Source organism: Thermobia domestica, chromosome 4 (genome assembly GCF_964235325.1).
Source record: "Thermobia domestica chromosome 4, izTheDome1.hap1.1, whole genome shotgun sequence".
NCBI classification, from domain to species: domain Eukaryota; kingdom Metazoa; phylum Arthropoda; class Insecta; order Zygentoma; family Lepismatidae; genus Thermobia; species Thermobia domestica.
In genome coordinates, this window is record NC_137457.1 from 56114320 (window position 1) to 56186408 (window position 72089).

The window sequence follows — 72089 nt, forward strand, 5'->3', positions numbered from 1 at the left end:
GGAACACTTGAGAAACACGAGAGCCCTTATTTTACATATAATGTCTACACACAATTTGATTAGCTTGGGTCCACTCCTTTCTGAGCTATTACGGTAATATTTCCTTTTTTTTGGGATGGGACCTAGGCCCCAACACTGTTTTTCCGCAAAAATTAAAACACGTTTCATATACTGTTTTGCAGAGAGTCCATTTATGAAGTTTCGTTCCAATTCTCCATATTCTTTAGGAACTTTTGCGTATGCTTATTTGCACTTTTGATATTCCGTAATCAACGGTTTAGAAGGTCCGTGTCTCACTCAACCGCTTTTCCCAGGAAAATACGAAACCCAATTATCTCGTTTTTCGTCTACAATATCTGCGCACAATTTCATTTAATTCGGTGCACTTCTTGTTGCATTTTGGGCCTCAAATTTCAAAATTTGGGATGGGGGCTTTTGCCCCCTAAAACCGTTTTTTTCCGCCGGAAATAAAAGAAAAACCGTATTCGTTTATTTTTTGCGTATTGTCCCTACACAATGTGTCGTTCCAATTCGTCATGTCCTTCAAACACTTCTGTTATTAGCAGTCTTGATATTTCATGATCAAAGTTCTGGAGGTGTGTGTGTCCCACCTAAACGGTTTTTCTTTTTTTTTCTCAGGAAAATGAGAAAAACGTATTCCCTCATTTTATGTCGACAATATCTGTGCACAATTTCATTCAGTTCGGTTCATTTCCTCTGGCCTTCCGGGCCTTAACTTTCAAAATTTTGGGTGATAGCTTTTGCCCCCTGAAATCGTTTCTCAGCACAAAATAAAAAAAGCCGTGTGCCTTTATTTTTTGGTATGTTGTTCATACACAAAGTTTCGTTGCAATTCTTTGTGTCCTTTACACACATTTGTCATATTGCTACTATCACTTTCGATATTTCGTGATGAAATTTTTGGAGGGATCTGGTCCCCACCTAACCGTTTTTTCCAGGAAAATACGAAACACGTGTTCCCTCATTTTATATTTGCAATATGTGTGTAAAATTTCGTTTACTTCAGTTTCCTTGGTTTTTGCCTTTGGGGCGTCAACTTTCAAAATTGTGGGTGGGGTCTCTTGCCCCTTAAAACCGTTTTCTCCGCATAAAATAAGAAACACATATTCGTTTATTTCATGTATAGTATGTACCTTCAAAATTTTATCAAGATCGGAGTGTTACACTTCAGAAGTGTTGCTTGTTAATAATAATATTTCTCTAAAATTTATCAGCAAATAGAGGGAATTAAAGCGAAAAATTGGGATCAATTGGAACTTCAATCAATTGGAGTCAATTGGAGTCTTCAAACTTCAGAAAGATTGCTGGATGCTTATCCCAACACTATTCATGAACTGACAAATCGCAACTCTTAAAAAAATTAATAAATTTAGAAAACATGAGCCATGGAAACAATTGCAAAGTGCCAGTTGGAATCTTAAAACATGCGATGAAAATTAGGAGTTTTGTCAATTTGAAAGGTCGAATAATGGACTTTTTGTGCACAATAGAATAGTCATAAATTCATTTTGGTTAACTATAGAACAAAAATAAGCATACCATTGGCTTTTGGGGAAAATTTACTATTAAAATGTGGTGATACATGCTATGGTTTTCAGTTTTCAAAACTTCACTTTAATTCAAAATGGCGTATTTCAAAATGGCTGCCGTCAATAATACCCTTATCGTACCACTCCCCTCTAAGCATAATATGTATTACCGAAACCTTTATCCACTTATTATCATTAATGCGCGGGTTAGAAGCGGAGGTAAGGGACTTACGCACATAGCAAGTATAAACAATTAATGCTTGTAACTTTTCACCAAATTGGCTCATTTTAAAACAAACTTCACCATTGTCTTCCTGATTAAATTCTAGCCCGAAATTATGTATCATATTACCCTATTCCTATTTTAAAAACTTGACCTTAATTCAAAATGGCGGATTTCGAGATGGCTGCCGTCAAGGCCATACGTACCATACGATTTTCCCTTAGGCCCTATACGTATTTACATGGTTGTTCTTTCATTAACACTCCGTTTACAAAGGGTAGTAAGGGACTTCTGCAGTAATCTCTATTAACCACATCACAAATTACTAAAAAATAGAAAACATGCACCATGGCAAAAATTTCTGTCATCACAAGTAATGAATACATGTCCTCTATCAGCAATAAAACTTTCATTGAAATCGTAGCCGGACAATTGGGTAATGTCCCTTGTAAGTATTAATTGCTGTAAGGACTAACGAAAAATATTATGTGGTAATTCTACTACTACTACTACTACTATTACTACTACTACTACTACTACTACTACTAATAATAATAATAATAATAATAATAATAATAAATAATCTGAATGATAAAGATATTTTCTTTAACTTCTCTGTGGGCTTTCGCGAATCTGGATATATTGTTTTTATGAGGAATAAAGAGGATTCAAACAACGACGATTTGTATAAAAGTCTCATCAGGTGTCTGACAGCTGACCTTGTGTCTGTTTTTTTTTTAACACAATGTTACAAGGCACAGAAGCGTGCGGGCATTTTGCTTTTTTTGCCTGAGTGTAGTTTCAGTACTAAAATCAAGACTTTCGTTCTGTCGTTGGCACGTGTCGAAGCAGCTTGTTTGCTGTGCGATGTTTTGCCTTCAGGCGATCGACTAGATCGAAGAGTCAAGAAAGAAAGAAATAAACAAAACGATATGCTTGTTTCATGGAGATATACTTGCTTCTTGGCATTAGTGTTTGAAAACCAAAACTGTTCTGAGTATCCATTTTGTTATATCCATAATAAGTTTAAAGGGAAATGTTAATTCTCATATATAGTAGGGGTAAAACTGAGGGAGAACGCGACGGTAACGTTATATATATTAGGGATGGCCGGATCCGGATCTGGTCGGATTCGAAGATCCGGATCTGGATCCGGATCTCGAATCTCGAATCTCGGATCTGGATCCGGATCTCGGATTTCGGATCTGGATCCGGATCTCGAATCTCGGATCTGGATTCGAAATTCGGATCTGGGTTCGAAATTCGGATCTCAGATCTTGATTCTTATCCAAACCCACATCCCACCCAAATTGTGATAAACTTGAATATCAAAAATTCGCCGAAAGAAATTTCACGAAGTCCTGACAGTGAAGAAGAAAACAGAAAATTAAGAAGAATACTGGCAAGTCTATTTGTCTCCTTCAATCTACACTAAAGATTAAATGCTTGCCTAACTAAAAAATAATCTGATTTGATCCGGATGAGAGTTCGAATGTCGAATCTAGGTCCACCCGGTTGCAGGATCGAGATGAAATACATACATATTTATATTTGAAACCGGAGTACAAACCACGAATATTTAAAATTCCTCAATACACCTATTTCATTGACAGTTAAGAAATCATAAACAGTTAAGATAAGTATTCACTAGTTTTTACGTATATTTATCTTGCTCAGTCTGCTCAAAATATCAAATGTATAACTTACAATTAGATTTAGTAATTATTTAATAAATCACAATATGAGCACCGAGAATAAACTATGAATTTTGGCGCCCCTTATCTAGATTTGAAATTTCGGATTCATACATAGAATCAGGCTGAAAGATAAATATTTGAGATCTGGAAACCGAAACAAGTGCTAGTACCAAGATCGTAGCCGTTTGTACCTAGGTATTGCGAGCGGAAGGCACTTGCACTAATTCCGGGTGTACTTTGGGGAACACGAGAAACTAAAAACAGATATATATTCTTTTTCAGGGGCAAGTTGCGCTTTAACATGACTTTTCATGAGTGTTGTGTTTAAATACGAAAACTGTAATGGCGACTTGTTTGAAATATATACCATTTTTTTAGCAATAAAGTTGGGTACTTTCACATTGAATAAAAATTAGCAAAGCATATTTCACTGATTAGAATGCTGGTTCTTATGGAAACTTTCACACTAAACCGAAGATTTCTTCATGTGGGTATCGGATTGCCACAATTCACCGTTTTGAAAGACGTGGTTTATCAGGAGATCGGCCAAGATTCTTTTGGACTTTGCGTGTAGACTGCTTCTGGTCTCAATTATTCAAATATAGTAAGACTATCCGTATATAAAGTTGGTTCGAAATGATTTAAAATGAAGGATGCGGTGGCTCCGTGGTAGAGCGTTCACCTCCGGTGATTGGGGTCCCTGGTTCGATCACAGCACGCGCCGTGTGGACTTTGTGGTGGAAAAACAACGTGCTCGTGGGTATTCTCGGGGTTCTCCCGTTTCCTCCCACTTCCTTCATTCCACCATTTCACTCATTTCTCATTATCACCGTCTCCTTTAGCCTAACCGGCATAACCGCGGGACGTTCAACTTTAAGATTTCATTTCATTTCATGATTTAAAATATCACTAATTGACCTTAAGGGTATAATTGCGATTTAAATATTCGTGAATTAGAAGAGATGTAAAAATTAAGCGTTAAAATAAATCCGATAATTCCTAATGCAACCTAATAATAGCAATAAAACTCCTTATGTAACATTTTCAAAGCTAAGATTAACAGTTATATTCTTGAAAAGGGTTTATGGCAACTTAGATTATAAATCCAATTAACATAAGTAGTACCTCTGACAGCCCCGCATTTCACATCACCATCGCCATTCATCCTGACAATTCCAGACATCCGGGGCAATTCACTTACCCACAATGACTTTTCAGGCGTTCCAGTGACATCAATATCTCAGTTTGGGTTTGGGTTCATGCTTCGGTGAACCTTGACTATCACCATCAGCAGCTATTAGAGAATCAGAACTTATTTCTATATTAGATAATGTGGGTAACTATAGCTTTTCGTCTATAGAAGACTGAAAGCCTGCGTTCGGTGCCCGTGGTCATGGGTTCAATTTCCGGAGAGGCACTCAACAATTTCGATGTTGACCCAGCATCGTGGGGGAATTATCTTAAGTAAGAGGTAGCGGACTCCAGTCTAGAAAGCCGGCATTAGAACTTCGGGTGTCGATGCGTTGACTACACATCCCCATTTTGAACGTAACGCCGCTGGTAGGAACCAAAGGACTGTCGTGCCAAGAATTTAGTTTGTTTTAATTATCATAAATTCCTTCTTTATTATTAAACTTTATCCAATATTTTCTTTTCAACAACTTGTTTTCTTTTTAATTCATGTTCATAGTTAGAAGAACTAATCACTAAGGAAAAACAATCTTTTCAATAAAATTCGTCTCGCGTCTTTCGTAGCTCTAAATTTAGTTATTTTTAGTTTTTCTTAAGTTGAAGGGCGGTTTATCATTTCCCCTCGCTTTCCCTATTTTTTTCTAGTTTTACCTATATTTCTTTGCACGGACATTGCGCCTATTCCCACGTGCTTAGTGTGTTCGTTTACAAAAGCGGGCCATTTTCCTGCCGCTATAGAAAGTAAGAGTGCACTGTATCAGAGAAATATTAATTGACGTATGTAAGTGAATATATCTGTGACGAAGTCATAATTACTCAGTTTTTGCATCGTACATAGTTTCCTCATCCTCATTAATCTCTTTACCCCCGCTTCCTGAATTCCAGTTCTAGTATTCTTTCTTGATAGCGGACTGATGTCTCATGTAGACTTATTAACTATAACATCAGCAATAAATAAAGTACGGTTTAATTTGCACTAATTTTAAAACATTACATTAATTAAATAATAATAATAATAATACGGAGCGAGCTCAGGCTACTTGTTATAATTCTTGCTTCGCAATTGGATAATACCGGATTCGAATTCGGAGACCAGCCATCGTGACTGAGGATTTTCCAGGGTTGTTTCTCAGTTATACTGGGCAAATGCTAGGTTAGTACCTTGATCTAAGGCTCTGGAGACCTTCCTTCCATTCCTTTTCCAATGTTTTCATCTGTTGATTACTACAGTGTAAAGTAGCCTCTGAGGATGTATCTGGTAGCTTATAGTGAAAAAACAATAACGACGTAATATATCTTCACGAAACGTGTGGGTTAATTTAACTACAGCCTTACAGTCCCAATAGATAGCTAAAGTTTTAATATCAATTTCCTGACTTTTAAATACTATTTTCATATTGTTTCAGCTTTCAATTTTCTCATGTATGTTCCCACCGAGAATTGAACCTGAGATCACATGAACAAATGCGAATATATTAAATATTTTTGAACACTTTAATATACAAAACACAAAACGCTTCAATGATACTACGCATGGATATGTTTTGGTTACCTCCTGCAATGTATGTTTAAAGAAACATGGAGGGTGAAGAAAAAATAATAGAAATCTCTTTTATATTTACTCCTTCAACAAACGACCGACCTCAGAAGGGCAAGCCATAAGTTAGGTAATAAAGTCATACAACGAACACAACCATATCGCTCTCCTGAAATTCTCACGCCAACCAGTCTATATTTTTTGTTGTATATACCTTCGAAGTGAAAGATATTCATTATTGCATTTGTTGATGGTTGGACTCTAGTGAGTCAGAAACTACTATTAATAAAGAGTTTGTTTTGTCTAGTATTCCTGCGATTAAAAGGGCCTTATCTAAAAGATATTTCATTTGTATATGAGAAAAGGAGAAAGTTTATTTTCTAAGAATAAAATAAATATTATAAATGTGAAGCTAACAATAAGTTTCGAAGAGGAGCTAAACAGAAGAATTTGTTACCATTTACATCAGTTTTCAGACAGTTCGCTATACTCTGAAATGGGAAGAAATCAAACTTGGAAACATTTTACTAAAGCGACTTCGACAGAAAGTGCAACATGTAAATATTGCAAGGTTAAAATAAAATAAAGAACAAAGGTAGCACAAACGTGTTACGGAAACATTTAAAAGCACAGCAACCTACTATATCAGTGAATCCGAAAAAAGTTTTAACGAATTTTAGATATTCAATTTTATAAGATCACAATTTCAGATGTAGGTTTGGATACGAATCAAGATCTGATATTCGAATTTCGGATCCAGATCCGAGATCCGGATCTGAGATTCGGATCCGAGATCCGGATCTAGGTCCGGGTCCGGCAAAATTTGGATCCGAAAATTTTTGGCCATCCCTAATATATATAATAACATAGCATATTTCTTTACAAAATTTTATAAAAACTATTTATTTTATAGAGTTCAAAATTCGGCCAAATGTTTATTAGTGTTAATATTGCACGTTCACTTTTACTTTTTCTTGCTAAGGTACTATTATAGCGCGCTAATTAATTTTTAATTTTCTTCCATTTAAAAGCTGTTTAAGATATTAGCTGCATTTTGCAACAGTGCAGAACAGCAGATAGGAATCTAACTAGGCAGATTTCTTTCTCTCCCTTCCCTCGCTAGGTCACGTGCGTGAACTTAGGATTGTCCGCGGAGAAAAAGAAACCGATGGAATGCAGATTGACAGCAAATAAGAACAAAGTCTGTTTTCTTTCTCTTCATAGATCGTAAAGATTTCCTTGATTCTATGTAAACATCTCCGCGAATAATTACCTGTACAGGAATATTGCAACTAACAACGTACGAAAGTTTCAGAAAATCTGTCTTTGTTGTTTTCAAGTGTGGGGAGTCTGTTCATCTTATAAAATCAGTTTCGAAATGTAGAGCGTAGAACAAACTCACTTATTTTTTTGCATCAACTGACAAAAGTTTACATACAGATCAAAGAGAAGTCTTAGTGCGTTTGCACACGGCAACGATAATATCGGTGGAAGCATCGATAATGTCGGCGGTGAAATCGACTTCAATGTACTCAAATCGTAGCTTACACACGCCACCAATATTATCGGCCGATCCTCCGACACGCAGATGCTGTCGGCCAAGCCCCAGATAATGTCGGCGGTATCATCGACACCGATTTTGTCGGTGGCAATGTTTTCTTATGATTGGATGCACATGTGGCCGATAATGTCGGCCGGCCAGTGGGTTAGATGAAGAGAGTGAGAGACAAGGCGCTGTATATTTTTGTTTCGTTTCTTGTCTTTGGAATTTTGTTGTTTCAATTTTTTTCTATTATAATTGTATAATAATATTATTATTATCTTGTCCTATAAACAACTTCGGAAAAGCGTATTATTTTTTTACAGTCTGTGTTTTGGAGTAGCTAATTCCCTTTATTAAATACGTATAAAATGTGGAAAGTTTGAAGAGTACTGGTTTCCCTCTAAATAGCTATTACCAAATAGAATATAGAAAATTTAGATACCCAAGTTCTTGATAATTTTCCACTAATTTTTAATTTTTGTCCTTTCTCTCTCTGTTCTCTCTCTCTCTCTCACACACACACACTCTTTGATGGTATATTTCTTAATCTATTAATGCATTTAAATTTCAATACATTCTGGAAATTAATTTAAGCGTAATTTTCAAATTTTGATAGACTGTGAACATAAGCATGTGGAAAAAATACTGATTATTATTACTTCCTTTTATTTTCATTAGAATTGTGTGCAGATCACTTTTCCCGGTTCCACTCAATAAGCAGTGATTGAATACAATATTTTTTGACAAGTCAAAGTAGAATTATTATTTTGAAACGAAACCAACACAATCAAACACTCTTTCCCAAGCTCCAAGGACAAGTTACTCACTTGGCATTTTCTTGATTGTGATCTCAAAATAGGGATGTGACTTCATGCTTCACTTGTTACAGATTTTTTCTCTCACTTCCAAAACTATCCCAAATCTCCCATTTTAAAAAATAATGTGTAGAATGGCAATTGAAAACAAAGACCAAAGCTATGTATCCAAGTTTTCCCTCTCCCCTTTGTACCGGGATCGACCCCCTGATAGAGTTCTGCATTTTAGCTACAGTGACTGGACCAAAAGGTTGTGTATTATTGCATTCTTACCTTTCTAGTTTTCCTTAGATTTTTAGAGATGGCAGGAACTTTTCCATTCGATATTTTAACCGTTATTGAACTTGTGGAATGTAGACTTTGCATATGGGATAAGATAACAGACTCTTTCAAGGACAGGATTGAAAAGCAAAAAGCACGGCGAGAAATTTATGCAAGCCTTGTATAGGATTTTAAGTTCATGGACAAAAAGAAACGAGAAACGACAGGTATGTATGCAACAGCGCAAATCTGTCTTCAACATTAGCGGGGGGACGGGTAAGATCGTTCCCATATTATATATATATATATATATATATATATATATATACATATATAGCGATGTTCAAAATATTTCTGTAGCCGAGAAACAATGTTGTAGAGGATCAGGGGAGCAGAATTGTCTTCAACATTGGGAGCCGGGCAGATCTGAGGCTTATTCTGAGTGGACGTTAATTTCATCTCACTTTCCTTTCTAGCGATCGGACACAAATAATCAAATTTCTCTCCCAAAAAACACATTTCAAATCGGATTATTGGGGAGGACAATCTCCCCAGTTCCAAGATTGGAGGGGACATGTCCCCTTCATTCCCCCGGGATTTGCTCCAGTGTATGTATGGAGCAATGGAAAACAGAATTACTAATTCGAATTTTATCATTTAATCTACTATGACATTAATGTTAACTACATGGAAAACAAAATAATATATATACATGCGTTTTCATTTGGAAGGCCGATGGGGGCTGAATTTGAACGTAAACACTATCGAGGTTGTCACTATACATCTGAGCAATCCCGATAAATATGGGTTCGACACAAATATTGGTCATTTTCTACTACTTTTTCATGCCCCGCTAAACGCCCCCTGAGACCCCCTTGGTTCGAATTGTGAAAAAATCGCCTGTGGCCTCCAGCCGATACCGCGAAAACTATGAATGTGACACTAAAATCTGCCATTTTCTACTACTTTTACATATTCCGATAAAAGCCCCTATGATCCTCTGGTTCCAATTAAAAAAAAAAAACATGCCTCTTGCCAGCAGCCGATGGGGGCAGTATTTGGAAGTCAACGCCTGGGTGAGTATCACCATTCATCTCAGCGACAGTGAAAACTATTGATTTGAGAATAATATCGGTCATTTTCCATTATTTTTACATGTCTCGCAATTCTCCACCCCGGTGACTCCCGGCCCACATACAATGGTGGCTGAATTAGAAAATCATCGCTAATGAAAGTATCACCATTGATCTCAGCGACCGCGAAAACTATGAAATCGACACTAATATCAATCATTTTCTACTACTTTTACATGTCTGGGTTAACGCCCTCCTGAGACCCCCCTGGTTCGAATTTAGTCAAAAACGCTTCACCTTGGTCTGGGACCTGAACCAAGGTATCCGTGTCCAAAATTTGGTAACTCTCGGCCAACTTGTCTGGTTCCCAGGCCGGTCCCGGTTGAAAAAAAAAACTCTTTGTCTTGATCTGTGGCCTAGACCAAGCTACCCGCGACAAAATTTTGAAAACTTTCGTCCACTCGTCTGGTCCACGGACTGCACACAGATAGATAGACAGACACTCAAGCAAACTCTATTTTATTTATATTAGAAAGGTCAGATCCACCGTTATTGTAATAGAGCGGTGCTTGAGTGATTGATCGTAGAAATTCAAAATCCAATGAGTGATAATTTCATAGCCTTGTTTTATTACAAGTTTAAACTCTTTAGTCAGTAGAGAAGAGGGCATGATTCATGGGTCAGAGTTGATGACAATGGGTTTCGGTGGGTCTTGGGTCACAGTGTGTGACAGTGGTTCATGGTGGGTGGTGGGACAGAGTGGGTCACGGTGGGTCATGGGTCACGATGGGTGGTGGGTCAGTTGGTCGTGGCTAAAGTTTTCATTGCCCCACACTCTCTCTGAACTACAGTGTTGAAAATTAATCAGTGAAAATCAATTGCAATTGATCAATCAATTGAAAGTAATTGCTGTGGAAATCAAAAATTGCAATTGAATTAATTGCTAATTAATTTCAATTGCAATTGAATGACTGAATTCAATTGCTTACGTTCCACTGCAATTACTTTCAATCGATTGATTAATTGTAATTGATTCTCCTTTATTAATGGGCAACTGCAATTAACAATTAACCATTACAAACTTCCGTTGTCAATTGCAATTAACAATTAAATTTACAGATTAATTGTTAATTGTCAATTCAATTGAAATTTGCCCAACACTGCCACTCTTCTCTTCACTGTCCCGATCCGGCCCTTCAAACTTTTTTTTCCTTCTATCGAAGCCAGTACTGCCTATTTGGGAAAAGTCTCAATGTAGAGTGGTAGTGGTAAAAACGATGCATATTCGCCGTTCTGTTGGAAGGGGGCTGGTGGAATGTGCCGTAAAATTTTACGTTGCCCCCATAGGAAAAAATCTGGATTCGACACTACTAACATATATATATATATATATATATATATATATATATATATATATATATATATATATATATATATGTATATATATAATTGAGAAACACTATGTTTGTGACTATAAATCTCCCGAACCGCCCCACTGATCTTAATCAAATTTGAAACATGGATGAGTTTTACGGCTGGGCTGGTTTTAGGTTATTCACTTTGATGGTACAGCTTAGGGGGGGGTGTAAAAATAAATAAAATTTAATAATTCCTGAACCACTCGGCCAATCAAATTTTCAACATAGATGAGGCTCAGGCCTGGGATCGTGTTGTTTGGATCTGGAAACATTTTTGTAATTTTACTTTAACGGTACATCCTAGGGGGGAGGGGGGAACGTATAAATAGAAACTAATAAATCCTAATAACTTTTGAACCACCCAACCAATCTCGATCTAATTTTCAACAAATATGAGGGTCGGGCCTTGGGTGTTTTTTTATCATTTCACTTTGACGAGTCAACGTAGGGGAGGGAGAGGGGGCATATATGTGTAAAAAAATAAAAATAAAAATGTCTGTCTCTGTGACTTCATCACTCTTGAACCACCCACCGATCTAAATCAAATTTTCAATATACATGAGTATATGGGCAAGGATTACTTTAGGCTATTTACTTTGACGAAACAACGTAGGGGAGGGCGAGAGGGAGAGAAATTTAAAAATGATCAAAAATGACCGATATTAATGTTGAATCCATAGTTTTCGGGCCCGATGAGAGAAACAGTAACACTTCTGATGCTGTTTCAATCCAAGTTCAGCCCTAATAGTTGGGAAGGTGTAGGGTACAATGGAGGAGAAGGGGATAAACGTTTAAAAATGATCAAAACTGAGTAATATTAGTGTCGAATCAATAGTTTTAGGAGTAGCTGAGATTAACAGTGACAATTCTGATTTCATGTGCCGCAGCACGGGGGCGGGGGAGCTTTATATAATAATAATAATCGAAAATAACGAATATTAGTGCCTAATCCATAGTTTTCGGGATCATTCTGATGAACTGTGACATCTTCGATCGGGTTTAAATGCAAAATCAGCTCCGCCACTTGCGGGAAGGGGAGAAAGTGATATATAAAATGATCGATAATGGCCACTATCAGTGTCAAATTTATAGTTTTCTGGGTCGCTTAGATGAGCAGTGGTACTTTCGATCATGTTTAAATTCAAATTCAACCCCACAACTTGGAGGAAAGGGACGTAGAGATATTTAAAGATAATGGAAAATGACCGTTAATTAGTGCTGAATCCACATTTGTGGGGGGTCGCTGAGATGAACAGTGACACTTTCGTTGCCATGGCCCGCAACATAGGGGAGGAGGAAATATATATATAAATGACCGAAAATGACCATTATTGGTGTCAAATCCATGATTTTTGGGGTCGCCGAGATGATCAATGATCTTTCCGATGCTGTTTAAATCAATGCCATTAAAAACGAAAACAGCATATTTCACGGGCACTAAACACATAAAATACAGAGTTGTGCTTTAAAATTTTCATTTTAACTTAGCAAAGCGGGTAATATATGCTAGTAATACTAATAAAGCTCAGGTACTGTTTTTTCTCTATTTCAAAACCACCTATTTTTTAAATCTCTTTGCTATAATATCTATTACTGGAGCTATCAGTATATTTTTGTTTTTCGTCTTTATAGAACACCAAGGTTATAAAGGAAGGTCTTTTATATGTGGGTTCGGAACTTGAATCTGATAGGTCGTTCCCAACCATACTATCTCGCCTCCAGAAAAATTGGATTACAGGGCAGAGTCTAAAGCAAGAAATTTCTCTCTCTTTTGCTAAAAAAAAAACTTTAGTTCGCATACTAGTCATAGCACGTGTTTAGAGGTTTTTCAACGAATCTGTATGAGACGAGACCTGCAAATGACACAATACTGAAAGTTGAGCTTACACCAGGAGTCGAATCTGGTATCATCCTAAAACAAGAAAAATCCTAATGGCTGACTACTTTAATGCTCATAAATCATTCTAATGTAAAAAATTTTGGTGAGCACGGCCCCCTAGACTCCCCGTGGATACGAGCCTGTGTGACCCCCACCCTCGAACACAATTTTCTGGAAGAGAGCCTCTATTCTTCCTTTTGTCTGTCTAGTTTACTGAAAACATGTAAAGCAAACTAGATCACAGACCATAGAGTTGAAAATGATGGACATGTTGCATTGCAGACATATTTCGTACCGTTGATGATTTTGGGAGGTTTTCCAGGGACAAAATTCACCTCGCAGTTATATCTCCTATGGTTTTCAATATGACTTGAGTTGATTTTGTCGTCCCTTTCAGCAGCGAGGCTATATAAGACGGGACCTACTGATTAATTGACAAACCCGAACTACATGAGCTCTCACCGGAATCGAACCCGGGTCTCTCACGCCAAAGGCACGTACGCTAACCACTTAGCCACGAAGAAGCTCGGAGATCATATTAGAAAAGAAGAAAGCACATTATGGGAATTTCAGTGCAGACAACTAAGTACGACGACTGTTAAAAGAATATTTTTCATCTTGAATATATTGTAATAATGGCCAATCTTATTCGATAATGTCATTTCTTAAAAATAGCATTCTCTTTTCTGTAACTTACTACAGTATACAAGTTAAATTTCACACAGTGTGCAAAAGAGGGGAAGGGCTTCGTTCGCTTCCTATCCGATGCACAAAACCTTTCTTGTAAAATTCAGCGTTTCAAAGAACCTGTGTGGTTGCTGATAGCTACACATAAATTGAAAGAATTTTAGTACTGTCTGCCTGAAGCAAAGTCTTAACTTTAGTACTGAAGCTGCCTGAGGCAAAAAAGCAAGCACACCGCAGGCGTGGTGGCTTCTGTGCCTCGTAACATTGTGTTTAAAAAAACAGACACAAGGCCACTTGTCAGTTCTTGCAACTGATAAGGCTTTTTTTCTTTTATTCAAATCATATTGTTGTTTGAAGCCACTTTATTCCTTACAAAAACAATATAACCAGATTCGTGGGAACCCACAGCAAATGTAATAAAAGTTGAAAAAATATCTGTATCATTCAGATACTTTATTATTATTATTATTATTATTATTATTATTATTATTATTATTATTATTATTATTATTATTATTATCACATAATATTTTTCGTTAGTCCTCACAGCAATTAATACTTAGCAGCAGGGGTTAAAGTGCGTGGGAACGCGGGGGACCCTATCCCCACTTCCAAAAAACTGTGTACGGCGTCCTCCCACTTCTAAGCAATAACAATGGGCAAGGATAGGCATGGGGGACGGCGTGACGTCATGCCGCTACCTACCGTACCCCTACATTTTCAGATGATTCCATCCCATCTAGCCTAATCCCACCTCGCCTAACGATTTATCAGCCACTTATATCTCCAAAATAAGAATGTCTACCATTTTAGGCGAGATGGGAATTTCCATCTTACTTAATCCCATCTCGCCTAAAATGGCGGTAGGATGCAAGGAGGAAATTTCTGTACTGAAGAGGGAATTCCTCTAATAGAATTTTAACCAGATATTTCAATCGATATTGGCAAGCTCTGTCAATTACAATATAAATATATAATAAGTACTATACAAGAAGAAAGCGTACGTGAAGAAAGCATAGTTCTTTTTGGTTTATTTTGGGAATACTGGAAATTGATTGGCAAAGAGAAGCTAATCAGAAACAGGATAGAAATATAGAGCGTGTTTCAAAACAACACTTACAACGTTTGAGAGCTCATTCCTGACACCATGATAAGACAACCTGGGTGCACAATGCTTCCTTTTGGCGCTATGACCAGCCAAAAACCAGTCGTAAAAATGCCCAAAACAGCCGTAACTCGAGAACAAAATGTCGGATCGAAGTCGGGGGAAAGGAAATGTATATTATTTTTAGTCATGGCTTCCATTAATGCACAACCCGATATGATACAGAGACAGCACAAAGGTCACCTCAAATAAATTGAAGAATTATGCGGATATTTTATGAAAGGGGGTTATAGCCCCACACAAGTTACTGGCACATGCAAGGAGCATTAGAATATTAATTCTGTGACATTTGTGAAAAATCTGACGCTCACTGGCATTTCAGGAACAAAATTTTGAATTTTTATAAAGGTACATCATCTAATGCTTCGTCCGCTGTGCCCCCCTAAGGCGGTGCGTTACCAAAATAGCATTCCATATTTCAAAAATGCATACTATTTTGCTACAATGACGTCAAATTTCACACTAATTAACAAAAACAACTTCTTCTCGTATGTCCCTACTAAGGATATTTCTGGTGATTTTCTTACTTTTGAAAGGGGGCTGTAGCCCCATTATCAGTCACTCTTACATGTAAGCAGCATTGGAGCATTAATTATGTGACATTCGTGATTAATCTGTCGTTTACTGGCACTCCGAAAATAAATTTTGGGATTTGGTAACACATCACCCAACAGCTTTTTACGGCCCTTGCCCCCCGAAGGGGGGCCATCCCAAAATAATGTTTGAGACGGATTTACTAGCTTTGTGAATGAGTGTTTTTGCATTTCGTAACAAATACAACTCATTTGCCCCAAAATCTTTACGAATAATTATTGGAGAAAACTGCTTCCAAAATTTAACATTGAACCTCCCATAAGGAAAATGAACTTCTGTGTTTACACTTCCAAAAGGGGGGCTAAACATTAATTTTCTTCTATTTCCTTTAGAAGTTCGAAAAATTCAGATATTTGTCAATAAGAGTGCCAAATTTTATATTAATGGTGTGAAAACTTCATCTTCTCCCAGTGCTGTAGAAAATTACACGAATTGTATAACAGTCTGTATATATATATATATATATATATATATATATATATATATATATATATATATATATATAAAATTCAAAATCACGTTTTCAGTCAAAAGAAAAAAACATTTCATTTGTTTGCCTTTGGAATACCAATATCTAATCTAAATGATCTAGACCCTCAAAAGTATTGTAATATTTATTTATTTATTTTGTATATTACTGTTACGCACACGCCTAAAATGCCATGATTGTTCTTTCATTTTAGTAGATATTTCTTTTAAAGTTATGTTTTTTAAGTAACATTCCGTATTTTGGAATGCAAAATATTGATGATATAGCTTCTAGAATAACTTTGTTTTCCTTCTGTCGTATCTTCCTTTCTCACCTCGCAAAAGTCGATTTATGGTCAAAAATGGTTGGAAAATGAAAATAGGGATATTTCACCCTGTTTGACAAGTCTTGTTATAAAATACTGTACTTAGAAGGTAAATTCTGTCCCACCAGACATGTCAACTCTGACGCGAAATCGTAGCAGTTATAGTAGTATTAATTGTGGTCGTAGTAGTAATAATAGAAGTAGTAGTAATATTAGTAGTATTACAGTACTTAGCAGTCTTGAATAAAGAGTCAGTTTCCCAAACACACTACGATTAACATAGACTGACAGTAAGACCGTACGAACACGGCAAAGGCAGGGGTAGTGGAGGACATTTAAGGGAAAAAAGGACAACATTAGTTTCCAATCCGTCCTTGAGTGCCCCGTTCCAACCCGGTTCGGCCCTATACCATTTGTGTCCGGGCCGAACAGGACACGCCCAGTCCGTGCAGGGCTCTGATTCATATCCACTGCAAACGCTGTTTTTGTTCCATTTTGATTTTATTTTAGTACTCAGACGAGAATTGTGTTCTATGTCTTAATTTTCTGCATTCTTTTACATATTGGAAGATTCGTTTACGTATCTAAATGTTTCATTACGTATGGAGAGCTAAATGACAAACAGGGATGTGCTGATATTAATACAAAGTTTCGAAATAATGAATTATTAAGTATTTCAATCAATATTGCTTTTTTATACAATTAATAACAAGTCTTATTATATTCAAAAGAAGAAAAACACATCTGCAAAATTTATCTCGATTTCAAAGGTTGACTTCGAGGTTCGAACCTCGTTTACTTTTTCCCGAAGATACCCGAAGCTGGACTTAGAAAATGTTTTCCTTAAAATAGCAATAAAGAATGCCCTCGACCTTTGAGACAACATGTACCTTTCGGGAGTCAACTTTCAAAAGTTTGGTGTGGGTTCTTTTGCCCCATAGAACTGTTTTTCTGCAGAAAATAAAAAAGCATTCCTTTATTTTTTTTGCGTATTTGTCCATACAAGAGTTTCGTTGGATTTTTTCGTGGCCTTTATACACATATGACATACTGTTACCAGCATTTATAATATTTCGTGATCAAAGGTTTGGAGGGATCCGAGCCCCCTAACCGTTTTTCTCAGGAAAATACGAAACCCGTTTGCCCTCAATTTAAACCTACAATATCTGTGCAATATTTGATTCAATTTGGTTCAATTCTTCGCGTCTTTCGGGCGTCAACTTTTAAAATTTTGGGTGGGTCTCTTGCCGCCTAAAACCGTTTTCCCGCAGATCATAAAAAACCCGTATTCCTTTATTTTTTGCGTATTGTCCATACAAAAGGTTGTGTTGCAATTCTTCATGTCCTTTACACACATCTGACATACTAGCACTTTTCATATTTCGTGATCAAAGGTTTGGAGGGGTCGGCGCCCCACGCTTCCGTTTTCCCCAGGAAAATACGAAACTCGTATTCCCTCATTTTATGTCTACAATATTTGTGCTCAATTTAATTCACTTCGGCTCACTTCTTCTTGCCTTTCGGGCATCAACTTTCAAAACTTTGGGTGGGTTCTTTTGCCCCTACAACTGTTTCTCCACAGAAAATAAAAAAACGTATTCCTTTATTTTTTGCGCATTATCCATACATAAAGTTTCTTTGGAATTCTTGGTGGGCTTCACACACACCTGACAATCTGTTACTAGCACTCTTGACATTTCGTGATCAAAGGTTCAGAAGAGTCCGGGCCCCAACTAACCGTTTTTTTAAGGTAAATACGAAACTCGTATTCCCTCGTTTTATGTCTACAATATTTGTGCAAAATTTCATTCACTTCCGTTTACTTTTTCTTACTTTTTGGCGTCAAATTTCATAATTCTGGGATGGGGTCTTTTGCCCCATAAAACCGTTTTTGCGCAAAAATAAAAAAAACGTATTCCTTTGTTTTCAGTGCATTGTCCATACAAAAGTTTCCGTGCAATTCTTCATGTCCTATACACACATTTGACATACTGTTAGTAGCACTTTTAATTTTTCGTTATCAAACGTTTGGAGGGGTCGGCGCTCCAAACGACTCTTTTCTCTAGAAAAATACGAAACCCGTAACCTCATTTTCTGTCTGCAATATCTGTGAAAATTTCATTTACTTCGGCTCATTTCTTCTTTTTTTTTTTCGGGTGTCAACTTCAAAATTTTGGGTGAGAGATTTTGACCCCTAAAACAGTTTTCCGCAGAAAATAAGAAACCAGTATTCATTTATTTTTTTGGTTATTTTGCATACACAATGTTTCGTTGCAATTCTTCATGTTCTTTACACACATCTGACATACTGTTACTAGCGCTTTTGATATTTCGTGATCAAAGGTTTGGAGCGGTCGGTGCCTCACCCAACTTTTTTCTTCAGCAAAATACGAAACTCATATCCTCATTTTACGTCCGTAATATCTGTGCAGAATTTCATTTACCTCGGCTAATGTCTTTTTACCTTTCGGGCGTCAACCTTTAAAATTTTGGATGGGGTCTTTTGTCCCCTAAAACCGTTTTTCGCAGAACATTAGAAAGTCATATTCCTTTATTTTTTTGCGTATTGTCCATACAAAAGTTATGTTGCAATTCTTCGTGTCCTTTACACATATCTCAAATACTGTTACTAGTACTTTTGATATTTCGTGATCAAAATGTTTGAAGGAGTCCGTGCCTCACCCAACCTTTTTTCCCAGGAAAATACGAAACCCGTATTCCCTCGTTTTAAGCCTTCAATATCTGTGCAATATTTCACTCACTTCGGTTCACTTGTTCTGACCTTATCAGCTTCAAATTTAAAATTTTGTTGTAAGTTGTTTTGCCCCATAAAACAGTCTTTCCGCAGAAAATAATAAACCCGTATTCCTTTATTTTTTGCTTATTGTCCATACAAAAAGATATGTTGCAATTCTTCATGTCATTTACACACATCTCAGATACTGTTACTAGTACTTTTGATATTTGGTGATCAAAGGTTTGGAGGGGTTGGCGCACTACGGAACCGTTTTCCCCAGGACAATACGAAACCCTTATCCTCATTTTACGTCTGCAGTATCTGTGCACAATTTAATTCACTTCGGCTCACTTCTTCTTGCCTTTCGGGCTTCAACTTTCAAAAGTTTGGGTGGGGCTATAGCCTTTAAAACCGTTTTTCCGCAGAACATAAAAAACCCGTATTTCTTTATTTTTTGCGTATTGTCGATACGAAATGTTTCTTTGGAATTCTTCACGTCCTTTACACACATCTGACATACTATTAATAGTACTTTCGATATTTCGTGATCAAAGGTTTGGAGGGGTCGGCACCCCACGCTTCCGTTTTCTCAAGGAAAATACGAAACCAATACTCCCCTATTTTATGTCTACAATATCTGTGCACAATTTCGTTCACTTCGGCTCAATTCTTCTTACCTTTCGGGCATCAACTTTCAAAATTTTGGGGTGGGTTCTTTTGCCCACAAAATAATTTTTCCGCATAAAATAAGAAACAAGTATTCATTTCCTTTTTGCGTATTCTCCATACACAATGTTTCGTTGCAATTCTTCATGTCCTTTACAGACATCTGACATACTGTTAGTAGCGCTTATGAAATTTCGTGATCAAAGATTCGGAGCAATCCGTGCCACACTTAACCGTTTTTTTTAGGTAAATGCGAAACCCGTATACCCTCATTTTATGTCTACAATATCTGCGCAAAATTTTATTCACTTCGGTTCACTTTTTCTTCCCTTTCGGTGCCAAATTTCAAAATTTTGGGGTGGGGCCTTTTGCTCCATAAAACCATTTTTCCGCAAAAATGAAAAACCCGTATTTTTTGTTTTCAGCGCATTTCCCATACAAAAAGTTTCGTTGAAAGTCTTCATTTCCTTTACACACATCTCACATACTATTAATATTATTTTTGATTTTTCGTTATCAAACGTTTGGGAGGGTCGGCGCCCCACCTAACTGTTTTCTCTAAGAAAATATAAAACCCTTATCCTCATTTTACGTCTGCAGTACTTGTGCAAATTTCATTCATTTCGGCTCATTTCTTCTTGTCTTTCGGGTGTCAAATTTCAAAATTTTGGGTGGAAGCCTTTGACCCCTAAAACAGTTTTTCCGCAGGAAATAAGAAACTCGTATTGATTTATTTTATGGTTATTTTCCATACAAAATGTTTCGTTGCAATTCTTCAATTCCTTTACACACACTTCACTGTTACTAGTACTTTTGATATTTCGTGATCAAAACTTTGGAAGGGTTCGTGCCCTTTCCAACAGTTTTTTCCAGGAAAATACGAAACCCGTATTCACTCATTTTACGTCTACAATATGTGTGCACAAGTTCATTCATTTCGATTAACTTGTCCTTGCTTTTCGTTCGTCAACTTTCAAAATTTTGGGTGGGTGCTTTTCCCCGTAAAACCACTTTTACGCAGAAAATAAAAAAAACAGTATTCGTATGTTTTTTGCATATTATCCATACATTAAGTTTCGTTGCAATTCTTCATGTTCTTTAGACACATCTCACATACTGTTACTAGCACTTTTGATATTTCGTGATCAAATGTTTGGAGGGGTTCGTGCCTCACCGAACCTTTTTTTTTTTGCAGGGAAATACGAAACCCGTATTTCCTCATTTTAAACCTACGACATCTTTGCAATATTTCACTCACTTCGGTTCACTTCTTCTTATCTTTCTCGCGTCAACTTTAAAATTTTGGGGTGGGTTCTTTTACCCTATAAAACTGTCTTTCAGCAGAAAATAATAATAAAAAAACGTATTCCTTTATTTTCTGCGTATTGTCCATACAAAAAGTTTCGTTGTAATTCTTCATGTCCTTTACACCCATCTGACATTTGTTACTAGTACTTTTGATATTTCATGATCACATGTTTGGAGGAGTCCGCGCCCTATCCAGCCGTTTTTTAAAGAAAAATAATAAACCCGTATTCCCTCATTTTATGTTTATAATATCTGTGCAGAATTTCATTCAGTTCGGTTCACTTCTTCTTACCTTTCGGACGTCAAATTTCAAAATTTTTCGTGGGGGCTTTTGCCCCCTAAAACTGCTTTCCGCAGAACATTAAAACCTCGTATTCCTTTATTTTTTACGTGTTGTCCATAGAAAAAGTTTCGTTACAATTTTTCATGTCCTTTATACACATCTGACATACTGTTACAAGCATTTTTGATATCTCTTGATCAAATGTTTGGAGGGGTCCGTGCCCCAACCTACCATTTTTTTCAGGAAAATATGAAGCCTGTATTCCCACTTTTTACGTCTGCAATATCTGTGAACAATTTTGTTCACTTGGGTTCAGTTATTCTTGCCTTTCGCGTGCCAATTTTCAAAATTTTTTTGAGTCTTTTATATTAAACCTTTACTTTATGTAACTTTTTCTTTTTTAAAATTCTTTTTTGGGGGAGGAGAAGGAGAGAAATGTTTTTTCTGATATGTGTCTTTTGCCATTCATCTTTTTTGAACTGCTTAAGTAAGATCATTTTGTAACTTTTGATGTCATCCAACTCCGTCACGATAATAAAATTGTCATTCTTAAGAATTTGTTTTATTTCCTTATTTTTCAGTTTGCCACACTAATATATTTTTAACAAAATTGAGGTTTGGTCCAACGCCTTTCGAATTCGGAACCAACCCAACCGCCGAACTTTTTGGGTTACCTGCTATTGGAGGAAAACGAGAATTGCAGGTGGTAATGCACTTTTGGAGTCGTGTATACATTCAAATGGCAAAATCACACCTTTAATTATACCATAATTTTACGTTTAAGAGCGCCAAATGCGTAGAACGAAGGCATTCTTCTTGGCTTGGAAGAATAAAATTATGGCTGAAAGTGGAAGTAAACAGACTGATTATCATCAGGAACAATTTATGCTACCATGCAGTGGCGTAGCCAAGAGGTTTGGAACGCCCGACATTTGCAGCAGGTGTTAATATAAGGCGTAAGATTGCGGTTTTATTTAAACTTTTTCCCGGGGTGAACCCCCGGACACATCCCAAATGAATATTTAGCCAGCGGTCCTCCTGAAATCAAATCCTGGCTACGCACCTGTTAACAAGTGATGTATTTTCCGTCACATAAGAAAATACATGTTTTCGGTGGGATACTATCTTTTCCCCATTACTATTAGAATGAAGTCGCTACACATTCCTTGCTACCATATCGCGATTTAATTATATGTTTTAAAATGTTTTAAAGCTCAATCTCTAACCAAATCGATAACTGCATGATCTATCTATTTGCAGTTCACCCAAGACACTACAGAAATATCCTAAAACTTAACAAAAGGAAAAAAAAAAGTTATTTCACAGCGTGAAGCTTACGATTATTGCCATATATTTATAGCGTAGACGGGTTGTGTACCTTATTCCGTAGCTCATTGGATCCGTGCAGAATTCCCATTCCCGCGACCCGTGTTCGAATGTTCGTTTCGCTATTTTTTTATTTTTATTTTATTATTGATCAGGTAGGACTCCAGTAGAAAGAAACATATGGTTACAGTTCAAGGTATCATTCGATATTCTGCAAGTATTTGTTTATTTTTCCTTGTCAAGCGAAAAAATGAAGTAGAATTTTACAAGGGTAAGACTTCTACATTTGACTGTTAATAAAAACTATGAATAAGATTACAGCTCAAAAGAAATTGAATATGGTCAAGGAAATGGATTTCAGCTGTTTTGTGTGTGATCAACACATTGACTTCCATTGACTTCCATCATCCCTATTTCTGGAACTAAATATCACTAATTTTGTTTGTTTTCGTTTTTATATAAAATTCTCACCTTTTAGTCCTTAACAAAAAGAGATTATTGTTCAAACTGTCACTATGGCATTGCATTTCATTATATAATGATATGAAACTATATATATATATATATATATATATATATATATATATATATATATATATATATATATATATATATATATATATATATATATATATATATATATATATACCAAAAAATATCGAAAATAGTATGGTAAATATTATTTACAATTTTATAATAGAACTAACCAATGTTTTATAATACAATAAACAGAATGAAATGCAGGGTATTTGAAATTAGCGATAATATTGCCGGTAGATTCCGAAATACAAGTTTCTTGAACAGCTATGGACACTTCACCTTGAAATATACACTTTGAATTTGATTCTCGATAAAATTTGAAAAATGTTAAGAGCTTTAAACCTTGAATAACGCAACACAAGTTTGAATCCCATGGTTGTAATAATGTCGTTACAAACTCACTCTTTTTATACAAATCAACCAATCTAAAGCCGGACCTTTGATCAAAAAGTATTTTCTCCTTTGCGTATATTTCAGGGAGAACATTTAACGTCAACTTTTTATTAGCAAATGTAACAACTGATCAAGTTGAATAATGCTAAAAAATAGCCTACTTCGCTTGCTAGAACTTATGTTTGGTAGAAGTTCATACATCAAATCGTTTGTTTGTTCGTTTGTTTGTTTGTTTCTTGAGTTTTTTTGTTTTTGTTTTTATTAGGTTTCTGAATACTTCGGAAGATTTTAATAGAATGCTTGTAATTATACATTTATGTTTGCTCTGATTGATATGAAAAAAATATTTGTTATGAAGAAAATGGTCTGCAGAGCTCTTTGTAGAATGTCTGTTATTAGTTGTAGTAGTTGCTTTTACTTTAGCGTCCCATTCAGCAGCGAGGCTATATGAGCCATGGACATAAGCTTAATGTGGGATCCGATCCATAGGCTTCTACTGAGAATCAAGCTCCGTTTTTAGGAAAAAAAAAATAACCACACTCAGTTCCTACCCGTTGGGGTTAGAACATACCCTATTATTATACTGGTATTTTGAAGCAGTGATAATTGGTTACGAATTTCGTGACCTGAAAGCAATCACACTCGTGTCCCGGCATGACCGGAACAGACCTACAGAGGACGACACGTCGTCATACGCACGATGAATTTGTATGATACTGTTAAATATTAAAGTTAATACATCATTTTTTATATCAATAAATAACTTTAAAAAAAAGACAGTAACAATACTATTAACATATATCTACATAGTATATAAATGAAAAGTGCGTTGTCTATCATAATGAAAAATGGCTGAACCGTTTGAAATGAATTTTATTGACATAGTTAACCTTTAGCTTGGACTAGGTTGTTGAGATCTTCCTCGGAAAAGTACTCCCGAAAGTAGTAACTAAATACACGATTCTGTTTGGCGTTATCCGTATCTTGCCACGTAGCCTACACCTATGTATATAACATAAATCATACGCTTGTTGCTATCGGCCCCTTGGGTCGTGCACGCTAGCGTTGTAGGTTGGTAACAAGAATTGCTTTTGGCGTGAATTCAAACCCGTGCGAAGAAAATTTTTCTTTTTTTTTCTTAAATCGTTCATAACACGTTTTTTTAAATAAAATATGATGAATAGAGTACTCAAAAAAAGATTTGCTTACTTTTGGGGAGATAAGTAGTAGTGGTGGAAGTAGTACAGAATCCATGAAATCATGAAAATAAAAAAAAATGACTTCCAACTCTATTCAGAAGGTAGGTATATTGGCACGTGTCGAACCGAGTTGTTTGCTACAAGACGTTATGCCTTCAGGCAAACTACTGCCTATTGACTATGTAAGTCTTAAGGGCCACCTTGAAGAAAGAGAGAGAGAAAGAAAAAGGTATGCTTATTTCATGGGGAGAACAAAATAAAATAGTCTATCTGCTCCTTGCCATTAAGTGTTTGAAACCAATGCTGTTATGAATATCCATTTTCCGAGTTTCCTTACGAGACTAAAGGGAAACGTTAATTCTCCTATATATGAAAGAAAAATATATCTCACATATCACGCAGATAACAAAATCAAATAGCATATTTATCTAAGCCTTGGTGTTAAGTGCTTTAAAATTGTTCAGAATATTTTTTCCTTATTCCCATAATAAACAGAAAAAATGAGAATTGTTAATTCCCATAGAAAAAGAAAGAAAAATATAATTATATTTATTAAACAAAAAGAATAAAGTAAAATATATTTAAAATATATTAAAATAAAATATGACTAAACTAAGTAAAACTTTTACTCCGAATAGTCTCTGCAAGTAATTTGTAGAAAATTGTCAGAAATAATGAACATAAACTTATTAGTTGTCAATTAAGTGTAGCAAGTGATAGTTTTAAACCATATTGAGTCAATTTGGTTCAATATGGCGTATATATTCTTTGGGGCTTCTCGATCACCCCTATTAAACAAAATCAATTGGTTCAGGAGTAAAATGAAATTAATTTGTTATTGGGAAACAGTAATGAAACTAGATAAGAATTTCATTACCTGGATCCGGTATGACCGAACAAACCTGGAGACGATGTAAATAAAAGTGTCTGCGACACAGTTAAAGAAGCCCTAACCATTCGTGTTGATCTAGTGGGTAGCGTGTGCGCCTGTGGTTCGAGTTGTCTCGGATTCGATATTCGTTAGGAAATTTATTAAAACTTTACTTTAAGAAACATTAGTTTCGTTGATGATCTGTCTCTTTTATCCTAAAGGACTTTATCGTGGAACCTGAAACTAATTTTTCATTTATGATCATTTAATTTTTAAATGGAATTATAACAACACGATTCTGCTTTCTCATCTCACTAAATTTATATTTGCCTTTCTTGTTTGATGTGTGCGTCTGTGTGTCAAAACATTGCACTGAAAAATAACTGCAAGTTCTGTAAGAGTATAAGCGCTTGAGAATAACAGAGAAAAGTTATTTGATTTTAGGGATTGTCAAAATTCAAATAAGCGAGCCAGTAAAATTTGTCGTGTTGAATGTACGGGGTGGGGAACGGGGGTAATTGCTACAAGATCCTAATTAAATGGTCAAAGCAAGGAAGTAATGTAACTGTTTACAATGAATTTTGAACATACGTAGTTAACACGTGGATTGACTGGGATAGCTTTTATCATTCGCTGTTTTTCTGGTGGGGGAAAGGGGCTTAAATACTTCCCAAATAACATTTTCGTACACTTGTTCTTCTCGTGTGGAGAATGGAAATTGTAATTAGTTGGTTGATAAATTTTTAAACTGATGTGAATAGTGAAAACGTGTTTGAAAATCAGGACGAATGTAACTATGCGTCTAATTATTTTTACATATTTCTTTTTAAACCCTGGGTTTACAGTTATACTCAGTCAATAATTTTAAATTAATTGTTGATTCTATTTCATGAGAACTTTGTGGTGGACAAACACCGTGTGCGTGGGTTGTCTCGGGGTTCTTCCGTGTCCTCCCACTTTCTTCATTCCACCATTTCATTCATTACTCATCATCACCGTCTCCTTTAGCCTAACCGGCATAACCGTGGGACGTAAAACTCAAAGATTTCATTTCATTTTTATATTTCATGAGTTTAAGAATATATTTATATACTTTGCCAAGCTTATATTAGGAACCCATAAGCCCAATTTTTAGAAGATAAAAATCTGAAATTTAATTATAAGTCACGGTACTTCAGCGAGAGATCAACTTTTATATCAAGCATTGTGATACTCATTATGGCTTTTTTAATTGCAACGCATCACGGATCACACCAATCACTTTCTCAGAATCCTATGAGCTCTAAGACTGATGGGTTGGATGGTTAGAAGTATAACTTAATTTGCAACACCGAGACTATATGAGCCATGGGCCTACAGCTAACGTGTTGTCCCAAACCAGATAAACTTACACTGGAAATCGAACCCAGGTATTCCGCACCGAACACTAAGACAGAATGTACTTCCATTTTTTCATTTATCGTTGCATAATCATAAAATGTTATATTTCCTCTGGATCTGACACGAACTTTTCCAGGTATAATGCAAGGTTGTAGGACACATACGGCCATTAATGATAATAACGCTAGTTTATTAACCATATTTTGGTTAAATACAGGACATGGTTTATTTTCCAACATGCTTAAAATCTAATAGACTGACGCGGATAGCTCATTATTTTTTTCTTTCCTCTCTTTGTTTTCATAGACAGACCAATATTTCATTGACAAAATGTGTCAGAACTTCATAGAAGAAACAAAGTTCCTTCACTTCACAGGCAAACCAAAGAGAAGACACGTATTTCAAACGACCTTCAGGCGATATTGCTTTGCCTTTATTTGCCTATAGCGTTTAGTGATGACTCATTGAATAAGTATTTGCTTACTACTGAAAGAAACTTCATTGGGTCAGCAGCAGGGTGGATTGATTTAATCAAGATTTAAATCACTTGATGTTTTGAATAAAAGTCGTTGGTTTAAATCAAAATCCGAAATAAATTAATTTAAAGAGAAAATAAGTAAAACCCCGTTTCTGTTCTGTTATTTCGATTATGGAAAATAATAAGAAAATACAATGAGGCTCAAATTATGTAAGCACAATATGAAAACGAGTATCATGCAGAGGATGATTAGAGAAAATCCCGTTTTCAAAGGATAACGGGTGAATCCTCCTTTCTTCTCTTTGTAATACAGGGTTTGCAAATCGTTAAAACTATTCCAACGGAGAAATCATCATGAAAATTTAAGACGAAAGTTCTTTTGTGTCCACGTCTATTTGTTTGTTTGCAGGTAATAGGGTCGTATTTAGGAAAGCTCGATCCCCTCTGCGAAAAAAGAAATAGATTTTAAAACTTCAGGCGAAATTTATGTACTAAATACATAGAAGTTATTCGGGATTGTAAGACGGTAAATTTTGGAGGCGTTAAAATATTGAATAATACTTTTGATAAAGTGAATACTTTCAAATATCTAAGATCAATATTAACAGACGAAAACGATATTCACGAAGAAATTAAATGTCGACTAAAAGCAGGGAATTCGTGTTATTATTTAGTTCAAAATCTCTTGTCGTCGCAAATTCTGTCGAGAAATTTGAATCTTAAAATATATAAAACGACAATCATGCCTGTTGTTCTGTATGGTTGCGAAATATGGTCGCTTGCTATGAGGGAAGAGCATAGACTGAAAGTATTTGAGAACAAGATCCTCAGACGAATATTCGGACCCAAAAGGAACGGGAATTGGGAATGGCGGAAACTTTATAACGAGGAACTACATAATTTATACGGTTTACCAAACATTGTTAGGGTCATCAAGTCTAGGAGACTCAGGTGGGCAGGTCATGTAGCCAGGATGGAAAAAAGTAAGATCGCTTTCAAAGTCTTAACTGGAAGACCAATCGGAAAACGACCATTAGGAAGACCTAGGCGCAGATGGGAGGACAACTTTTAGATGGATTTCGCAGATATAGGAATACAAAGTAGAAACTGGATCCAGTTGGCTAAGGATAGAAGTCAGGGAAAGCTCTTGTGAACGTGGAATTGATCCTCCGGGTTCCATACGCCATAGAGTTAGTTAATTTTAGGCGAAATTTATGGACTTTATATGTATTTTGTGCGGCTAGCTAGTTTCGATTAAAAAAATATGCCCCTGCCACACATCAGTAACTTTCGCGAAAAGAAAAGAGTTATATTGATAAACGTTGCTGTAAGTTTTTTCCATAATGCGTGAGACACCTTGGGTGGTATGAATAAAATGGAGCCTAGACTCTGCTCACTTGAGGTGAGCATGCTCTATTCGTGAGCAAACTCTAAAAATTTCGTATGAATAAAAACTATCAATAGGTTTGAGAGCTTACTCTTGCAGAAGCCGAGCATGCTCATAGAGGTTGCTCCACTCCGTGCTGGGACGACGAAGCAAGCAGTCTGCAACTGCACTTATTTCTGCTATATTATTTTTAAAAGAATAGTATGTATTGTCATTTATTTTAAGAAGTGTCAACAGACATAAATGAAACAAAAAAAGAGAGACATTTATTTCAAGAAATTTGTGTTGAGCTTTTCTATAAAACCTCATAGATGCTGTAAGATTTATAAGGATTACCAGGTCTGTTGTATAACATGAATATTTTATATCAAGTATTTGACAAACTACTACTTGTTAGATCATCAAAAAATAGTTCAAGGTATTTATTCTTAATTAACCTTCTAAACTACTGTAATTCTATACTACTGTAATACCCAATTGTGAAAACAAATGAAGGGACTGAAATTAAGGAACTAGTGTAATTATGTAATATAAACAATGTGTAAATGTGTTTAGGTTGGAATGGAGACATAAGTGGCTGAAGTTATTTGTAGATTGGATATGAGCCTTAGATGGCTGAGTTTTTTGTATAATTTTCAAAGTTAGTTGAAGTTTAGTTATCTCTGAACCTAAGTGGTTGTAAAGTGTATGTTAATTACCCAGAGATATACAGGTGCATTAACCCTTAAGTACTATGGACGAAAATAATCACGTAACTACTACGGAACGGTCTGTCAGACCGCACTGTTGTTTCACATTTTCTGAATAGTAGTTTCATTGCATATTTTAAAAAATGATATCCTACGTATCTTAGTTGTTTATAGATAAGTAAAATATAGTAATTTCACGATGTAAAAAAAGCTTTATATTTTTATAACAATGAGAAAGAGAACATAGTCAAAATTTGCAACAATGCTTTCATTGTTATTCTAAGATTGTAATTGGTGAAATATTCAATATTTTTCTCCATTTCTAGGTAGTCAGAATAACACTAATTTAAAATAACACTGTTCATATAGATGAACCGAAAATAAAAAAATACAGTAAAAACGGAGAAAAAAACATGGCATTTTAGCTTTTTTAAACTTACAGGAAGATACTGTTATAGTTGTACTGTTACATTTTTTTGTAGTGAAAAGATAATGAATAAAACTTGTTTTTAGTTCTTATATGATGGAGAAAGTAAAAAAAATACGTTTTGCCGGTACCGACTAACTTTTCTGACAGAATGCACTTTCTTCAGGTAGGCACTTATATCTTCTTTTTCTGCACTGCAAGGAAATCGGTACCCCACACCGCTGACAAGAATGAATATCTTTGCTTTCCGCTTACAACTCAGTTGACAGGAGACTATGTTTTGCTTTTGAATTCTTTATGCGCGATGGTGGGAAACTCACTTTCAAGCTGTAGTATGCTCTTGATTGAAAAACTCAGCTCTCGTGGCAGAATGCCGATGAACAATCTACGTTCCATGTGAGGCCTGACAAATCCTTTTGCCAACGTTTTTATTAAATGAAGTCTTGTCATCACTGCGGACTTAGCGTAGGCCTACACTTGATGCAAGACATACGCATTGACACCACACGCAACATCCACCAGCATAAAGAAAATTGTCAATGGCTATCGTCTTGTTCGACGACTTGATGTGTAATGTGTACATTTTTTGTCTAGAGTATCCACTCCGCCTTTACTCATGTTATAAAATGTAATTATTTCAGGTTTTTCAGTCTCTGGGTCATTATTTGATGTGTGGTGCAAGGCGTGTCACACGGTAAGACACAAAACTGCTAATAATCAGTTGATAACGAAAGACAACTGATCAGAAAAATACTCACGTAACTACTATAGACGTCTGTGAGACCGCTCGACCCCTCCAGCGCCGCACACAGGGGATCAATTATAACACGAACTTCACAATATGTAACCAATTGCTTTACAGGAAGGTAGACGAAAAGATCTACTTGTAGTAGTGAGACTGTGGAAAATATAATGATATGAAAAGTCGCAGCGGTCTGAGAGACGGTCCATAGTACTTACGGGTTAAAGAGTTGAGGTAATCAGAAAGTTGCTTTGACATTCATTGGGAATTACAGTACTTTAGAAGGTTAATTAAGAATAAATACCTTGCACTAATTTTTGACGATCTAACACTACTGTAAATAAACTGTACTTTTCATAAAAGTTCTTACATTTTAATGACCAACTATCATCCTGGCAATTTCATTTCTCCTTTGTTGCCCTTCAATGTCGTCATAGTCTTCAAACGCTCTCTCAACAATGTAAAACTCTCTGTCTTTCAGATATTTAGCCACATTATGAAGGATAAAACAGGCTAGAATCACCGAAGACACTTTTGTTGGTCGCCAATCGTATTTTATTTTCCACTATAGGGAATCGCTGCTTGACTTGACGAGGCATCTTTCTATTATAACTCGTTCTCCTTTGAAGCAGTTGTTGAATTCTCTTTCTCCTTCTGTAGGTGGATTTTGGGAAGGAGTCATAAGCCAAGGAGCAATGGCGAATCCAGAATCGCGCAGAAGCAAGTCTCGATCGCCTGACCTGTTTTCTGTCATGATCACACGAACAGCTGAATTCACCCATATTCGGGAGTAGTGCACCGAACCTGGCCAGGAAGCATCAACGCTCGTGAATTCCTCGTTACATTTACAAGTGGCTTGAACATTCAAGGTGAAACGTCCTTTACGATTTATGTACTCCTCCGAGTGTACATGAGGTCGTTTAGTTTCCACATGTGTGCAATCGATGACCCCGATAGCAAAGGGAAAATTGTATTTTTGGCGCCACTTATTCATTTCTGCCTGCTGTTCACCAAAAGTTGTTGGGAACGTTATCCACAGGGGCCCTTTTCGATTATTTTGTCTAGAACGTTTGCAAATGTCACGGACACCGTACTCTGATCCACAACTATATCCTCCCCAACCCCACTTTGAAACCCTGGATCACTCAAATATCTCAAAAAATTCGCATTCTCTGTTCGTTAGTAAGTGCCCCGCGTCTAGTTTCATTTGTTGCACCTAGGAAAACCACTCACGTTTTCTTGATCAAAACGATACAGTTTTATAGTCCACTTCCCACATGTTTCTGCGCTCCTTGTATATTTTACGTCGTTGTAAATTCATGAATGCAGCCATTTTCACAACACACCTTCACTGCACGGCTTGAGTCAGCTAATTAGGTTACTCCAGATTTTTGGAGACGAGTGCGAGCACAAACTCGTTTTTTATTCATATGAAATGTGAGCATTCTCGATAGTTTTCTGATCATGCTCCAGCACTGAGTAACCTCTCCCGCAGCATGCTCTCTTTCTTCCTCTTTATTACTACCAAAAGGAGTAAACTCCACAAATACTGGAGCATGCTCACCTTGCTCCACTTTATTCATAAGACCCCTCTGTTTTGGATAGAAATAGGTAAATGACTGGGGATTAATTCAAAAGTAAATCCAAATACTTCCACCTAAATGACATAATTAACATTTGATACGAATTCCTAATGTCTTTTCTGCAGTTCGCGACTTGTATTATACGAGAGGAAAGAGAGTATAGCTAGAATTATATTTATGTTTGCGGGTAGTAACTTGCTTCTTTACAAAAATAAAATTAATAATACCCACAGAGAACATGCATCAATAAATAACTCAACACATAATATTACTCTGATCCTTAACACACGCCTTCACATTCATACATCCTGTGGAGTATTCCATTTGTGATTCTAATGTCAGCAAAACTGCCTAGAACTAAAGGCACTTTGGAGTTAACTGCCATTCAAAAAGACGAGATTATTGGCCGCGCTGCTAATGGTGAGAAATTGTCTCTCATTGCTAAAGATTTTGGGTGTGATCCTAGAACCGTGAGAAAGTGGCTGGATCGTCATAGGGAGCAGGGAAACAGAGAATGGACTAAGTCAAGACCCAGAAGTGGAAGACCGCGGGCAACATCAAAGACCCATGATGAAGCTCTCGTTGAAGAAGTACGGAACCATCCTTCGCGTCATCGGTCTGTGTTGAGAGAGAAAGCTGTTGAACTAGGATGTTCACACAAGACAGTTAGGCAACGGTTTACTGCGGCTGGACTCCATCTCGCACAACCAGCTATGAGAACTATTTTAACAGAAGGAAAGGCGTTCCGAATGGGCTAAGAAGAACGTGAGTCTTCCACAAGCCTATTGGGATCTCGTCATCTGGTCTGATGAGGTGTTCCTCTCTGATCTGCAAGGGAGAATGATATTATACATGCCACGCGGGACACATGTCTTCCACAACATGTCATTCGCACCGAACATTCAAGACGAATTTCAGCTCATTTTTGGGGCTATATGACAGCTGAAGGTCCGGGCAAGATCGTTCCTGTTCCTGGACGAATGACTAGTACGACTTATATCCTGGAGGATATACTGCTTCCGTCTCTACACGAAAAATTTCCAGAACAAGAGGAATTCGTGTTTATGCAAGACAACAGTGGTGTTCATTCCTCGAGGCAAACTCAAGCATGGTTGGAAGATAATCCACAGCTAACATGTATAGAATGGCCTCCTCGATCGCCAGACCTTAACCCCATACAACCTCTTTGGGCGCTAATGGTTCAAGAATGGAAAGAACGTCGACAAGACCGTAACAAAGGAATTCCTAAGGCACATGTAATAGAACTCTGGAATAATTTCCAACAACATCCAACTATAGTCTCGAATCTTGTAGCTAGTATACCTAGTCGTTTGGGTGACATTATAGAAGCAGAAGGTGACTAGACAAAATACTAGAATTATTTCATTTCCAAATGTTTGCCTTTTGTTGATTTTTTCTTCTTTTTTCAATGGTAAAGAGCATATAGAATTCATTTTTGTCCTCAATTAACCTAAAAGACATTTGAAGCTGGATTAAATGTCTTACGTTTTCTTCATCAAATTCAACTTTGATTTTATTTTCATCCCAAATAATGTCCAAGAGACCTCTGGAGCTAAAGTTAAATATTTTATTTCGTTTTTAGAAAAAATAGTTTTAATTTTATTATTTTCCTAATTAATGCCCAAAAGACATTTGGGGCTAGAATTATATATTTTATTTCTTCTTTACAAAATAACGTTTCATCACCACTACTTGTGCTGTGTGTTATAGAAGCAAGCGGATTTCTTTTCAACTTTTACATTTACATTATCTTTCTCTTCATCAATTTCAGTCAATACCAACAAGAGTAGTTCTTACACTTTCAAAAATAAAAGTTGCTTCATGAAATCAGGTTTAACAAAAGCACAGAATTTATCGTAAAATGTAATTTTGAAATTGTCTTAATTTCCCCCAACTCTCATGCGTAACAGCATAAACAATGGACATAACTACAGCCTGAAAGAAAACATACCTACTATTTCATGAAAATTTGGAACTTTGGAGAAAAAAATGTTGTTAACAGTTTCACGAAATGAAATTAATTCACCTTTTATTCCTCCAACTTCAACTCCAAACAATAACTGTATGCCTGTAATTCCAAACAAAACTCATTATGTTTCACAAAACTCTACTTTGCACGAAATATTTCTTGTAATATGACAAGAGGAATGGAATATGCTGCTTTATTATTGACCAATTCCAAACAGCGGAAACAATTGGGAACCTACAAAATAATATTTGGAATTTTGTAAAGGAACATGATTTGAAAGAGGCGATTGGCCATGCTTGACTGATTTTACCCCTAAAAGTGTGGCTTGTTCATAAACTCCAAACTACATCCGCACCATATTCTTAAAAATTAAATACTTTTTACACAAGTTATACTGGATTTTTTTTAAACGGCAGAGTAAAGTAATTCAACTTCTAATTCTTCATAGCCGGTGTACTTCTGTCTCCTCTCACATTATCATTCCAACAAGTCTAGCATCATAATTCACATCCCTCAATCATCGTCTCCCTTTGTATACAGGGCATAATCTTTGAACGTAAAATTAAAAAAGTTAATTTCATTTTTCTCTTGACCCCAATTGACTTCGTTTAATAGGGATGATCGAGAAGCCTCAAAGAAAATATACCACATATTGAATCAAATTGACTCAATATGGTGGAAGTTATTTTTAAAAATATTTTATTATAATATTTAAATAACCAAGTTTCTAAGTCCAGAGGAACTTGGTCCCTTTTACTCGCTTATCCATTGCCAATTTCACCCGCAACCAATTCGAATGATGCGTGTGGCTTAAAGTAAAAATAGGCTATATTTTGTCTAATCAAGTGGTCTTCAAGTTGTTTCGCCTATAACACAAATTGTTTTATATGTGTATGTGCAAAGGGTGAATGTTTTAGCTTTCACCCCTTATTCTTGATAGAGTTAAATACCAAACAATAGGATTATTAGTTGAAACCATAAGCCAATTTTCATTAAAATGAACCAAAACAATAAAGGATAGTTGTGGAACGGCCGCACTTACACACAAATGTCAGTTGAGTCGAATTGTAGAGCTTGTCTTTGATCAATTTCACTATGTTCCATAAAAATGGGATTTGTTTAAAGATATCTTCGCGGAACAGTTTTCAGTCAGGGACGAATAATTAAATTCCTCGGTATTGACTGATTTCAGCCCCAAGCAGTAGAATTCTAGGAAAGGCTTATATAACATATACTTCATATTGTATTAGCATCTAATCACTTTTATGAATCTCGTACCAGCTCGGTAGTTGAGGTGTAGGGACAGCTTACTTCAAGCCGGCTCGGCTCGGAGGTGACTCAGTCGTAAGCCGAGCCGCTCGAGGCGTTAACAACACTACAGGCTGACACTTCAGGCTGCTTAGCTACACCCACCAGCTTCCACTGGGCCACTGCGGCCGCCATCTTTGTAACAGTTTGTAGTAATATTCATTATCTTCTCCCACGGAATCAGCTATCCAGTTGCAATGATTAAATTATACGTATGTATTTTATTTATTTATTTACTAAAATATTTACGATACAGCCAAGAGATCATTATTTTTGTAAAATGTTTATTATTTAAATGAAGCAGAATGAATATTCTACTTGGGTTTAGAACTACCACTTGCTACACTTTTAATTGACTTGTTACCAATTATATATAAAAAGCAACATTGATTGAAATACTTAATGATACAATATTTCGAACTTTGTATTAATGTCAGCACATGCTTGTTTGCCATTTTGCTCTCCATATTTAATGGAATATTTAGATACGTAAGCGAATCTTTCCATATGTAAAAGAATGGTGTAAGTTAAGACATAGAACATTATTCTCTCCTGAGTACTAAAATAAAAGTCAAAGTAGAACAAAAACAGCGTTTGCAGTGGATATGAATGTAATTATATCTTAAATACAGCTATATATCGCTAGAGGTATTCTCCAAAGATCGCTTGTGTTAGCTCAGTAGTACGCCGTTGGATGTCAAATCGTAAGGTTGAGGGTTCGATTCCCATCTGAATCAACGTTTTAGTTTATGAAATTCTATGCTTTTATGAAATTTTCTTTTATGCAATACATGAAGAATTATATAAAATAATTACATTAAAATACGTCAGTTGTATATATATAACATATAATCATTGCAGAACACACTGATTATTATGTTTAAAATATAAGAGGTGTTCACAGTACGTTGGTATTCTATGATATATGTGAATGTTAAATACAAATTAATAATATTATCGCAATGAATAAATTATGTAGTGAATTTATTTGCAGCTATTTGTCATCAGAAGTTACTTCTGAATTTTCTTTTTGCAGTAAGTGTTTTACGCTTTCTGAAATGTAAAGAGACTATTCGGGTAAAAACAGAAATTATTATAGAAACTCCAATCATCGTTACAGACACAAAACCCCTAAAACCATGCAAACAGGAAATTTACGTACACGAAGTCATGTCTAAGAGACATTTTTATACTCCAGAAAGAAGGCAGAATAGGATTTCTTTGCAAAGGATTTCAGTTCAATAATCTGCAATATATATTTTGTGTATGTTCCATCATGTAAACAAACTTCCTACATATAGTGCTTACAGTCCAGAAACGTACTCTCGGGGTAAGCTATTGGGAGTTGGAGGGGGATATATATAAACTAAAAACGATCTATATTAGTGTCCAATCCATAGTTCTTGTTGTTGCAGATATTAATAATTATAACTCCGAAAGCGTTAAACTCCAAATTTAACTCTCTTGGGTCACGATATGTGGTGGGTCAGTATTTTGTGGATCCATGTTTCATTGACCCACACCATCTCTGGTCAAATTTGCACTAAAGAGGAGAGTCTCCGAAGGTGCGCGGCGGCGATTTTCTCAAATTTTACACATAGATAGTGCCCCACCAGAAAGCAATAAATCTCGAAACGGTTCACAGTACCATCTCACAGAACTCGAGATAGAGGGATTTGTTTGATTGGCTAAATTAAGACCTCAATAATTTATCTTTCTACAAGCGAGATTTTCTTCATCGTTTCCGTGGCGAAGTCAGAAGAATATGCGGGAAGTAAACTTAAGGTTGAAGGTTCGCGCCCACCTTGGGATACTTTCTTTTTTTCTAGTGTATTTTACACTCACATGAATATAAACAAATCAATCATATGGGCGATTTAACATATTTTGGGGGAGGAATTTTGTGGTTCGTTGGCGTTTCGTCGAGTCTCTACCACTGGTGATATAATTTTCAAAACCGAAGTGAGGCCACCACGGATCGTAGCTGCGGGATCACCAACTTTTGGCTAAAAGTCGCCAGTTGCGCATCGGTGGTCCACTGACGCTTATGGCATGGGAGCATGTATCTGAAAAGTAAGGGACTAAAGAAGCATGGTATCCATGAAGCCTGTTGACACTAATAAAAGTCTGAAACGATGAAACAGATGTCAACACCGGAAAAAATGTATTTTATAATTTCAAAGGTACCCCGTGTCGAGGAAAAAGATATGCCTCAAGGTTCCCGTAGGGTCTCAGGAAGGGTGCAACTCAAAATTTGAAAATGGCAAGGGGAATCAAGTAGTATGTCATTTAAAAGTATTACTAAAATTTATAAAAAAATGGTAAGAGACTCGAGTCTTTATGCTAACTTGTGCAAAATAGCGAGCCTTCAATATGGCAATAAATTCTTCATTGAAACCTCCGTGACCACCTCTACAAATGTGAAACTGTGAAACTATCCAGAAGAGGTAAACACTTGCCTTACCATTGCAAAAGTATAATGCACCAAGGTAAAACAAGAAGCGACCCATTATGGGTTTATTACATCACTAATATTGAATTCTACGTTCCACGATTGTGACTTTAGGCTAAAGGACAGGGTGATTGCGAATTATGAAATTAATGGTAGAATACAGAATGGACCCACCACCAACTATGAACCACTCTGAACCATTGTGACGAACTCCGACCCACCAACGTAATCAACTCTGACCCATGATCCACGTCCTTCTCTCCATTGACTAAAGAGGTTACACTTGAAATAAAACAAGACTGCAAAATTTTCACTTATCGGAGTTTGAATTCCTACCGTCAATCGCCCAAACACCGCTCTGTTACAATACCGCTCTGATCTGACCTTTACGATATACAATGATAGTATTTCTCATCTTCCAAATTAAGATGAATTTAAATTTATCATATATAATTATTTCTTTCATGGCTTACATATACATTTCAGTAGAAAACAGGATGAAGTTTGAAAGTTTAAAATACTCATAAAAATTAAGCTTGGAATACAAATGTTATGTCAATTTTTCTCACAACTTTATGGTTTGATTGCATTATGCTCTAAAGATTAATATATTAAACACCAGCTTCAGCAATTATTATAATAGAAAGCAGTGGGTATAAAATGCAAATGACTGTAGTTTTCATTCCTTAATTAGTTTCTCAACTAATATCAATCGTTTTCGATAATTTTTACAAATCAACCAACTACCAATTTCCAATATATAGAAAATCCCTCCCCGCTCACAAAACACATTTTTAGAAATGCGAAGACAAGTTTATTTTTAATAAAGAGCCATATACTGAATTTCAGTTAGCTCCTCTAAAACCTCACAAGCTGTATCTCAAAATTGAACTCCTCCTGCATTTGCCACTCTTACAATTGCAAATATCAAAATCCAAAATGCCTGAACTTTTTTCATTAGAAACAAATGAAAAAGGAAGAAAAATGGAGATCTTGAAAGTAAAACGTAGACAAGCTCACCAGTGTTCAGAAGATGCTGTCTAAAATGCGCTGAACGGAATGGGACGGTGGGTGGTTGGGGGTCGTTTCGTCCAAAGATATTTCGTCCTAAGAATTTTCGTCCAGAGACATTTAGTGCAAACACATTTGGTCCAGGGACATTTGGTCCAAATGCAATTTGTCCAAAGAATATTTTGTCCAAAAGACAATTGGTCCAAAGGGCATTTCGTCAAACGACATTTCGTCCAAAACACAATTGGTCCAAAAGACAATTGGTCCAAACGTAAATGCGTCCAAAACACAATTGGTCTTAAAGACATTTGGTCCAAAGTACATTTCGCCCAAATGAAAATTGTTCAAAGGGACATATCGTCCAGGGATGTTTAGGTCAAAGCACATTTCGTCCACAGAACATTTGGTCCGGTAACACTTGAGGGTCAAGGGTTTGCTTCTATTAGAAGAGTAAAAGTGATGCATATAACATTATGACTCACAAGTAATACCTCCCAAGTATAACACTCCAATTTTGAAAAAAATAGGCAGGTAGATACTACACATAAAATAAACGAATACGTGTTTTTCTGCAGAAAAGTGGTTTTAGGGGGTTGTTCTGCAGAAAAGCCCCTACTCAAAATTTTGAAGGTTGACACCCAAAAGGCATGAAAAAGTGGACCGAAGTGAGCGTAATTGTGCACAGATATTGCAGACGTAAAATGAGGGAATACGTGTTTCGTATTTTCCTGGAAAAATGGTTACGTGGGGCACAGACCCCCTGCAAACCTTTGATCACGAAATATCAAAGTACTTATAACAGTATTTAGGATGTGTGTAAAGAACATGAAGAATTGCAACGAAACTTTCAGTAGGGACAATACGCAAAAAATAAATGAACACGTTTTTTTTTATTTTCTGCGGAAGAACGGTTTTAGGGGCAAAAGCTCCCATCCAAAAGTTTGAAACTTGAGGCTGGAAAGGTCACAAGAAATGAACCAAAGTGAATAAAATTGTGCACAGATATTGTAGACATAAAATGAATGAATACTGGTTTCGTATTTTCCTGAAAAAAAGGAAAAAGGTTTGGATGGGACACAGACCCCTACAAAACTTTGATCGTGAAATATCAAAAGTGCTAATAACAGTACGTCAGAAGTGCTTAAAGGACATGAAGAATTGGAAGACACATAGGGACAATACGCAAAAAATAAACGAATGCGAGTTTATTTTCCGCGGAAAAACGGTTTTAAGGGACAAAATCCCCCACCGAAAATTTTGAAATTTGAAGCCTAAAAGGCAAGAACAAGTGTACAGAATTGAATGAAACTGTGCACAGATATTGTAGACGTAAATTGAGGTAATTGAGCTCCGTATTTTCCTGAAAAAAAAGCAGTTGCGTATATCACGAACCATTTAAACTGTTGATTACAAAATGTCAAAAGTGCAAATAATTATACGTCAGAGGTTCTTAAAGAGTATGGAGAATTGCAACGAAACCTCGTATAGGGAAAACTCTCAAAACAATACACGAAACGTGTTTTAATTTGTGCGAATAAACAGTGTTGGGGCCTAGGCCTCCTCCAAAAAAAAGTAAATATTACTGTAATAGCGCAGGAAGTAGTGGACCAAAGCAAATGAAATTGTGGGTAGACATTTTAGAGGCCCTATGTAAAATAAGTTCTTTCGTGTTTCTGAAGTTTCCCTATCCGCTTTGCTTTAAATTTGTCACACCAACAGGAAACAGGAAATTAATCGACACGTGTTTTTGTTTATGCGGAAAATCATTGTAAGGGTTAAAGGTGCCTCCCGAAATGCTATAAAATACACTATACTGTTTGGGCTTGTTGTTCAACTTTCAAATTTGAAGAAATAAGATGGAGACACTTGTGAAACACGAAAGGCTTTCTTTTACGTATCCAATATCTACATAAAATTTCATTCGCTTCGGTGCACACCTTCCGCCACTCAACGCCTCGGTGCGCTCAAGAAATTTTTCCTTTTCAGGAAAATACAATATCTGTGCACAATTTCATTCACTTCGGTCCACTTCTTCTTGGCTTTCGGGCGTCAACTTTCAAAAGTTTGGGTGGGAGTTTTTGCACCCTATAACCCTTTTTTCGCAGAAAATAAAAAACCCGTGTTCATTTATTTTTTGCGTATTGTCCATACACAAAGTTTCGTTGCAATTCTTCATGTAAATTTAGGCTCTGTTACTAGCACTTTTGATATTTCATGAGCAAAGGTTTGGAGGTGTCCGCGCCCCACCCAACCATTCTTTGAAGAAAAACACGAAACACGTATTCCCTAATTTTTCGTCTACAATATTTGTGCACGAATTCATTCATTTCGGTCCACTTCTTCTTGCCTTTCGGGCGACAACTTTAAAAATTTTGTATGGGGGCTTTAGTCCCCTAAAACCGTTTTTCCGCAGAAAATAAAAAACACGTATTTTTTTATTTTATGTGTAGTATCTGCCTGCCAAATTTTTATAAAAAATTGAAGTGTTACACTTGGGAAGTGTTACTTGTGTAGCTTCTTATTTCTAAAGGAAATTTTGAAATAGATATATATTCCTCAATTTTCTTTTCAATAAAACAAATATATGCTGAGATATTATGAAAAAAACGTAAACCCTTGAAAACTAAATGGCCACCTTTCTTTGCTTTCATTAATAATTTTACAAAAATATAGTTTTAGCTTCGCAGAAATACAGTTATACCTTCGTTGGTTAAGGAATTCACCTCCCAAAATGATAAACAACCATTTGAAGAGCATACTCCCTCTTCATTTGCGGACAACATTGCCTCCGCATGGCCATGTTAATCTTGTATTTGGTTTGAGACTTTGCAATGGATATCTTAAATGTACTGTGCTGTACCGAGAAAATTAATACGAAAGCAAAACTATATACTATACTTGCATAAGGAGTAACACTGAAATAAAAATACAAGAGAAGTTAACAATTCTGGTTTGCCATACAACTCACTAATTATGTAGAAACGTCTGCCGACGTTACACACTATCAATAGTCTACGAATAGAAACCAGACGTGTGGTTAACCTGCAAAGATACGTATGTTCTACACGAAATGTTCTAACTTTCAACTTATATTTGTCAATCACTTTTCACAATGTTGCAGCCAAGAATGTGACTCTTTAAGAGTATTGTCTTTGGACTAAGAATATATTTCATACATGAGTCTCTTTCTATTATGAGTATTTCTTCAAATATATTTGACACGTAATTTTTCACTTTTCTAACACAAGGGTTTGAATACCTAATATTTAACTTACTTAAATTTAAACTCCATTAATTTTAGTTACCGGTACTTATTTTAGAACTATTTCATTCACAACATGAAAATTTTAGATGTCATGTCAGCAGTTATTACAGCAACGTACTTCACACTGCAACCTTTCCCTTACTCCTGTTGTTCGGCCATCTTGTTTTCCTGAATATCTCAGCATTATTTGTTCTGTCGAAATGAAAACTACGGAATAAATCTCTATTTCAAATTTCCTTTAGAAATAAGAAGCTAATGAGTCATAATGTTATATGAATCACTTTTACTCTTCTAATAGAAGCAAACCCTTGACTCACAAGCGTTACAATTGCTGCAATTGTGGATATGAAAGGAAAGGAGAGAGAGAGAGAGAGTCAATACTCTAAAATGAAACACACACACAGAAACACTGGAACAGTAATTTAACATCAGCTTTTGTTTTCTTCATGACAACGAGCTATCGCTGTGACTGTGTTAGTCACACTGTGTGTAAGGCTGCAGGTCTCACATGTTTTTTTTTCTGTTCCTGACTCACAGAACATTCGCAGTGAGTTGAACGGGGGGAGGGGAATGATTAAGCATACCATACCATAAACTGAAAACAATCCCTATTACTAATATAAACCTCATTCTGAATAAATACGTCATCAGAAGAAAACAAAAAAAGTTATTTCATTATTATATTGTTTCGGTTCTTATTAACATAAAAATTAAACATTTTCTACAATGTTTTGTAAAGAAAAAATGGATGGGATTCGATCCGAAATCAAAACAACATAAGAATTCCCAGTCCGAAACTCTACCCACTCGACCACACAGACTGTCCTTTGATGCCTTTATTTTTCTTAACAAATAAATGCTCATGGATATAGAGCATGTCACTTCCAAATTTAAGACAACAGTTTTTCTCTTTGCTTCTATATTTCCGTACAACATCTTGCTTACAGAAGCTAATTTATATTTGGCAGACATTTTACACCCTAGATTTAAGACAATAAATGCAATATTTTACTCCACTTTCCAGTTCCTTGTTTCAACTCTCCCCTATCAATCCTGTTATTCCCTCTGCAATCACGCTATGTTACTGCAAAAATCCCTCAAAAACTAATTGACAGTATTCACAAAACCGAACATAATTTTGTTTTTTGCTATTTTTTTATTATTTTATTATATTTTTTGGAAATATCTCCTTAGATGGATTGCTTTCTATTATCTTCACTTATTAATAACTGAATTTTACCCATGAACATAAGGAAAATGGAATAATAGCGAAAAATCGTGAGATACAGTATACGGGCAATAATTTTTGCTCATGAGGGTATACCTTGTCTCAAAAAGGTTGAGCGCATTCTTTATTGCTGTTTCGAGGACTTCGCTTTTCCTAAGTCCAACTTAGGGTATCTTCGGAAAAAAGTAAACCAGGTTCGAACCTCCAAGCCAACCTTTGCAATCGGGAAAAAGTTTGCAGATGTGTTTTTTCATCTTTCAAATGTAATAAGACCTGTTACCAAGTGTATATAAAAATGCAAGATTGATTGAAATACTTAATGATATAATATTTCAAAACTTTGTATTAATGTCAGCACATGTTTGTTTGTCATTTTGCTCTCCATACTTAATGGAATATTTAGATACGTAAACGAATCTTTCCATATGTAAAGAATGCTGAAAGTTAAGACATAGAACATAATTTTCGCCTGACTACTAAAATAAAAGTAAAAGTAGAAAAAAACAGCCTCTCCAGTGGATATGAATGTCATTATTATCTTAAATGCTATTATACATCGCTAGAAGTATCTTCCGAACAGCGCTCTTGTTAGCTCAGTGGTAAGTCGCTGGATTTCAAATCGTAAGGTTGAGAGTTCAATTCCCATCTGGGTCAATGCTTCTTTTATAAGATTCTATTTTCCGCAATGCATGAAAAATTATATAAAATAATTACATTAAAATACGCCAGTTGTGTATATATATAACATATAATCATTGCCGCACATAGTGATTATTACGTTTAAAATATATTAGGTGTTCACAGTACGTTGGTATTCTATGATATATGTGAATGTTAAATACAAATAAAGAAAATAATATCATCGCAATAAATAAATTATTTAGTGTATTTATTTGCAGCTATTTGTCATATAGAGGATACTTCTCAACATTCGTATTACGGCATGTCATTGATATTCTTGAAAAAATATCCGAGGCTTAAAAAGAGGGTATAAACAGATAATCCAAAGTCGGAACGCTCGCGAGAAATTCACGAACCCCAAAAGTCACGTGAGCAGACTGGAATTATCCTTATGAAGCATGCCACAGCAGAAGGTCTTTAGATAGATTCTCAATTTCTTACCTGATAAATGCTTTTGCAATGTGGAAGTGGTGATGCCTTTGGTTGCTCTCTCACTTTCTCGCTCGCTCTCTCTGTATTTATATATATATGAAAGTGGATGTATGTGTGTGTTTCAACATAATTCTGATATGTCTAGAGCAATTTTAACCATATTTCTTACAATCTGAAAAAGAGTGCTGTCGGGATACGAACAAAAATGCTAGAAAAGGGTCGATATTAGTATCGAATTCATAGTTTCGTGGTCGCTTAGGTAAACTTTTCTACTTTCAATTCAAGTCCAATTAAGCTCCAATTAGCACCCAGGGTGGTTACGTAAAGACATAAAAATATCGAAATCAACCGATATTAGAGTCAAACGTAAGTTTTCAGTGCCGCATTTCCCATTAGTCCAACTAGGCCCGTGCCTAGAGGGCAACATATTTGAAGAGCGCAAAGTTGAATTTTTTTTCGTATAAAAAATTTTAAAAATATCGAGAGCAAATATACTATTTCATGAACAATCATCTTTTACTATTCTAATATATTTAATGATAGCGTAAGAAATCTGAAAATAATTCAGAACATGTTTCCCATTAATTTTTTGTTACGTAGTTGTAGCTGTAGCATCTAGAGAGTGGTATTTAACTGCACTAAAGTCACTAAATAAGCATATTCGAATGTAGTTTATTTGTAAGTTAGGGATCAAGGGGCAGAGAAATATGTAGTTATTGGGGGCACCGAGAGCAAAATTGTGTAGGGACGTCGAGCTTCTAAATGCAGCACTGTTCGCTAAATTAATTGGTAGTCTAGAAGTTTTAATGCCATTAAGACCATATTTAGTCCTAGCGGTGGCAGTATCCGTTTGCTGTCCTAGGAGGAATGAGCGCGGCTGACATCAAAATTATAAAAAGACCGACATTAGTGTCGAATCTATAATTTTGGGGGTCTCTTAGATAAAGAGTGGAACTACAGGTGCCATGTAAGTTAAGCCCCCATTAACACCCCGAAGGAGTGTGTGAAATTTGTGACATGTAGAAGTAATTGAAATTTACTAATCTTAGTATACAATCCATATCTTTCGTGCTCCCCAAGTTTATTGGGAGCAGTTCTGATGACCTTTAAGTGTAAGTTTAACTTCCAGTAGGAGTAAGATTCTCCATCTTCTAATAAAAAGAGTCCAAGGGAGTAACATATACAATGATTCAAAACGACCGATATTAGTTTAGAGTTCATGGTTCCGTTATCACCGAGATAAATAGCAACATTTCTGAACGAACATGTCAGCCTGATTTTGAATTTACAATGGCAGCATCGAAGGCATTGCTCGCACAGTTCTATGTATTTTAATGTTCCTGTATAAATGAATATCCCAGCGTATTTCTGGAATGTATGGGACAATCTTTACCAAACTTGGGGGATATATTACTTTCAATCTAAGAAGAAAATATTGTACTAGTATAAAGTTACGGAAGTTGGGAGGTGTGACATGTAAAAATAATGTAAAACGATTGATCTTAGTGTTTTATCCATAATTATCTCGGTCGTTGAGATGGATAGTGATGCACCCAATGGAGGTGATATTCAAATTCATCCCCATCTTCAAAGGATGATGGCTGAGAGAGCTAAAAATAAAATCTCAAAAATTACTTAAATATTTGTTTTCGGGGTGAGAAAGCGTTTCTAATAACTTTGGAAGGTAATTTGTACCCATTGCAAGATGGGCTTTTTAATCATTACAATTTCTCACATTAAGAAGAAATTACCATTTCAACTATGTTATTAAGCCAACCTTCGCAATAAATGAAAAAAATATGTGGATATATGTTTCGTCTTTTAAATGAAACAACACATGTTAAAATTAAAGATGGAATGGGTCAATGGATCGGTTAGTAAGTGGGTGAAGTGGGTCAAGATTTGTGAGTTGATCAGTGGATCGTGGGACAAGAGGACGTGACCTACTGCAAAACACCAGTCACCGTGACTCACACTGACCCACCGGGTGGCCACAGTTTTAGTCTAGAGATATTTCGTCAAAAGAACGTTTGGTCCGGTTACGCTTGGAGGTCAAGGGTTTGTTTCTATTAGAAGATTAAAGTGATTCATATAACATTACGACTCACTAGTTTCTCATTTCTAAAGGAAATTTGAAATAAGGTTTATTCCGCAATTTTCATTTCGATAGAACAAATAATGCTGAGATATTCAGAAAAACGTAAACACCTGAGAACAAAATGGCCGAACAACAGGACTGAGGGAAAGGTTGCAGTGTGAAGTATGTTGCTGTAATAACTGCTAACTTGACATCTAAAATTTTCATGTTGTGAATGAAATAGTTCTAAAATAAGTACCGACAACTAAGATTAATGGAGTTTAAATTTGAGTAAGTTAAATATTAGGTATTCAAACCCTTGTGTTATAAAAGTGAAACATTATGTGTCAAGTATGATTGGAGAAATACTGAAAATAGAAAAATACACATGTGTGAAATATATTCTTAGTGTACAAAGATACTACTCTTAAACAGTCACATTCTTGGCTGCAAATTGTGAAAAGTGATTGACAAATATAAGATGACATTTGGAACATTCCATGTAGAATATGCGTATCTTTTCAGGTTAACCACAAGTCTGGTTTCTTTTCGTAGACTATTGATAGTGTGTAACTTCGGCAGACCTTTCTATATACTTAGAGAGATATATGACAAAACAGAACTGTTAACTTTCCTTGTATTTTTATTTCAGTGTTACTCCTTATTTTCTCGGTACAGCAAAGTACATTTAAGATATCCATTGCAAAGTCTGAAACCAAATACAAGATTCGCATGATCATGCAGAGGCAAAGTTGTCCCTAAATGAAGACGGAGTTTGCTCTTCAAAGGGTTGTTTATCATTTTGGGAAGTGAATTCCTTAACCGAGGAAGCTACAACTGCATTTCTGCAAAGCTAAAACTGTATTTTCTGTAAAATTATTAATGAAAGCAAAGAAAGATGACATTTAGTTTTCAGGAGTTTACGTTCTTTCTGAATATCTCAGCATACATTTGTTTTACCGAAAAGAAAATTGCGGGATAAAACTTTATTTTAAAATTTCCTTTTGAAATAAGAAGCTATGACAAATAACACTTCCCAAGTGTAACACTAAAATTTTGATAAAAATTTGGCAGGCAGATACTACACATAAACTAAACAAATACGTGTTTTTTTTCATTTTCTGCGGGAAAACGGTTATGGGGGGCAAAAGGCCCCATCCAAAATTGTGAAAGTTGTCGCCCGAAAGGCAAGAAGAAGTGGACCGAAATCAATGAAATTGGGCACAAATATTGCAAACGAAAAGTGAGGGAATACGAGTTTCGTATTTTCCTTGAAAGTATGGTTGGGTGGGGCGCGGCCCCCTCCAAACCTTTGCTCATGAAATATCTAAAATGCTAGTAACAGTATGTTAAATGTGTGTAAAAGACATGAAGAATTGCAACGAAACATAGTGTATGGACAATAAGCAAAAAATAAATGAACACGGTTTTTATATTTTCTGCGAAAAAAGGGTAATAGGGTGCAAAAACTCTCATCCAAAATTTGGAAAGTGGTGGTCCTTTTTTCGAAACCCATTTACCTCAATTTACGTCTACAAAATCAGTGCACAGTTTAATTCAATGCTTTGCACTCCTTCTTGGCTTTTAGGCCTCAAATTTCAAATTTTTTGGTGGGGGATTTTGTCCCATAAAACAATTTTTCCGCAGAAAATAAACTCGCATTGTTTTTTTTTCGTATTGTCCTTACACAATGTGTCGTTCCAATTCGTCAGGTCCTTTAAGAACTTCTGACATACTGTTATTAGCACTTTTGATATTTCAAGATCAAAGTTTTGTAGGGGTCTGTGTCCCACCCAAACCTTTTTCTTGCTTTCAGGAAAATACGAAGCCTGTATCTCTGCACAATTTCATTCACTTTGGTTCATTTCTTATGACCTTTCGGGACTCAAGTTTCAAACTTTTGGATGGGGGCTTTTGACACCTAAAACCGTTCTCCCGCAGAAAATAAAAAACTGTATTTATTTTTAATTTTTTGCGTATTGTCCCTACTATTTATTTATTGCAATTCTTCATGTCCTTTATGCACATCTGACATACTTTTATTAGTACTTTTGATATTTCGTGATCAAAGGTTTGGAGGGGTCTGTGCCTCACGTAACCATGTTTTTCGAGGAAAATACGAAACACGTATTCCCTCATTTTACGTCTGCAATATCTGTGCACAATTTCGTTCACTTCGGTCCACTTCTTCTTGCCTTTCGGGTGTCAACTTTCAAAATTTTGAGTAGGGGCTTTTACCCCCTAAAAAGACTTTTCCGCAGAAAAATACACGTATTCCCTTATTTTATGTGTAGTATCTACCTGCCAATTTTTTTTTTTCAAAATTGGAGTGTTACACTTGGGAAGTATTACGTGTGAGTCATAATGATATATGCATCACTTTTACTCTTCTAATAGAAACAAACTCTTGACCCCCAAGCGTTACCGGACCAAATGTTCTTTGGACGAAATGTGCTTTGAAGTAAACATCCCTGGACGAAATATCTCTTGGACCAATTGTCTTTTGGACGAAATGTCCTTTAGACCAATTGTCGTCTGGACGAAATGTCCTTTGGTCAAATTGCCTTTTGGACGAAATGTCCTTTCAACTAATTTTCTTTTATACGAAATATCCTTTGGACCAAATGTCTATTGGATGAAATATCCTTTGGATCAATTGTGTTTTCGACGAAATGTCCTTTGGGCCGAATGTCTTTGGACGGAATGCCTTTTGAACGAAATATCTTTTGGGCGCAATGTCCTTTGGACCAGTTGTCTTATGGTAACTTCTTCTTAAGGTGAGAAATTGATACGATTAAAAAGCCCATCTTGAAGTGGGACCAAACTACATTCCAAAGTTATTAGAAACGCTTTCGCGACCCTAGAAAACTATTACTTCGACAAATATTTAAGTAAGTTTTTACATTTTATTAATCATTTCTCCAAGCCCCTCATACTGTGAAGATGGGGGTGAATTTGGATATAACGCCATTGCGTGCCTCAATACTGATCCCAACGACCAAGAATACAATGGATAACACTCCATAATCTGTCATTTTACACAATTTTACATGTCACTCCTCCCAACTTCCATCCCTTGAGGTATCTGAATTCAACAATATTTTTTTCAGAGATTGAAAGTAATATTTCTCCCATGTTAGGTAAAAATTGCTCCAGACATTCCGGAGTTTCGCTGGAATATACACATATACGCACATCAAAACATTTAGAGCTATGTGAGCAACGTTTTCGATGTAGCTTCTGTAAATTCAAAATCCAAGTGGCATAGTCGCTCAAGCCAAAACGTGGCATTAAATAACATTGTGTTTGTATAGCGTCACGAACTCAAACTATGGATTTAACACTAATCTCAGTCACTTGAGACATTTTATTTTTCATTCTTTATCGCCCGCCATGATGATGGGTTTTGAATCGATCGATTTGATTTTGAGTTTAAAGCCCCTTCAGCAGTCAGGCTATATGAGGCATAGACCTACTAATTAACGTAGAATCCGAACTACATGTGCTCTCGCTGGGGGCCGAATCTGGGTCTCCCACGCCAAAAGCGACGAGAGTTAAATTTGGACTTTAACGCTTTCGGAGATGTAATTATTAATATCTGCAACAACAAGAACTATGGATTCGACACTAATATAGATCGCTTTTAGTTTATATATATCAACGTCCAACTCCCAATAGCTTACCCCGAGAGTACTTTTTTGGACTGTAAGCGCTATATGGAGGAAGTTTGTTTACATACTTCATGGAACATATGGAACGTTTGTTTACATATGGAACATAATCACACACAAACTATTTTTATATATATATATATATATATATATATATATATATAAGGCGGAGAGAAGGGGACCACATCCATATACAAAAGCATTGCAGATTTTTGAACTAAAATCCTTTGAAATGAAATTCTATTCTGCCTTCTTTCTAAAGTATAAAGAAGTCTCTTACACATGACTTCGTGTTCGTCAATTTCCTGTTTATATGATTTTGGGGATCGCGAGTTTTGTGTCTGTAACTAAGATTGGAGTTTGTATAATAATTTATGTTTATACCCGAATAGTCTCTTTACCTTTCAGAAAGTCTAAATCACTTGCCGTAATGAGAAAATTCAGAAGTAACTTCCGATGACAAATAGCTGCAAATAAACACACTACATAATTTATTGTGATGATATTATTTTTTTAATTTGTATTTAACATTCACATTTATCATAGAATACCAACGTACTGTGAACACCTGCAATATTTTAAACATAATAATCAATATGTTCGGTAATGATTATATGTTATACATTTATATATATATATATATATATATATATATATATATATATATATATATAACTGGCGTATTTTAATGTAATTATATTATATAATTTTTCATGCATTGCGGAAAATAAAATTTTATAGAAAAAGAAGCATTGACCCAGATGGGAATCGAAGTCTCAACCTTATGATTTGAAATCCAATGGCTTACCACTGAGCTAACACAAGCGCTGTTCAAAAGATACTTCTAGCGATGTATAGGAGCATTTAAGATAATAATGACATTCATATCCACTGGAAACGCTGTTTTTTTCTACTTTGACTTTTATTTTAGTAGTCAGGCGACAATTATGTTATATGTCTTAACTTGAGTTGCGGAGCCAAGGAAGGGCCTTGGCGGCCAGGCCCCTTGCTCAAATTATTGGCCCCCCTAGTGGCCATCACATAGTGTGATACTGCTATAGGTCAACAAACAGTGAGTTAATAGAAGCCACAAATGAAACAACTACCGAAGCATCTCTCGACAACAGAGTTACCAACTGCAAAATACCATATGTTTCAATAGTCTGAGTTCCGAGTAAAAATCTCCGGGCTCGATTTTTGTTTGTAGTACAGCAAGATCTAATACATCGAAACCTGTAAGGCACATGCATTGACCTCACAATCTGAACGTTCCTTTTAACGTCTTTCTTTTATTTGGTTATCTTCTTTGCTTTCGACAAAGAACCAGAAAAAAGAGCAAAATCAGTCGGCATTCTCTTCGCTTCGATGTTGAAAGTCATACTAAAATATGATATGCTTCCTTACAAGTAGCATACACTGCAGTAAAACTTTACACTTGTGTTGGATGAAAGAAGTCTTCATACACTAAGTAGTTAATCTATTGATTATGCCGACATAGAACAAATAAATAGCATCCATTAAATAAGTTGGTATTATTATTATTATCAAATAATATCAAGCCGTCTTGTTTGATATACAGTAAAAGAAGAGAGCAGAAGTTTTTTTTTTATTATTTCTGTCATTCTCTCTGTTGTTCGTATCCCAATCGTTCGAAGAAATTAAGAAACTCAACTCAACAAGCATCTACTATTTGCTGCTGATACTGGTTCTCCTTCTCGACTACCTTTTGGTCTTGTATCTAGTACTTCTAGTTTTTTAACGCTCTTGACCGTTGGATACTCCGTAGAAATCTTCTGCTGCGATGTTAACAAGTGATATTAGCGATCTCGAAGGAAAACGGAGTCAGCGTGTGGTGGACCTATACTACTAACTAAAGACTGGGGAAATGAGGCTAACAAAAATCAATGATCCTTTTCAAATAATTCGTTCAGAAGTATTTTCTTTTAAACGATTGTAAATAGCTTAATTCCAAATTTCTCCTATGCTACTACTGGAGAAATTTCGAAGTTTGTTACAGAGCCAGTACTACAATCTCCTGATTACTAATCTTCAAGTAAGATACCGAAATTATACAACTTGGTAGTGGCAGTAATGTTATTTTTTGTAAACGTGGTAGTTTCTCCCGTGACCAGGTTGTGTCATCTCGTTATCTGACGTTTAGTAATCCGAGAGATATCAGGAGTTTATGGAACTGGTCCACAGACCAATCGATGTGGGTGTGAAGTGTTTGTGTATTTGAATTCACGTCAGTGAGTTGAATAAGTTGAGTCAGTTAATACCCATTTTTACTATAGATTTATATTTTTCTTCGTAAAAATATGCATTTCTGCGAAAATTAAGCATTAAGCATTTCTGAAAAAAATATCTTGTAGGAATTATGCAGAACAGTAAAACAGTGTTCACATGAATTTTAACAGGTTACAGTAATTAATGCCCCTCCTTCAAATCTAATCTCAAAACTAGCAATATTAATTTAGCATCGACTACAGGATAGTAGTGTTAGGTTATTTCAACTACATCTGAATTTATTTTAAGGCTTTGAAACATCCGTAACTGAGAGGACAGATTTGAGAAAAATGAGTCAATAGTGCCTTAAAAATTTACCTAGTCACACCGAGGAAGACTTCCGAATCTAAAGTCGATGTTCTACCGCTGATCGTTGGCCATTCGATGTGGGTGTGAAGTGTTTGTGTATTTGAATTCACGTCAAATTCTAAACAATAATAAAGGAAAACAAACGAAATAAAGAAAAAGGCCCCGCCTTACGAAGGTTCTTTCTCTGTAAGGAGTCTCGATTGAAATGTCTGTTCTATCACTGTCTGATATTAGTGATAGGAAAACACATTTCCTCTTTTTGCTTCAAAGAGTGTTCACTTCATCAATTTATGAAGTAAAGGGAAATTCATACTCAATTTTAGAGCTCAAGGGTAAAAATAACCAAAAATAATTGAATTACGCACAGATTAAAAAAGATTATACAACTGGGGCAGTTGCCCCGGGCGCAAGCAAACTAATATGTGTGTTTATTGGTGTAGATGTAGATGAAGGGGACGCTAATCGTAAAATTTGCCTTGTCTAATTTCGTGACTGATTAGGCTACCATATTTTTTGAGCGTGAAATCGGGACATTTTTCTGAAATATTAAGAATACATGATAATTATTGGCAATTTACTTTAAAGTGAAACTTAAGTTTCAAAAGCAAAGCTTAAAATTTAGTGTCCTGGGACGGTGAATCAGTGTCCTGTTAGATTTCAGTTCCTGTTTCTCTGCGACATTTGTCTCTTAAGAACATGTGTCTTTGTCCGTTATTTTTACTTTATTATTATTATTATTATTATTATTATTATTATTAATATAATAATAATAATAATAATAAAGTTTTTCTACCAAAAAACTATTTAAATTATTATGCGGTATTAACCCAAATCTGGAACTTGTGATATTTATTTACTTCCATCATTCCATCCGGAAAATTAGTGTGATCTGTAATAGAGGAAGTTTCTAGTGTTATGTGAAGGGCCATTCTCATGTTTGAAAAGATTAAAGACATACGCGATTCAATGACTGATGATAGCTTGAAAAACTTAAGATTACTTTATATTTAAGAAAATTGCTAAGTCGTTAGACCTAGAAGAAGTTGTTGATAAGTTTGCTGCTGCCCACAAGAATAGAAAGATCCTCTTTTAAGTAGAGGCATGAACCTATAAGATACTCTCTTGATCTGTAAAAGTGTATTTCTCTGCTTCCACTTATATTTTAAAAGCAGCGATTAAATAATTACTTACTTATATTAGAAATCAATTGTATTAATGTATCGTAGTTGTTTGAGGTAGTAAATCCTTACATTTTCACTGTAAAAGAGTAAAATCATGAAGAACAAAAATGCAAACATTTACCTATATATATTTGGAGATGGCCCCTTCAAAATTTTCTTGGGCCCTTCATTGGTCCCCCCTAAAAAAATTCTAGCTACTTTACTGCTTAATTTTCAGCATTCTTTTACATATGGAAAGATTCGTCTACGTATCTAAATATTTCATTAAGTATAGAGAGCAAAATGACAAACAAGCATGTGCTGACATTAATACAAAGTTTCGAAATATTATATAATTAAGGTCCAAGTTGCATGGTCGCGGCACAATTTTCGGCGTGCGAAAACGTTATGGTCCCTAATGAGTGGTTTGGCACGTCCAACACGACCCGTAAGTTCATGTCATGTAATTCGCGGCGGACTGTGATTGTCGAAACAGGGTGGGAGGGGTGCTGATTGAGTTCCTCCGTCACTTGCTCCGCAGTGGCACGACGGTTCTGCGTGACAATGCGCTTTTAATACTCGGCGTGACCTGTCACTCATGATTTTCTTCCACCCACTGTTCCGCTTCCACGATGTGGTTTTCCCGTGTGTTGTGTAGGCCGTCATCACCTTCGACACTGTCAAACGCAACACACCTAACACAGTAGCCACTGCCGTCACACTCACTCCACATAACCGCGCACCAACAATTTGACCTCTTTGAAAATCTGAGAGGTCTCCCATTTTACACTACCTCCGTCTGCTGCAGCCATCTATGTTCCGTCTTGGAAACACGACTCCGGCGACGACTAGACACTGCTGTTCCATTGCGCCTGACGTAGTATGGAGACCGACCTACCACACCACCAACAGCGGTCCGGCGATGCGAGCGCCACGACACCACTGCCAACCCATACATCTGACGTGTTGCCAATTGGAGATGTTTTCATTTTTCTGATCACCATCTGTATATATATATATATATATATAGTTAGTTTCATTTTTTATAATGAAATGTAATACCATAGTGACAGTTTGAGCAATAATCTCAGTTTTGTTAAGGACTAAAAGATGAGAATTTTATATATAAACGAAAAAAAAACTAAATTAGTGATATTAATTCCAGAATTATGGATGATTGAAGTCAATGTGCTGATCACACACAAAACAGATGAAAACCATTTCCTTGACCATTGCTAATTATGGACTACAATTGAAGAGAATTCAATTTATTTTCAGCTGTAATCTATTAAAATTCATATCTAGAAGTTTTACGCTTGTAAAATTCTACTTCATTCTTTTGCTTGAAAAGAAATAAATAATTAAATACTTGCATAATATCGAATCACACCTTGAATTGTAACCATATGTTTCTCTCTACTGGAGTCCTACCTGATCAATAAAAAAACAAGGATAGCGGAATAAAGATTCGAACACGGATGGCGGGAGTGGGAATTCTTCACGGATCCAATGAGCTACGGAATAAGATACACGACCCATCTACACTATAAATATATGGCAATAATCGTAAGCTTCACTCTGTGAAAGAACTTTTTCTTTTTTTATTAAGTTTTACGATATTTCTATAGTGTCTTGTGGGATCTGCAAAGAGATAGATCATGCAGTTATCGATTTGGTTAGGGATTGAGCTTTAAAAACTTTTAAAACATTTAATTAAATCGGGATGTGATAGCAAGGAATGTGTAGCGATTTCATTCTCATAGTAAGGGGCAAAAGATAGTATCCTACGGAAAACATGCATTTTCTTATGTGACAGAGAATATATCACTTCGTAGCAGGGGCGTAGTCAGGATTTGATTTCAGGAGGGCCGCTGGCTAAATACTCATTTGGGGTGTGTCCCGGGGTTCACCCCGGAAAACGTTTGAATAAAACCGCAATCTTAGGGCTTATATTAACAACTTTTACAAATGTCGGGGGTTCCAGACCTCCAGGCTACGCCCCTGCTTGGTAGCATCATAATCAGGCTGTTCACTTCCACCTTCAGCTATAATCTTATTCTTCCAAGCCAAAAAGAATGCATTTATTTTACGCATTTGACGCTCTTAAAAGTACAATTATGGTATACTTAAACGTGTGATTTTGCCATTTGATTGTAAATTTATGTCTCTTATTGACCAAAACAAATCTTATGGGCGAAATCTGCTTCCTAAGCCCCGCGTGCGTGCTTACCCCTGTTCCAAATATAAAATTTAGTTTAGGCATTTTCTGCTAAACTATTCGCGAGATATAGACTTTCATACTCAGTACTTCTGTTTACTTGGTACGGGAATTCATAGAATTGGAAATTATTCGTTTGTGTAAGTATAATAATGCAGAACAGCGCTGAATAAATGTTTTGTGTTGCTAAAAATGTATGCAAATTTTTAGGAAATTTTCTAGATAGGTGGAAAATATTCTTCCCAGGCTTGGACAACGGTAATTAAGTTAGTACCAAGGAAAGAAAAACTAGAGACGGGGAGTTTGCCTAACTTCCCCCTACAAATAAATCACTGGTTGTAACGAACGTTTTTTCCTGACGTATGACTGGCTGTTATTCTGTGTTGCTCGGTGGATGAGTGAGCAAATGCGTGGCTTGGTAATCAAAGGGTTTAGGGTTCGAGTCCGGTCGAGGAAAGTTGTTTTTTTTTTCATTGTTTGTTCCCCATATCTTAAGATGTTTCACTCCCTCCCTAATCATCTGACCCTCTCAACTGAGTTCTCTGCTTGAATTCAACAATTGGTAATGCGATGCTCTCAGGTTTGGATGAGCTTTTACTTGTCTACTTACAAAATCAAAATTTTCGACAAAATATGGATGCTACCCGATCATTTTGTCTCCAATTCTGAATTTGCACATGTGAGTGTACTTCTCCTCCATCATATTTGCATCTCCCGTTCTCCTATGTTGTCATATATCACATAAGATGGCTTGGGAGCAAGATTTCAAATCATAAAAGCGCTATACCAATGTGCTCACTCTCGCTAAGCATTTGATTAAAAGTATATGTTTTCATACTGTAGGAGGGGAGCATTCGCTCTTCTTACAGCCCCCCTGAAGTGATAGTATGTTTATTCATGTTCTGCAATGTCATTTCAGATCAAACGACTTAAAGAGAGTTTATTCCAACAGCAACAAGATTGGACTTTCATTTTTTGTTGCACTTTACCTTCACGAATAGGAAAAATATCAAGTAGTATATTGAGCATAAGAACTAAACGTCTAAGATTCATCTCATTTTGGAGAAATGATGCTGTAGACGGTAGTGGGAATTTTACCCAAGTGTACGGGAATTTTCATTGCCTGGCGATTATGCCACGCGCCTTCTTTTAAAGTTAATTCGGTTGCAATACTTCCCGGCAAATACTTTGGACTCAACTGGTGGAGCACTCTTGCCGTAAATCTCCATATGGCTGTACCATTAAGAAGTGTCCCTCACTGTACAAGTAAATTAGTCCAATGTAAATCAAGTATAGGGAAATAGAATCAATTTAAATAATGTAACTTGTAAATTAAGTCCTGCTGATTAAGTCGGGGTTAGTGAATATAAACATATATTAGAAAATGATATTTACTTAAACGGTCACAAATAATATTTGTTGTAGATAAATATATTCATTTAAAGCCTGTCACTTATTAATAAAAAGATTGAAATAGTGAAGTTATTAAATGAATATTTACGCACAAGTAATCAAATTCAAAGAAAACTTGTCTAATTGAAAATTGCTGAAAGATAAAAATGGCTGGATGTATGTAAAATGATTGCGATATTCGTCAAGTATGAATTTGTGGATTAAATCATGTTCTATTCAGTCTCTAAAGAGTTCAAACTTTACACACAAATTTAACTTTACCTTTCCTTTAAAAAAAGTAGTAAATCTTTGATAGCAATACTACAGCTTCATTTGAAGTTTAATTAGCACAATATATTGTTTTAAGTGATGTGGATGGGATTTTCCATTAACACAAATTAATATTCCCTGGAGTTTATATAATGTTGGTGAAAATGAGGAAATTATAATTACTAATATTATCGATGAGAAAGTTGAACGTAAAGATGTTCAAATAACACCAGGATATTATTCATCTATTGAATCTATTCTTCAGTTGATTTATAAAAATGTTCGTATATTTTGACATTTACAAAAAAAAATCAAATCGTTATTAAATGTTCTTAAAATTATAAGATCAATGTATCATTGGTTGTACACCAGGATAACAATATATTTTTGAATTTATTAATGGAAATACACTTGATATTAAAAACGCTGTACACACAAAAATTAGAAATGTTGGTTTCATTTTAGAGCGTGGAAAATTTCCACGTAATTTAGACTATAATCTCAGTACAATTAATTTCTGCGTTGATATTGTAAAGAAACAACAAAATAAAGGACCAATAGTTCGAAAACTTACTATATATAATGCACAACACGGTCATGCAAAATCTTTACACAACACCTTATGTTAAAGTTGAAAAGAAATATTTTGTTACGATATAAGTAAACTTAAAAATGTACAAACATTAAAGTCACCATTTCACTTTGGGACTTCAAATTTTACATTTCACTGAGACGGGAAAGATTTCTGAAAGTATTGGCGGTATTTTTACATTACATTAGCTTTAAATACTCGTACTTGTTTACGTCCTACAAATAGTCCAACACATTTTATTATCCAATAAAAATAATATACGATTATCACAATCCGATTCGTACGTGGGATTAAGTGAAGTACATATTCCATTAGCATCTTATAATGTTACCGAAGGTGCAAATGTTATATGGTACATATTTAAAAATTGACCCTATGAAAAGTAGTTATTGTTGGATATTTTCCAACCTTTCATCATTTAATAGATGAATTAAACACTATATCAAGATTTATAAGATTTAGTTTTTCAAATGGTGCAGATGTGAAATGTGATGAACGTGTAGGGTTAGTTACATTGTCACCTATAGTAGCTTTATAATTATGTTTTTCTCAAAAATTGGATCTTGTGTATGAACGTCGCGGATTCATACAACCATATGTAGATCCTAATATCCACATCAATTTTTTATTTATACAGATATTATACAATATCAATTTTCAGGTGATACAAGCGCACTATTATTATGTATAGCAACAATCTCTGATATTAAAACGGAAAAGTTCTAACAATTACTTTGAATACATATTCGTTATATGCCAAATGCAAAATTTTGTTTTAACACAATCGTATTACTATTAAAATTTCTCCCAGGGCGAAAATTGGCATTTCGATCTAGGACACTGACCTAACACATTGTTTTAAACGCTCTCCTGCATGTGATAAATAATAAGGCTGAGGTCGAGACATGTTTCTCATCACCGTGGAAGTAAAATGACATATTTTTCAAGACTGTATATAAGGGGACATGTTATAGGTAGTGTTTCTAAAAGGTTATTTCGTTTTTCTTTACCATATTTACACAAAGTGCGAAAAATTGTAGTGTGTTAGGCAATACAAATATCAGGTAATGTAATGGAATATCGTCCATATAAGAATTTGTTATCGCACGTGTAAAAGAAGATGGTAATAGTTTAAAGACAAAAGCCATTAATAAAGTCGGACAGTTGCTAACATGTAGTGGTAAGAGACGGCCACGCAAAATCAAGTCTCCTACAATTGTAAAGTTTGTATCACCGACAAAACGTAAACATTGAAACACTATCTTTTCAAAATTGCGCTCCTACGTTCAGGTAATTCTGAATGTTCTATCAATAAATTTGATTTATTTTCTATTCCTATGACACAAACAGCTACTGAAGCAACTACGAGTGCTGAATATCGTTCTATTTCTACATTAACCTCAGAACGATCTATTGAATTGGGTATTGATGGAGATACAGAGTAAACTGCGCTACTATCCATTGCGCTACAAAATAATTTCCTACATTCATTACTTAGTCAAATTGATATGTTATTAAATGATAAATTAATTTGTTCTTCGTCAGGATCTTATCCTTATCGAGCATATATTGAAACATTAATAAATTATTCTTATGGTGATTGTCAAGCACATTTTGCGTGTGGCATGCGGTATAAATGTATTGAAAAGCAATTTAATAAATTTGATGTCACAGGTGCTGGTTTTGAGAAAAGAGCTATTAACGTGAAAAAGACTAAACCTTTAGAAATGTACGAACATCTTCATACTAAAATTGTAAGTTTATATCGTATGCTTCCCAATAAAGCGAGTTTACGTGTAAAATTACACCGCATTAAGATAACTTTTGCTTAATATCTCCAGAAATACAAGTTATAAATTTCCACTTGAGGACGTTACTCCTCATGCACGACGCATTGATGTAGCTAAAGACTAAGGTATGCAATTAAATACGCAAATGGTTCCGCAAACAGCCAAGTTACGTCTCACAACAGTAGAGATAAAATCTTATAATGTTCCTGCACAATTAAAGTTTTGCAACTTTCATAATATCTTCCTGGGTAATGTTCATAAAGGCCTGGTTATTGGTTTCATATCCAACACAGCATTCAATGGGAAATCACATCTTAATCTCTATGAGTTTCGTAACTCTAACGTTAAGATACTGCAGTTACAAGTATGCTCAAAATCATTTCCTCCCGACCCCGTCAACCTGATTTTATTGATGATGTATTCCTTCTAACAAGGGAACCTTCAGAAAATATCTTGCAGTGAAAGATGTGCCCTATATGAATTGAAAGAGATGTAAAAGAAATGAGCATTCCCAAAAAATTAGCTGCCCATAGCAATAGGTTCCAGAAATATAAGGGGTGGAAGTTCGGGAAACAGCAAGGTTGGACAAGGGGGAAAAGTGCAAATTCCGAAAAAAAACGCAAAATACAATGCTGCTAAGTGATGTATAGAAAGAGACTTGCTACAATAGGGAACAAATGAAGGCCACCAGTGGGGTTAAACACTGTTGCCAACTGCAATGAAAAGTACATGTTTTGCAAAGAAGTGAGTGCTATATGAAGTGAGTGCAATATTCAGTGTCAACCTGTCATGTAGAACATACGATATGGCGTGTATAATCAATGGTACAATCTAACAAAAGAAAGTAGAAAAAACAGAAGTACGAAAATTACGGAAAAGACGGAGTTGGCCATACTGCGCCACATTTGATCACGAGCTGTGCATATTAGAATGAACAAAACAAGAAGCATCGACTATACAAGAAACCGACGTACCGAAGTCGAAAAGAAAAACGAGTTCCAAAGTTAAGAACACTGCCATTGAACATCCAGACAAGTCTAATATAGTTAGCCCACTCGCTTGAAAAAAAAAAAAAGAATATTCCGGCAACAGGCATCACTCGGAATCCATCAATGCTAGAGTGATTGGGGCAATGCCATTCGGGGAACATTAAATGGTTGGGTTGAGCCAACAACCGATAATAGAAATAGTCAACATTGTGTCATGGTTGGGTCGTATGTGGGAATATAGAGTGTGTCCCGTCAAACTTTGTGACCTGAAAGATTTGCAAAACGAACAAACATGTGACGGATCCAGTTGCGCAGGAATACACCAATGTCAGAGGGTGATAAAAGTCTGTGAGAAGCAAGTGCCCCCAGGATTCCCATCATAGGGCCCCAGGAGCTAACTTCAAATTTTCAAATGGCAACAGGGACGAAGTGGTACCTCTCTCGATAGATAATGCAATGTGCAACAATATCTAAAGGGAACATTTGCTATATGAAGCATATTTTTCAAAATGGCCGCCACAAATATATGTTATGTCTTAACATGGCATCGAATATTGTGCTTTCAAATTGCTGCGAAGCGAAAAGAGATGTTTCAAATCAAATAGCACAGGAATGTACTCATATCGAGGGCCAAGAAAACTTTGTAAGAAGCAAGTCCCCCATCATAAGGCTCGGGGGGTCAACCGCAACATTTCAAATAGGAACAGGAGGCGGATGATATTTCTCTGGATAGATACAACGCCGCCTATAAGAAACATTTGCTACATGAAGCACGGGTTTCAAAATGGCCGCCAAAAATGCACGTTGTTCTTGTCACCGAGCAGATATTTTTGTCGGCCATTTTGAAATCCCATATATTCCATTTCTGATATGTGCTGTTGCATATTCCAAGATTTATCGAAAGAAATATAACTCGACTTATGGTGCTATTTGAAATTTTGAAGTTGGCACCTGGGACCCTATGATGGGGGACTTGGTGGCACTTGCGTCTCACAGAAGTTTGTCGTCCGCTGACATGGGTACATTCCTGCACAACTGGATGTGTCACATTTTTTCGGTTTGAAACTATTTCAGTCGCAGAGTTAATTGGGATACTCTGGATATATCATATAGGCGGTGATAGTACTGCACACAGCAACACACAGCAGATCAAGCCTTTGATTATGCTTGCTTTCTACAGGTGTGGATATGCGATGGAAAGATCACAAAAGGTTCCGACACCTCTAGAGTACTGTTTCGAGACATTCACAGGCGATAATTGTACCATGTGTGCCGGATTGGCAGTATTTCGCTTTGCTTACTACAAATGTATCTTCTGTTTGGACCATTGTCTCATCGAACAATTGCACGTACAATGTGGACTAGCATGTACAAATGATGCGAAGGCTAATGATTGTTCCATTCCACATATACCTCTACAAGACAAAATAGTGAAGATTAATAACGGGTCTAAGGCATCTTGGAGTAGTACAACACACATTCCAATTTTCCGTAATTCGTTTATAGTAATCCCTATGAGTTGTGTAAAAAAACATACATACTTATTCTTATATAACTCCCACCAACTCTAAGAAAATTTTTGTTTTCATAAATTTGAATAATTCAGAACAATAATACTTTTTGATTCCGAGATTTGAGAATCATAGAAGGGGTAACGTGAGTACACTCCTTTTAGTATCGTGAGTGTAACCAACACACTAATAACACAATGAGAAACACATATTTGCTATAGTGGAAAGTAATAGCCATTCTCAGAGACAGACATTTCATAAACTACATTAAGATGTAATTTGACTTACTACCCAAGTAAGTATAACGACATCTGTTTCTGAAAAGTGTAAAACTACCGTTAACAAAATATAGAAAAATAGGACGATACACTCAATTTTCAATATTACGTCTTAACACAATCATTTAACAAACATCACAGTAAATGAGGTAACTGAACATATTAATTATTCCAAAAAAAAACATAACTTTAGCCTGTTTTGTTTCAAAATATTTTTCACTTTACGAAATTTAAGTGAAACAAGTCAACACAAGAACAGTATGCGAAAAAGAACTATTTTTTTGAGAATAGTGAAATTTATGAGTTTGAAAGAAAAGTTTTCTCATCTGATAGACAGGCCATAGTTGTTGGGAAGTATAAATTATGCTTATTTATAATGTATACTGTGATTGCAATAAAGAGAAATGTAGTTTAGTTGAAAATTAAGAAAGTGTAAAATAAAAAGTTGTCACAAACATGTTAACGGTGAAACTCCGTAAATGTTTTTCAAATTTTTTTCAGGTATGATTTTATATTCTGACATTCCTCGCTTATAAACAATCAAAAAATAACTTCTTAGAAGAACAAAATTTGAAGAGCGCAAATTACGGTGGCCTTACTGAGGTTTTCAAAAAAATCTGGCAATGGTATAAATGATTTAATAGTTCTCTTGGATCATTAAAATGGCATTTAATAACATATTTTGGGGAGCATATATAAGCAAATCTTGTGTGTAAAAATAACAAAATCAATTACAGTTGGTCAGGTTAAAATTTATATATATATACCGAAGACAATATTCGATTACTTTCATAATCCTCGAGTGTATTATCAAATATAAGTTCGAAATTAAACAGTTTTACGAAATACTATACATTTTAGTTTGTGTTAGATGAATGTCATGATATTTATAACTTATCAAATAGACACACTAATAATAAGATAATTTATGGCGAATTCTAATGTATAACTTGATGTGGAAAAAGATCTGGATGGAAAATAGAATTGAAATGTTCTGAGGCATGTTTAAAATGTCGCGGTTCCTAACGTGTTGTAATAAGACCCTATCCACTATTAATATAATCCAACTACTATAATTGTGTATGTATTCGATACTTTAAATACTGTACTATCCACCAACCAACAGTGTTAATTTACCATCTATTAATAATTTATATCTAACTAAGTAATTCTATGGTCTACTGAACTCCTAAGTTCAATGCAGTGTTCACGAAGTATCTCCACTGAGTTTTGTCCTTAGCCAACTGGATCAAATTTCTACTTTCTTTGCTTATTTCCCCATCTCAATGCTTTCTTACCGTCAGCGCCTAGGTCTTAAATGGACGTTTTTCGTTTCGATTTCCAGTCGAAACTTTCAAAGTGTTCCAACGTTCTTCCATTATGGTAACATGACCTGCCCAACTGAGCTTCCATGGCTTGACGACGATGACAATGTTCGGCAAACCGTATACATTTTGAAGTTCTTTGTAGTGAAGTTTCCGCCATTATCAAATCACGTTCGTTTTGGATCCGAGTATTCGTGTCAGGATGTATTTCTAAAAATATTTTCAGTGTGCGTTCCTCTCTTACAGTAAGCGACCATGTTTCACAAACATCAGCACAAAAAGAAATATTTTCGTTTAATACATGAGAGCTTCAAATTCCTGGATATAATTTGCGACGGCAATTTTTTTAAACTAAATAATAATAGGAACTTCCTGCCTTCACTGTAAAGTTATTTTTTTCTTTCATATAGTTTTGATCTGTTAATATTCATCCTAGATATTTGAAAGTGCCCACTTTTTCGAAAATATTACTTGAGATTTTCACGCATTCATAATTTGCGGTACTACGATTCCGGTGAACATTCACGTGAATAGTTGTCTTTGCATTTACTTGTAAGCCGATGATACTGCAATCATTTCATAAGACCTCTGCATTTCTTCTAATTTTATTTATATTTGGTCAAATTTTTACAGTTTGCAGGAGCGTATTATGGAAAATTATAAAAATAATATGCTTTGAAACAAACTGACTTTTGATCCTAAGTTAATACAGTCTACACTCACACGTAGAGAAATTTTACTATTAAGAAAAATAGAATTAAATTAACTTGTTATATAAATAGGAATGAGAGATTGCAACATATTTAATTGATTATTACACAAACAGTAGCGGAGAAACACGCTTCAACTCTTGTTTTGACGTTCAACACTTTTGATGACACTGCTCAGTCTGTTATAATCATTTGGACAAGGTTTCTATCATTCCGTACCGTTATCAGTTTGCGAAGCCCTGTCTGTGCACGTCGTTTTGTACGACTCTCTTCTATCGAATGCTTCTATACTTGCGTAGTTGTTGTGACAATATGTTCCACACGACCAGGATTTTCGCGACGTTGACCGATCATTCAAACCCGTTCATCTTCGTATATTGGAATATTAGATATCAACGACACATGTGAGAACATGACTACATGTTTCGACATAGATAGATTACTATCCAGTATACTCGGCTACTATTGGTAGAAATCTGATAAAAGGAAGAAGGTGGTGGCCACCATACGTGTACGCCACATGTTTGAAATTTCAATTCGCAAGATACGGATTTTATTGGGGCCATTCATTCTGGGTTAGCAATTTTCATGAACGTAAGTGTATATATATTTACCGTTTTATATTGGTTATATGTGTGTTTTGTTATATTGTAGAGTCCACCGTTTATACCTGGCTAGACTGCATCAACTGTTACGTGTTGTGTGTTAGTGGATGAGGATGAAGTGGCTCACCGGTTGTTATCCGGCAGCCTATCACTAAATATCGTGAGCTCAACCATTTCAAGAAGTGTGATAGAAATCACACAGTGTGTGTTCGTGGTAAGGTAAGAACCACAAACTATCCCACTTAAGACAACTTTCATTATAGAGTTTTGTCTTAAATGAATTTAGCAATTGTTCTCTACCTCTTTCTTCTTCCAGCCAAACGGGGCTGTCATTTGTTAACATCTCGTATTCTATTTCGCATATTCTTATCTTTTTCGATTCCCTGGTATGAATCGAAGCTGAAAGAGAAGACGAATCAAAGTCGTAGTTAACCTGTTCGTTGTCTGTATATAGATCTTTACCAGAACCCGTTTTACTACAACATCTCTGAAGAGTACGTTCAATAAGGGGATAAATTTCTGAATAATAGAGTTTATTACAAAATTGGAATAATTAGACAAGATGTTTACAAGGAGAAGAAGTGACTGTGTGGAAGACTACTTATTTATATCTGCCATTAACTATTGGAGTTGATCAAATTTAACTTATAGATAATTCCAAACGATTTAGTATAGAAATCCATCGATACTTCTCTATCCCCTTTGAAATCATCATTCAATTTCAATGTTGAAGACTAGTTAAAAAGAGAAATTGTAAAAAGAGACGAAGTCAATGCGAACAGGATTCAAAAGAAAGATTAACATGTCTGAAATATGCTATGTGAAGAGCGATGTTGCATGCCGATCAAAGTTGAAATTCACATGCTATAGTAAACCTCAACTCGGAGGTTCAGTCTCACCATACCTGGTATACGTTGGAGACTCCTTCTTTTTCAACAGAAAGGTTCAACACAATCGTCCTGTTCGGCGTTCGAAGGAGTTCTGAAAACCGTAACATCATAAGTTCGTGTTTCGACTCATTATTTAGTATCTCTCACTTGCTTTTTCCTAGGTGAGTGAGAGGGGAAAGAGGTAGGAGGAGAGATTTCAAAGCAGCAACTAGGAGTGGGGGTTGGAGTAGGGAAACCGCAAAAATTCTTGGTGATAAATGGGGCTAGAAGTGCTCCAAGCAAGCCACACCAGCCCACGTTTACACCTGGCTGCTAGATGGAAAACCAGTGTTATTAGCTACAGAAATGCTTCGACAAAGGTGTTTTTATATTGCGATTATTTTTTCTTTCCATGTCTCTTTTCTTGTCTTTGTAACCATTCTCTTACACAAGTATGAACATTTTTATTGTAATTATCTAAACATAATTTCCTCAGTTTCAGCTAACTTGAGGCCTACTTTAACAAGGCTAACATGAACAATAAAATTGTTTCCGTAAACAATCATTTTATCTTACTCCGTTTATATCAAAGCTTCCACATCCCTTCCCAAGGAGGGCAGAGTTCACAATCCATGAATCGAAAGCCGGAATTGTGGCTTACGAGCGTGTGTGTGAGTGTGTGTGTGTGTATCGTTACGTTACATTTATTTTTCAAGTATATATAAGAAAAAATCAAAGCATAGTATAGCAAACTGTAGAACTTTAGTCTTCTCTTCGAAGCATATGTTGATCACAGTTGCTTAGCTTTATTCTTTGCCTACTATTGAAACACATTTTTAATTCTCAGTTTATGTACGAATTCTGTTGAGATGTGATGTAGGAGTTATATATACCCTATAGGAGCAAATGTTACACGTTATATATATATATATATATATATATATATATATATATATATATATATATAGTAACCAAATAGACATATTCTGATTATGGAAGTAGGACATATTTTAAGTTGGTATAGACTTCAACTTCCCGGCTGTTGAATTGAAAGAGCGACTGTTACTTTAGATCAATTTGGACACCTTTATGTTTGAAAATATATATTGTTCCTCTCAGATTAAATGAACTTTTCTGCTATTTGGATGAATGTATGTAATAACTTCTTACAGTTTATCAGTATATTTTACTAACAATTTGAATATGATACTTGTATATATAGAATATAAACATAAAGTGTGGACAATTTCTTGTTTACAGAGGCCGTTGGGAGTAAGTTAAGTTTTTCATTTCATCGAATAATAGTATTTTTAATTACTGTTTTGATTATACATATACCTGAAACACCAAACTACGATGTGGCATACCAAACTTTTTAGAAACAAAACAATTTTTTCAGATGTAACAATCAGTCTTTATTAAGAGTTTTATGCCATGGCGAAACAATTATCAATTTAAGAGTCACTAAGCTTCTGTAATTTCAGAAAGGTTACCTCACATCAGATGCTAATTCTCATATCAAAGTTGTCTTCTATTGGATTACTTTCGTTTGAGTTTGAGAGCAATTATTGTATTTGACATTATCCATATTGGCTATCTACCTACAGGAACCCAAATTGATATAGCGAAAAAGAAAATTGACTTGCATAAGACTTTGGGACACAAAGTGGTACTGCTAGGTTGACATTAATATATGAAGACTAGAGAAAACAAATGTCAATAAATGAGAAAACGTTTCTGTACAAGTCGTTTGTACTGCGTTTGCCTTGGTTTGTACTGTAAAAATTTTGATTTGTATTATTCTCATGTCCTAAAAAAATTACAAATTATATGATCCTGCTGAGTTCAAGTGAAGATAAAAGGATCACTAATAACTTCCCACAAATATTAAAATATTTCTGTACAAAGCGTTTGTACCGCATTTATACCAGATTGCATCGTAAGAATTTACAATTTTTCGACTTCAAATTGAGAAAAATCAAAAAATAATGTGTTTTTAGTAAGTTACGTTAACTTACCAGAAGCAGAACACAAACTTTTACAAATCTATATTTTTTGAGCGAACCGTTTGTTATGCGTTTGTACCTGACTGTACCGCAAACTTTTCTTTCCTATCGGTTTAAAATTCAAGAAAGTTCAGAAATACATTGGTTCTGCTAGGTTCACGTGAACATGTAGTTTATACATTTCTACAAATTTGAAGATTTTTTCTGCAAGTCGTATTGCTTATGTACCGGATTGTATTGTAAACATTTCCTTTCGTTTTAGCTTCAAATTCAAGAAGATCGAAAATGAAATTGTTTTATCTATGTTCACGTGAAAGAAGCAAGATTATGTACTAATCCCTCTAATGAAGACCATGCGTATTTCAATCATAATTACGCGAAAATTCAGTCAACACAGTACTAAAGCCAAAATATATTTATACTTAAAATCATCATCTCCTTTTGCGTCTACTATTTAAAACGTTTAAATAGAGGGATTTACTTAAAATATAAACAATAACCGCAAAATCTTCACAAAATAGAGTTATAGATAACAAAGAAATGCAACAAATGCATATGTAAAAGTTTTCAGTTTCATTTATTGTTTTGCTAAATTTTTGCTATTTTATGAAAATTTAATACTCATTTTAGCAAAGCTTAAAACACACCATACCTTCAGTTAGTATTTTGAGACCCACATTGGAAATGTAATAGGATTATACATAAAACTTAATTCACACAAACATACTGCGTAATTTTTCTCGCAACGGAACCATTACTTACCCATTACACACGGATTTTAACGTAAGGATTTATGTCATGTTTATGAAGAGTTTAGTCATAATCTTAAATAAAAATTCTACGTCTTCTTCCTTACCTCTCCAACGTTTAAATGAAAAGAAAATGTTTCTGAATCATTACATTCAACTCAAACGTTAATTCTGAACCTAATAAAATATGAAGAAAAACGAGTAAAATATCTTACTCAATTACCTAATTACTAATTCGAAGAGAAACGGGAGAAATAAGAGTAACTAATTTCGTATATAATAAGTGGAATTAATTTTGATCGGGTTCAATTCTGCAGCCAACAGTTTATAATTGTATACCTTTATGGCTGTCACAGAGAGATATAAGGTTAAATTTGCATAATTTAGTAATATTAAATATTGCGATAAATTTGTTTTACATACGTCATATTTCTCTATTTTTTAACCTCACAAACCTTAGGTTTAATTAAGAAGTCTTGTGGTTATTTATATTTTTCTTATGATGGTAAAGAAGATTTATGTAGCAATATAACTAGGCACAAGTAAGTTTTCATGCACCAGCTCTGAAGATAACAAATAAAACATAGACAATTTTGACTTTTTTCTGTCATTTTTTTCTGTCATTTCTGTCATTTCTCTTTTCTGCCATTTTTCTGAAAAGGAAAATAAATAAGGTACTAATTATTTTCTCTTTCGAATAAAGATTTTATATTAAGTAAATGCAGATTTCGTAAATATCAAATTCTTAAGAAATCGACATATATGTTTTAATATATTAATTACATTATATTTTATGACTTTCATAGAGGTATAGGTGGCTTAGAAAGATGTTCTCTATTGAGGGCTTTTATTTCTGATTGTATGAAAGTCTACTGTTTGTAATCGTATTTTGTTAGTTTCCGTTGAAATAACATTTTACCAAAGTCTTAATCGCTTTTGGTTTGATTATTACAATTAGTGATATAACCCCTACTACACTCTTTTACTAAATGCGTCATCTTAGGATGCGCCTTATATAGTAATTTCCTGATGTTTTCCAAGCTATGCATTGTCTTATAATTGCTGAATATGTGGTAATAATTCGCTGTTTTCTAGTAATGTAGGCGAAGCAAGAGAAGATCCAGGAGGCACAGTGCATAACAAAAATACATTCCTACAGTTGCACAATTCTTTCCCATTAAGAACACCGCTAGAGGACCCAATCATGATTCCACCAAAAGACAGAAGAAACTGCGAGAGACCAGATATAGAAGACTCTCGGCGACCAGTGGTAACAGGAGATTTAGTAATAGTTTACTAGGAAGAGATAAGACATTACATAAGTTACTTTAGGGAAAGATCTTTGACACAAGTAAAAAAAAATGGCAAAATGTATAGAAATTAATTATCAATAATTTTTCTTATTGTTATCCCCTCTGTTCTCTGGTAATTGTGAATGTGTTGTCATGTTTCGTTGATTCAACATAAATTCCTGTATTGGTTTAATGTTACGCTTCTGTGTGTTTTGGAGTGTCTATATACGTTTAGGTAAGTTCAAATGCTTTATTTCAAGTTTTAGTATTTTCAGATGTTTCTAAGTGGAATGTACGTTCTCAGAATATCTGTTGTGTGTTTGGTGTGGGTGTTTTAATGTATAGTCTTTTTGTTCCTGTATCTAAGTTTCTTATTAGCGTAATTAATGCTTTATTTCTCAATTTGCTTAGTTTAAATTCTACACATGAATACTCTACACACGTTTTTTATTGTATTTTCTTCTTTTTCAACAAGCCTGGATGTTTTATTCTTAAATATTAAATGTAAACCAATATCCAACTCTCTGTTCTATTATAAACATGCAAGATTTTATTAGTAAAAAAAGAAAACAAAGTATAATGCTTACAATTTTGTTATATAGTCATCAGCATCATTATATAGATTGTGGATAAGCTTGTCACATTTTGTAGCATTAAGAAGTGAATAACCAGAGAAGTGACTATTCAATGCATATAATCTTATTGTGATAAAGAAAGCGACTTCAATTATGAATTTCTTTACATACACACACACAACCACCCATGGGGGGGTTTCTGTGTGTGTTAAAAAGGAAATCTAAGGCAAGCAGGCGTTATATTTTTGTAGCCCTGCGTTAACGATTTCTCTCTGCAATGATATGTTTCTTGTTTTCCACTTTTCTACATTCTCCAATTTAAGTAAGTAATGTTGATCTAACATTCTTTTAACAGCATCTACTGTTTGAATTTGGTAAAACAATTCTTATATTGTTCTTTTAATATGTTGCTGTCGTAGCTTCGAGTTTTTAAGAGTAATTTACTTATTAGAATCTACATTCAAATTGGGGTAGCAATACGAGTTTTGTGCTTTCTGATTTAATGTTTTCTAATGGAAATGAAACAGAATAATTCCCTACGTAATATAATGGTACATTGCATGGTACATTATATATATATATGCATCAACAAAACAGTTGTACACAGCCGAT